This window comes from Haliotis asinina, chromosome 2 (genome assembly GCF_037392515.1).
Source record: "Haliotis asinina isolate JCU_RB_2024 chromosome 2, JCU_Hal_asi_v2, whole genome shotgun sequence".
Taxonomy (NCBI): Eukaryota; Metazoa; Mollusca; class Gastropoda; order Lepetellida; family Haliotidae; genus Haliotis; species Haliotis asinina.
In genome coordinates this window covers 55,528,542-55,600,630 of record NC_090281.1, presented here as the reverse complement: position 1 = coordinate 55,600,630, position 72,089 = coordinate 55,528,542, and the positions used below count along the sequence as shown (strand labels likewise).

Below are 72,089 nucleotides of genomic sequence, written 5' to 3'. Positions count from 1 at the left end.
GTGTCAGGTCGTTCAGGCTTCAGATTATCAGCCCTGACTTGTATTAGATATATATAAGCTCACGGTCTCTGGGAATGGTTGACTGGGAATGTGTTCTGGTATTTAGTAGTACGTTGATCTCGCGGAGATTAGTTACAGGGGCGGATAAAGGTTTTACGAAAAGGAGCGTGCGCCAGTTTATTCTGCCCTGAGACCGTATGTTGTGTCCTTATATGCACAATGGTCTTAAGTGCACAGAAAGCATGAATATTCACTTAAGTTCACCACAACCGTATGGAACCGCCCAGATTTAACAAACTTTCAGGTCAAAGGGATGGAGGTGCAGGAATCGATTGCGTGAGGTGGAGATTCGACCAAGAAGACCAGTTGTTGCTCCTGCTTGGGGTCATGACGTAGGTACATCAACTGAAACCTCACAAACTTGAGGCGGGTGTGGTTCAGTGATGAATCACGATTTCTTCTTCACCGATGAAGACAACGTGTTTGCAGTCGATGAAATGAACGTTCTGCCTCTAACTGCATTCTTCGGGTCGATAGATTTGAGGGTTGACATGGTGTAGGGTGCGATTTCCAGCACACAACGATCTGATTTGGTGGTGGTTTAGGGGAATTTGACTCACATGCTTCCGGTTTTGAAACGACAGAGGCAGCCCTTCAAGCAGGACATCGCTATTTCACATACAGCGCGCGTTACGGTCCGCTACCTTGTCAGTTGTCCCAAACGCCTCGGACACTTGCAGGACTGGCCACTGCTTTGAAGGAAGAGTGGGGAACAATTCCACAAGAGTGACCTTATCCAGTCTGTACCGAGATGGCGCTGAGCAGTAATTGCTGCCAATTATTAGTGAGACAAGACAAATATTATGGATAACAACTTCTTGGTCTAGTTTTCAAGAAATTGTTATCCATAAGATTTGTCTTGTATTACCACACCAACTTGTAAAATGCCTTTGAACAATCTCATTAGTGGTCATACAAAGTACTGAATTGGTCGCGGTTTTGTGGACAGAAGTAAAGTAAACAGTAAACAGTAAGCAGAAACAACAGTTTGGACTGCTGTTGTGTTGGCGAGCGTGTTCATCTAATGTTGCTTTGGTTCGGGAACATCTATTTACCAAATTTACAAAGAAGAAAGACCATACTGAACTGTTCATTTATTCATTTGTAATGGTGAGATATTTTTTATAACACCACGACAAAAAATTGAAAAAATGATAAACCTTTTTATATTTTCATGTATTGATAAAACTTTAAGGCTTATCGAAATATTAACAGACACCCTTTATTGCTGTTTTTGCTTACTTTTTAAAATTTCTTTTGACTATATAACTCCATCTTCTCTACTACTACTACTACTACTACTACTACTACTACTACTACTACTACTACTACTACTATCAATCTACAACATGGCATCCTGCTGGTCCCTCTTGGAAGCAAGGCTTATGTTTTGCCTGATCAGACATCCAGTCACTTCTACATGGGGTATCTTGTTAGTCCATGATAAGTTGTTCATAATAAAGGACTCTGGGTACTTTAACGAACATCGAGGGACCATCAATCTCGAGGGTCTAGTGAACAACGTATTTATCGAACACCTCAATGTAAATTTGGAATTGTTGAAAGCACGAATACAAATCCTTTTATCTTACCTCACACAATGAATAAACAAACAAACAAACAAACAAACAAACAAACAAACAAATAAATAAATAGATACCCCTCAGTGTAAGATCCGGCACCCATCCCTCAGACAGTTCAAAATTAACCTTGAGTTGTTCGGAGAGATAAATGCCTCGATGTTTGTTTAAATTCCCGGAAGCGGGGGACATTGAAAATAATAGAAGGACGCTCGGCCAGTCTGAAAAAGATGTTTATGCGTGAGGTAAGATAAAAGGTAATGATCAGCCGTACATGAACAAAGTACAAATCAGGGAGTACAGGGTTAGTGTCTATACCCCCACGGTTCCGAAACCGACGTCGGTCTGCTCATATGATGAAATATATCTTCCAATCTCGATGTTCCCAGCATGATCTCATTGCAGCGTTGCTTCCCATGATGGAATGGGGTTTAACACTGCTGTGTACAGAATTTGTGCACTAATATACATGCACGTGTGGGAAGATCAATGTGTGAGGACCAGTGTCTTTGTGTGAGTGTTTTTTTTTTTTTTGTGTGTGAGTGTTTTTGTGAGTGAGTGAGTTAGTGAGTATGTTTGCATAAACGAACCGGTTTATGCGAATGGGTGTATTTGTGAGTGAGTGAATGTGTACTTATTACTCCGGCTTCATGGTACTCTGTTCAAACCCTTCCCAGACACATTGTACTGATTGTGTTGTCTGTTGTTCACATGGCTGACATGGTTGACATGGTTGACATGGTTCATATGATTGACATGGTTCATATGATTGACATTGTTGACATGGTTGACATGGTTCATATGGTTGACATGGTTCATATGATTGACATGGTTCATATGATTGACATGGTTCATATGATTGACATGGTTGACATGGTTGACATGGTTCATATGGTTGACATGGTTCATATGATTGACATGTTTCATATGATTGACATGGTTGACATGGTTCATATGATTGACATGGTTCATATGGTTGACATGGTTCATATGATTGACATGGTTGACATGGTTGACATGGTTCATATGATTGACATGGTTCATATGGTTGACATGGTTCATATGATTGACATGGTTCATATGGTTCACGCGGTTCATATGATTGACATGGTTCATATGATTGACATGGTTCATATGATTGACGTGGTTCATATGATTGACATGGTTCATATGGTTCACGTGGTTCACATGATTCACAACACAAGTACCAATCTAATATTTGTAATACATCAAAACTTCACCAAATGCATCGCTTATGAGTGACCAGAGACCCTTTTATCGTGGGTTCGAATCCAAGTTGTTAAGTTCGACAGCACCATACCCACAGGGATATATGTAAATGAAAATTAAAATCTTCAAAGTGGCGTTATAGTAACTCACTAACTCAGAGTGCAGCGTAAGTGATGCTTCATTTATTGGAGGGATTCGGATCCAACGAGGACATGAACATATAGACTAGTTGTTTACGATTCTTCAGAGATGTGAACCCATACCGGAGATATCGCCAAAGCCAAAGTCTATTTTTCACTGACGGAACGTATCCACCCTTTCAGTAAATTAAGGTAGTACAGAATACTTATAGAAAATGGTAATGAGCATGTTTTCATGGCAATGTAGGAACATTACTCTAGCATGCATTTTCTAAAATGTCTAGTAACTTCTTAAATAGTTTATATATATTAACACACAATCAATTACACATTGAACGATATTCATTGGTCTCTTGTCGGCAAATTTTGATTGTCTATTTGTCATGCATTAGATGTACATTTTGGCCAAAATATGGCATTCAAGTGTTTTCAAAATCCAATAAAAGAACAACTTGATAAAAACAAGAATGGATGAGGCTAGTTGTAAAGAATTGTTTTCTTTTATGTCTTTTCAATAAAGCATCATAGGAAAAAAAAGACATGTGAATGTTCATGCATGTGCTCTTCAATTTTAGAGAAATAGTCACTACATTTCTTAAACGTGATTTTGAGGAACACAACTGTGCGTACCCATACCCTTTGCGCTGGTATATAAAAACACCAAACACGCTCGCTAAATACGTTTTTCATTAGTTTACAGGAAACATTCGGGCTGTACCTCAGTAAACAACACCGTAACTGTCCTTTGAGTGAGTCCCCATATGAAACATGTTTATCTCACGTTGCCAAGGAAACAGAGCATACTTATTTCACTAGGTTTACTCAGTTGTTTTCATCTGACGTGGTACGCAATATATTTATCACGAGTATTGGGTTTATGGTAGAACAACTCGATGGAAATGAAATAATCATTCCCAGAATTTGGTTCGCTCAAGCCCATTGATTCCACCTTGTCCTGTTTTAAAAGACTGGTACTGATAAACATGCTTTTTAAGGACAGCATAGTTAGACAATAGGATTCCATCCAATAGATATTGGTGTGATGAATACTGCTGATCGTAAATAGACTGCCACAATGCTGTCCATAAAAGGCAAGCCTGTTAGCAGAATCAGTACACTACTTCTGCTGTTTATGATGCATTATTACTGTGAATGATTCCACTCATTGCGAATCACTGTCTACACTCTTCTGTCGCAATAATTCAGCAAGCAGTCATATTTGAGGGAGCAAATTTAGTTTTACGTCGCACTCAGCTATATTCCACCTGTAAGTAATCGAGTCTGGACCAGACGCAACTTGGCAGTCACATATGAGCGATTTACAGTTGGCACAAATGTTTCAAGGCTTGTACCTCCATGGATGCAAAACATGTTAATTCATTACACGATTGATGAATAATACCAGCTATAAACATCAGTGTATGTGATCAATGTTTTGACGAGATACATTTACCACTCACGTTTCCGACCATACGGCACCAGCTGTAGGATCCGGCGACAATGGTGCAGGTATGTGCGCATCAAACTGAGCAGTACCTTTGTGAAATGAGGCACATTCACCCCCTTCTCTTGTTTATGGGTATATGGTTTCCTGTAAGACAACCCTTTAAACATGTAACCCTGAATGTGTGGCGGTAATGAAATGGTTAACACAACAAGAAGCATTTCAACCAGTGTACGAAATATGTTGCAAATTGTGCTAGCCAGTCGCGCTGTATATGCCTGAAAGTTACCAGTCCACAAAATAATTCACTAGCTGGAAATTTGAATGTAGACAAGGGTTTCGTGTTTAAGCTGCGAACTTGATGAACATCTTATTTCAGAAAGTGATATATTTACAAAATGACCTGTCAATAATTCAGCAGCCAGTCGGGCCAGTGACCGTGGAGATTTTCTGGCCCAGAGGAATTTTTACTAGCCACGGGCTATCTGGCCAGAGGGTAGTTCGCAAGCTGATTCCAACCACGATTTTGTGACCTATGGCAGGGTGTTCAGACAACGCACTGCAGCCACCTAATCCTCGTTTAGTCTATCTGTTACATTTGGTGGGTACATTTGTGATGAAATATAGTTTTATGCGCTTTTAACAATAGTGTTTTAATATAACCAAACACATTATTGCGGAATGAAATAGTGCAAACGCCTGACCTGCATAAGACAAGACCCGTGTACAAGACCCGTACGGAAGAAATGACTTCAAAGAATTATTTCAACCCTTCTCAAATATTATTAATTACGTCGCCGTATAGTTATGGGGCGGTCGGTTAGCTATGTGGTGAAAGTGGTTGCTTGTCACGCCGAAGGCTCGTGTTCCATTTCCCACATGTGTAAATGAATGGGATAGGTGAACCGAATTTCCGTCCCTTGCCGTGTTATTCCTGGAATATTGCTAAAAGTGACGCAAGAAATATTCACCCACTCACTCCCGCACTAGATTTCCATGGACTAAAACCCGTGAAGATCTGGGTAGGAATTGGTTTCCAGTAGCCCATCCCGGTCGACAGAGGTGACTAAAGGGATCGGGTGGCCAGTCTCGCTGACTTGGTTGACACGGCAACGGTTCCCAGTTGGGTAGATCAATGCTCATGCTCTTGATCACTTGATTGTCTGGCCCAGACTCGATTATTTGCAGACCACCTCCATACAGCCTGAGTGTTGTTGAGTCTGGCGTAAAGTTAAACTCACTCACACCTTCCCTTGATATATTTTACCTGACCCTTGTTGTCTGAGAATGACAGAACCGTTGACGAGACGTTTTTGTGGTCATACCCGTGAAAGTCCGGGGTAGAATAGGCCTTCAGCAACCCATGCTTGCCATAAAAGGCGACTATGCTTGTCGTCGGTTCCCAATTGCACAGATCGATGCTCGTGTTGCTGATCACTGGATTGTCTGGTTCAGACTGGATTATTTACAGACCGCCGCCATATAGCTGGAAACTCACTCACTCACTCTTTGTGGTCATGACCAAGGTGATTGTAGTCGTCTTTCACTTTGCCCCTTGGAAAATGTTTCTCCAATACAACTGTGAGAAAAGTGGAGAGACAACCTGCTTATCCACATACCACCTCGATCAGGTCTTCTTGGAAGATGCCTGTTTACTGTTTACCCACTGTTGAGAAACGTGTTACATCGATGACGAGGTAGTTGTCATCGATATAGTTCATTATTGTTAATTGTGTTAATTGTTATCACATTTTATCTGCGCGTATTATGTGCTTCCGGTGGGATAGGCTATTTGCATTTCTTCGCGAACACCTGGTATCGTTACTGTAATGATTCATAAATACGTGACATTATACCTCGTGAGGGGCGGTGGGGTAGCCTAATGGTTAAAGCGTTCGCTCGTCACCCCGGAGCCTCTCCACATGGGTACAATGTGTGAAGCCCATTTCTGGTGTCGTTTGCCGTAACATTGCTGGAATATTGTTAAAAAGCGGCGTAAACCCGTACTCAGTCACTCGTATCTCATGATATCGATCACTGGATTGTTTGGTCCCGACTCGGTTATTCACAGACCGCCGTCATTTCGTAGAAACATTGTAGCGAGGCTTTGGACAAACAAGTGAAAATATCGAATTGCACAATCGAACCTACTTCTAGTAGATATTATTTGATAGATTTGAAAATGGTATTGTCGCTTTATATATTCACAAATGTCAATAGCAAACACCTCGATCACGTCTACGAGAAAATATATCTGCTACAGGAACTTAAAGCTCCTTGTGACCAGTATCACCAATATATAGCGTAGACCCGTAAAATAGAAACACTGTACTTGTATTTTCGACAGAGTTTCATGAAACTGGAACTTTAGGGTCATCGGATGGGAGCATATCATGTCAGCAAACGAGTCCATTGTGATCGACATGATTCAGAAAGACATGGGGGTTCAATGTTCAATGGGGTTCAGCCAGATGCACCCCAAGTTCCATGCTGACCGACACTTCATTGTTTTGGTGTCATGGGTTTGGCGCTTCCCAATCTGATGACTGACACTGTGCCAGTACCCGGGTTTGTTGTCAGCAATGCACGTCCTTCTGACACTCTCGGCAAGGAGGAAGGTTGCAGTGTTGGGTTACACATTCTCCAAACGTTCATGGTTCGGTCGATCAGGTTGGCCTCCTGGCAGGAGCCCATTCTCTGTCTGCGCGGTGTGTAACTGGGCAGGAGCCCTAAGTTGATTCTGAAGCGAACCAACCTTTGTGAGGATCAAGAGGACCCTCTCTGCGGCATTTCTTTATTTGGATCTGCAAGAAATGATGATGATGACGACGATGATGATGATGATGACGACGACGACGATGATAATAACGATGATGGCGACGACGACAACGATGATGATAACGACGACGACGATAATAACTATGATTATGACGACGACGATGACGATAATAACGATGATGATGGCGACGATGACAACGACGACGACGACGACGATGATAACGACGACGACGATGGTAATAGCGATGATGAAGACGACGACGATGATAACGACAATGACGATGCCGACGACGATGATGTTGATGATGTTGTTGTTGTTGATGATGATGATGATGATGATGATGATGATGATGATGATGAAGAAGAAGAAAACAAAAGACGTTCCTATTATGCGATATCCATTAATAGTAGGACTAAAGGAAAGCATACTGAGAGAGTAAGAAGAGGTGGATGTAAGTAGTGGTAACGACTGAAGACTCGACATGTCAGGATTGTTTTGCCAGAGATCAAAGAGGAAAACAGCATGATGTCGGCCGAGAGAGCATTCCAATACAGCTGCAGAGGTGAATGTTCTGTGACGACTTACCTTTGTTCGAAGGGGCTGTCAGCATGTGTGGACTTTGTAATAGAAGGCTTGTGGGTGGAATGCATCAGTTGATGAGCTCAAAAGAGGTCGACCAACTCAGGGCAAAGATCGTATTGTACAGCGGAATCCGGGAGGGCGAACTGCAAATGCTGGAGAAGCAATCACCATTTATCATTAACCCTTTCTATTGTTCAATGGGGCGGAAGGGTAGCCTAGACGTTATATCCTTCACTCGTCATGCCGAAGACCAGGGTTCGATTCCGCACATGGGCACAATGTGTGAAGCCCATTTTGGTGTCTCTTGACGTAACATTGCTGAAACATTGCTAAAAGCGACGTAAAACCCAACTCACCCACTCACTGTTATGGAAGTGTTAATTTGGTTTACAGAAAAAACCAACATTCACACATACCTCTTTGTTTTGCTTTTATCCAATCATTTTCAGTTTTCAAACATTACGAATCTATTTGAAAAATACTTGAAGCAAACCGTAGTCAATGTGGAAATATGGAAAAAAGTATATAGGGAGCAACACGCATATTACACATAAACGACAAACTCTCTTTGATGCATTGGCTACTGATGACAGTGGCATATTTAAACAGTCATAGCAGGTTGTGTTAATGTGAGGAGAACTTTCTACAACCATGATGTCTACGCATTCATACACAACCCATGAAAATGATTGATTTACGATTCCGAACAGGTAATAAGCACTCGCTTAGCTAACTCAGCACGCGCAACTTGTGGGTTTGTATGCGATCCGTATGATCATGAAGCACCCACGAGGAATAACTGTATAGTGATTTACCACATCTTACAGAACAGGGTCAGTGGAGCATATGAATAAATACAAGCAGTTTTAAAAATGTGAGTTAGGAATGATCTTCTGCAATCCGTGCCTGTCATATCAATTAATTCATCGTATCTCAGTTGGCAGACCGATACTTATGATGTCAGACAAGATCCAGACTAGATTATTTACAGATCTCACAGTAAATTAAACTTCAGTAAACACCTAAGTTAATGGTCGTCTACAATTTGTTTTCCTTCCGTGATCATAATCCATACGTATCATCATAAAACAGGATAAATATTTTTTTTTTATGATAAACACGCAGACATTCGTGTGCAGAAGAACACTATGCCGGAATATCAGACATGCATTTCGGAAAAAAGTCGTCTCAGGATTTTGAGTTTAGAAAATACTGAGATAAAAATGTTTGCAAGTCCCCTTTAAACCAGTAAAATGAAACTGTTATTCAATTCCATACTAAATAAACAAGGTTAACATGAAAGAAAATATAATGCTATTGGATCATAAATCTAAAATACTAACTCACCAAAGTATTGATATTCCCGGTAAAAAAACCCAGATGCGCTGATTGTAGATTCTTTGACAGCTGATGAAAGTTCAATGTAGACGAGGCCTCTTAAAATGTCGATGTTGATAGATGTTACAGATGAGCGTAAATTCAAAGTAGTCCCCCGTACATCTCAGCAACCGCCCTTCATATACCTATTATACAGTTCTAGCACCGACATCTTGAAAGATGCAATGATAGTAAGTTGTAAACAAATATGTACAATGAAATGACTGATTTTATGCGTTTGTGTTTGTCACATACAAACGAGGACAAAGCTCTCAATCCTAGTAGGACCAGTGATGGTCTTCAGTAACCCATTCTTGTCATGAGAGGCGACTAACGGGATCGGTTGGTCAGACTCGCTGACTTAGTTGATACATGCCATCGTATCCCAGTTGCGTAGAGCGATGCTCGTGCTGTTGATCACTGGATTTTCTGGTCCATACTTGATCATGGAAGAAGAAGAAGAAGAAGAAGAAGAAGAAGAAGAAGAAGAAGTTGTCTTTGTATGAAAGTGTCACACTTCAACAAGGCAACTTTGACGTAGGAGACTATCAGACACTAAAGGATATATGTTGTACGTAAAAGTAATATATTGAAAAGTTAATAGAGTAAAGTGTAAGAAAAGGTAAAAGATACATAAAATACAGTAAGGCCCGTTGAAATGATATAAAGCGGCATGAACTGACCAGTAGAGATCAGTGACAACGCTATGTAAATACGCAACACGAGACAGTAAAGCGATGGTTAGGTCCCTAAAGGTTGACCTTTGGATGGACGTGAAACAAAATGATTGGTTTGCACAGGTATGTTGTTAAGATTGGCAACACAATGTATAGTCAATGTTTTTACAACTGAGCAGTTAATGCTAAAATGTTCACTCAAAAATAACTGAACACGGATCAAGTTGTAAAATGATATTTTTATTTGTGCATTCATTGGAACAGTAATTTCCTATTAAGCATTATTAAGTTATTATTACAACTATTGATATTTTTATTTGTGCATTCATTGGAACAGTAATTTCTATTAAGCATTATTAAGCATTATTAAGTTACTATTACATGAAACATAGTACATATACATGTACTTAAAACATAATGTGCATCTAAAGGTTTACAGCACTAAAATAAGCAACTTATAATTCAAATATCCTTGATAAATAATATTGGTAACGTAAAGTTTAAAGCTGTCTTTAAATAACATGACATTCAATACATAATCTAAATTAATTTGCATGATATGTTTATAGCACTACAAATGACCATTTCCTTTTGAACATCATAGATCCTTTCACTTAAATTATATAACACTATCATATCACTAGCTCTACCAACAACTAAAACATTACACAGTTATGTAGAATATTAAATTTTCAATCTTTTCAATTTTCAAGTGCAAATAGGTGGGCGGTTTGAAAAAACAGACACTGCTAAAAGTTGTCTGAAATTTTGTTATGCGTTAAAAACAATAAATTTCTCCGTTTTAATCGCACACCGATAAAAACACCGTGCGACGATTTTTTTATTTGGCATCTTTCCAGAAAGTGTGGGCGAACAAAGTTCTACATGATATCCGAACGACATACATATTTTACGAAAGTATGATATGGGATTCTGTGCTCATGTTTAACGTTGTACGTGCAAATATTAGTTATGTATCATTGTGATCCTTTATCGCCACCGCACTTGGTAGATGGGATGTTGCAATACCCACGTGAACCAGTTATGAGATATTCCTGAAGAAATTATAGGATTAAAGAGATGTTTGTTATTTTGTGAAATAGTGTATTGTTTAGATTTTAAAACGATTAAATCATTGTACGCCTATGTCCCGCCACTCAGTGACGTGTATTAGGCACAACAACGGGGCCATAAAGCAATAAATTAGTTTTCGCTAATTTGCACCTGAACTGTATTATGCTTACTATAGTGAGAAACTTTCAACATCTTTTACGTGTAAAATTGGAATTGGGAAGCATCTTTTAGACAAATTAACCATTTTATGGAGATGGAACGATAGAGAGAGAGAGAGAGAGAGAGAGAGAGAGAGAGAGAGAGAGAGAGGGGGGGGGGATGAACCGATACCAGTGACTATGGTTCTGTCACTTGTCTCATGTTCTTAATTATCCTCATTTGTCGCCTTCCCACGAGAATGATGGCCCTCTCTTCCACCCCGGGTAAGCCATAAATCATCATAAAAAATTCAAATATTGCCAAGCACACACTTTTTCATACATCTTTTGACTTTGGACACTCTTTCTATATGTGGAATCCATGTTAAACTTATAATATCCGTGAAGATCCGGGTTAGAATTGATCTTCAGGAATCCACGCTTGACGGAGGAGGCGACTAACGGGATCGGGTGGTCACGCTCGCAGACTTAGTTTACACAATTCATCGTATCCCATTTGCGCAGAGCGATGCTCATGCTACTGATCACTGGGTTTACTTGGTCCGGACTCGATTATTTAAGGTCCACCGGAATATAACTGGAATATTGCTGAGTGCGGGGTTAAACAACAAACCAGCCAACTCACGGTGTCTCAGTGAACCGCCACACTTTAACCACGCAGTAAGTGTAGACTGCTACAGACAGAACCACCCGCATGTTTACACGCACGCGCGCATACTGTTATTACACGAAACTAAATCCATTCGACCTAATCTCATATACCTCAGCTGAGATAACGACTCTCCTGAGTGTGGTATCGCGGAGAAGAGATGTGACGTAAATAATGTCATAATGCCTGTTCAAAAGGGACGGGGAAAGTTGCCGGAATGATGAAAACAATACGTCTACCAAACAAGGATGTTCTAATTTCCATGGATTTGCATCATTGTGTATCTGTGACTGAAACTCAAAAACCTCCACTTCTGTGTGGCAAGATGATCTATAGGTAAAAGTTTCCACGAGCGGCAGCGACAGATAAGCGGACTGGGTTTTTCTATACTCGTAGTAGTAGACGCAGAGGAGGAACTACAACCGTTGTAAATACCGACAGCGCCACGGCATACTTACCGTACACGTATGTCTAAGTTGAAAGTAAGTGTTTCTTCATCTGTGTGGGCTGTACTTGTTTCTAATGACTGGCCAGTTCTTCTTTGATTTGAAGGTAATTTCTTATTTATAACATAGATACCGGTATATTGACCCGACTGACCACTATTCCACACTGAATCGTTCTGCTGTTTTTTTTCACCAAAAATATTTCTGTATAACTCAACAGACAGATGTATGAATCGACGGGTGAATGGATTGACAGATTCCACTTCAGTCCTACTCACCTGATATATGCTACCCATCACAAATTTAGACTCACTAGTGTAAATGTAGACACTTACGTCAGTCGAATGTTCTAAACTAGATTTTGCAAAATATTCCATTCTGTTTAAAGGTACTGTTTACACATGAACTGATGTATTGTAAACCAAATTCGTAACGTAGAAAATATTCTTTTCATGAGATCAGTAAATGATGAAACCTGGGGAAAATTGATGATTTCTTAACAAAATATTACACTAAAACACAGCTGTTCACATCCATGATATTTACATGTGCTTTTCAGCACTTCGGTGCATTATCCAAATGCAGTTCATCTGCATAAGGTTTGCAAGTTGCCCCCAATTTAGTGGAGGGATTCATCTTCAATGTCACCATGTATATGTACATAACATATAGTGGGTGCTTTAAGTGAGTCCACACTGTTGATGGGTAGTATAGAACAACATGTGACATTTGGAAAATCCTCGTTATGAAAATTTGTAATTAACATATGTATCATTGTATCACTGTGTTCTAGTAGATAACAATAGGTTGACTATAAACACAGCCATTTGTTTCGGAGGATTAAAGACTCTCTTTCAGAGATAGAGAGAGAGAGAGAAGGGTACCCTTCACCTTACTTAAGTGAGGTAGCAGGAGCTAGATATACAATGAGTTAGAGTGTGCTGAGTCATCATGTTTTCACGTGTAGTGGTACAGTAACCCACTTCCATTACACTCAAGGGGGCAACGTCCGATGCATGTGTTTGGTTGCCTACTCAAGAGTTCCTCGGTTTGTACTTATAAAGACGGCAACTGAGCTCCCACGATCACACAATAATGTGGTTTGCACTACCTTAGCCTCATTCACTGTGAAAATTATTGTAATAAAGTCAAGGTTAACGAGTATCTTATCTCAGAAATCTGGAATACAAGACAAGCAACTTGCTATCAGACGCTCAAGCTGGAACAACAGTCCTTCCCTTGTCTTGCTCTGGTAGTAAAACTTACTTAGCTTCTCCGTTGAGATACTATGAAATGTTACACCGAAGCAATAATTATACTTGCTGCACAGGTGCGCACTTCCAGGCGGTGCTATTTCTACGAGTAGCAGACAAAAAATAAAGTTTATTAGGCCATGAGCATTAGCCACAAACAATAGGTAACATTGAACAAAAATAGTAGAAAGCTGAATTGTTCAGGAAACCTTCAGAACATCATTGCAAAGTGCAAAGTACAAAGTTCTGCAAATTCTACCCTGTGGCATTTTCAAGATGGCCGCCAATTTCAAGATGACCGCCCAAACCATTAAAATGATGTCCTGAAGCTTTCCTGAAAAAAATTAATTGTTCTGCTGTTTTTTTCCAATGTCATGTCTAATGCTCCTGGCCTATACGGTGAGTGTTTGGCGCTCACGCTGTTTAGAAACCATTTCAGTTGTAAATTATATAAATCGTGTCCGCTAATTTTGGGAAGAAATCCCGAAGTAATGCAGGAAACATGATGCTGGAAAACTATTATATCTAATCGTGGAGAATGAAGGTTTCGAACCAGCGATGAAAGGTATCTGGTAGCCCACGGTGTCCAACACTTTCGAGGAACTTAAACTCTTTAAAGAATTGTGCCAATCTGGCCAAAATGAACCAATTTATGTCCGTATCAATCATTTTTCACTGATCTCATTTAGACCACTATTTTCCCTATTTATTCATAACACATTTTGTTCATAAGAAGACATTTTAACTTTCACAACGATTATAAAATACTAAAACCTTTTAAGAATGAAGATTTTTATGGATATCAACTTCTTTATATGAGAACACAACGTTTCGGAGTTAATGCTTACTCCTTCATCAGGTGATTGAGAATGGGGTACAGAGCTATATTTATATGTACAGGTAAAACAATAACAAAGTAACAAGTGGAATGAAGTAACGAAAGCTGGAAGCCAGTATAAACAAGCGCTGATTGGAACCCGACAGTTATGATAACAATGATAGAAGCCAATGGTAATACATTACAGATGATGGGATATGTGATATGTACGGGGTAAGGACGATGTACATGACTGGGGATAAGGATGGAAGCCAATGGTGGATGATGTTTACATAACACATGATTGGGGATTAAGGATGATGTACATGACTACATGAGGGTTGATGGGCATGTTTACATGGGGGTTGATGATGTACAAACACAAGTAGATAAGGATGTACACGGGTAGATTGGCTATACATGAATAACATAGATAGAATGTACACAGATAGATGAGATTAATTTATCAATAAGTCCCAGGCACTTGGTAGGTACACTCCTTGGTCACGGTTGATTGCTGGTTTCTGTCTCCGGATCTCGATGGCTTCTTGCAGTTTCCTTTGGCGCCAGTTGTTGTTGTTGGTAGATAGTATCCTAGTGTCCTCCCATCGGATTGAATGTCCAGGGTTCTTGAGAATGTGTTCAGAGATGGCCGATTTCTGGTCGAGTTTGCTGACAGAGGTCTGGTGTTCCTTCATTCTGGTGTTGATTGGTCTCAGTGTTTCTCCAATGTATAGGTCGCCACAGTTGCAAGGGATCTGGTAGATGCATCCTCTCGGGTTAGGGTGTTCACAGCTGGGTCCTTTACCGTTGGCTTTTAGGTAGGTCTTGATGGTCTTGCCACTGGAGAAGGTGACATCGATGCTGGTTTTGGTCTTGATGAGGCGTGATATTTGATGACTGATGGGGCCAAGGTAGGTTATGGTTACTCTGATGGGTGATGGAGAAGGCTTGAGGCGGGGTTCTCGGTCCTTGAGGGTCTTGTTGATGGTGGCTGTGACGAGCTGGGGAGGGTAACCGTTTAGTGTGGTGAATGTCTCTCTGAGGTGGTCCAGTTCATTGTTTAGGGCATCAGGATGGCAGAGGGCTTTGGCACGTCTGGTAAGGGTGGCGATGATAGCTTGCTTGATCTGAGGATGGTGGCAGGAGTTGTAGTGGATGTACTGGTCGATATCCCATCATCTGTAATGTATTACCATTGGCTTCTATCCCATCATCTGTAATGTATTACCATTGGCTTCTATCATTGTTATCATAACTGTCGGGTTCCAATCAGCGCTTGTTTATACTGGCTTCCAGCTTTCGTTACTTCATTCCACTTGTTACTTTGTTATTGTTTTACCTGTACATATAAATATAGCTCTGTACCCCATTCTCAATCACCTGATGAAGGAGTAAGCATTAACTCCGAAACGTTGTGTTCTCATATAAAGAAGTTGATATCCATAAAAATCTTCATTCTTATGCATTTCACTTCTAAATGCCCTACAAAGACTTAAAACCTTTTCGATACAAAAAATAGTAATAATAATAATAATAATAATATATATATATAATGAATATTGTGATGCAGCTGGTCGAACGTGCACGAACGTACATGAGTGAGCCATGCAAATGTGAGCCATGTACCACTTGAGTATGGATTGCAAATACACGTATATGCTGAATGAGCTGATGCCATTAAGCATGCAAATGAAGAACCTGCTGTTTTGTCCGTTTGACAACTTTGTCATTATACTTAGTTCAGGAAGTTCTGCGCCTTTATATCATGGTAATGCGGATATTTTGGATTGAAAGTAACAATAGAAATACATCCAAGCAATGATTCACCTGTGTACGTTTCAATCGGTGCAGTAAGTAACTTGATCCTGCACTAAACAGCTTGTTTGCTGTGTTACAATGTGTCTATTATGTAAAACATAATTTCTCAAAGTGCAGGATATCTATGGTGGACACAGATAAAAATTGAGTCAATAAGGGCAGGGTGGTCAACATTTATCAGCCTTCACTTCACCGAACACAGACAAGATTTTCAAATACCGCGTGGCAACATATATTGTCGACTGAATGACGTCTTTTTCAATTCCGTTGTTTTGTATGAAGTTTTCGGCATACGTCTTTCCAAATATGAATAATCTTTTAAACATCTGGTGTGGCTGATGGTAGTTTGTTACGAACATCGCCATGGGCCTGCGAGCAGTCTCATTTCCACACCACGCAACATACAGATGAACACCCTTATCAGCTCTTTGACTTTTCAACGATGACAATCACTGAGCAGGCTAAAGCTCAAATACAACTTCTGATTATTGCTGAGTTTAATCAACTGTGTGACAATACATACGTTATACCATTCCGACACACATACCAATATTACAATATAAGTCATGCCATTCTGACACACATACCAATATTACAATATAAGTCATGCCATTCTGACACACATACCAATATTACAATATAAATCATGCCATTCTGACACATTGTACACTGTCTTTAGTCATCTGTTAATTACATATTATTAAATATACTGAGAAATACAAATAGGGGAACAGAAAAAATGGCGTTCCTTTAAAATTTTCCTCTTTTCATCACCAGCTGCCAATAGCGTTGCGAGTGGAAATCTGAAAATCAGTAGAGGAACCCCGCCATGAAGTGGTGTTCCCTTATGTATTTCCCTCAGTATATTATCTGACGGAGAAGATAAATAACAGCAGTGACGAAAAACATTAGAGTTGTTGGCGCTGAAAAGAAGGCTGATTGTTCAGGTTTTATCTTATCATACTGTGGAAGATGTGTTTACCTGAGAATCTAGAACTATCGCAGAGAAGTATAGCATGAAATTCATCTTCGGCCAATCCTAATTGTCCCTTTGGCCATCGAGTGTGTCCCCCACACTGCTTGGATGACAGCTTGAATCCCCCTCCTCATGATACTATTAAACCTTCTGATAACATCAAGTGGCAATTGCCGCCATTCTGCATGCACTGCAGCTTCCAGCTGTGCAAGATCCCGATGAGGGGTTACTCTCAATCTCACACAGCGTCCAAGAAAGTTACATTTATGTTTACCGATGGTTAACAGTTGCTCTGAAATATATCATGAAATATGCCAGGGTGTGCTTAATTGAGATCCAGGTGTATAGATTTCATCATCTAAAATGTTCAAAGAACAAATTTACAATACAATTTTGTTCCATACTTTTCTGATTCCATTGCTGATATCATTTTCATGAGAGAATAAGTGTGAAGAAGAAATGCTGGCGTATCAGTCTGGTATGAAATGCTGACATATCAAATGACTGTAAATGTCATTTAGTCTTTGATTAAATGAAGGTAAATAAACTCTCTTCGTGAACATCTTATGAGATCCTTACAAGTGGATAATCAGATAAAAATGACATAAATGTAACTTTTGATACATTTAGACTCATGTCGAATAATTTAAATCTTCAATCTTTACCTATCGATTTGACGTCTCATTGCATACCGTGACGTCCGACCCGTGAAGGTCCCGGGGTAGAATAGGCCTTCAGCAACCCATGCTTGCCATAAAAGGTGACTATGCTTGTCGTAAGAGGGATCTTACGGGATCGGGTGGTCAGACTAGCTGACTTGGTTGACACATGTCATCGGTTCCCCATTGCGCAGATCGATGCTCATGTTGTTGATCACTGGATTGTCTGGTCCAGACTCGATTATTTACAGACCGTCGTACAACTAAACTCACTCACTCACCCGTGAAGTCCAATACCTCTTAAAGTCGCCTCATACCCGATATAAGGTCTGGGTGTTCTTACCTCGTACAGTGAAATGCATCATCCACCGCTACAGCATGTGTGATAACACGCGACAGACGGATAGCGATAGTGGGTGTAGGAGCATGGGTGCTATAACACTCACAGATCAAGAAGGATGTGCTACTGGGCTTTACAAACTCTTTGTGATAATGGTCACAGCTCTGCTGGTAGAGACTGATATATGAAGACATTATGGATAGGTATAACTGTCGTTGATTCATGCACTAACAGGTACATACGTACGCCATGTCCTTCTGACACACACGGAATATGAAAGACCCTGCTGTCTATTTAAAACGGTGAAATCTGGGCAGATTCGTGACTTGGACACACAACGGGAATGGCCCCATTGGACATGTAGAATTACGAATTCATTCACGTAAATGTAACTCTTTATATTCAAATATTCAAATCTTGCACATTCGTCATGTTACGTGTGTGTGTGTGTGTGTGTGTGTGTGTGTGTGTGTGTGTGTGTGTGTGTGTGTGTGTGTGTGTGTGTGTGTGTGTGTGTGTGTGTGTGTGTGTGTGTTAGGATATATAATCTCTTTATTACTTCGGTTGGTTTTAAAATGTCCAGGCAAAACGCCTAGTCAGCTTTAAAATGTCAAGGCAAAACGCCTAGTCAGCTTTAAAATGTCTAACAAGTGATTGGACCCGTGAAGGTCCCGGGGTAGAATAGGCCTTCAGCAACCCATGCTTGCCATAAAAGGCGACTCAGCTTGTCGTAAGAGGCGACTAACGGGATCGGGTGGTCAGGCTCGCTGACTTGGTTGACACATGTCATCGGTTCCCCATTGCGCAGATCGATGCTCATGTTGTTGATCACTGGTTTGTCTGGTCCAGACTCGATTATTTACAGACCGCCGCCATATAGCTGTAATATTGCTGAGTGCGGCGTAAAACTAAACTCACTCACTCACTCACTTTAAAATGTCAAGGCAAAACGCCTAGTCAGCTTTAAAATGTCAAGGCAAAACGCCTAGTCAGCTTTAAAATGTCAAGGCAAAACGCCTAGTCAGCTTTAAATTTTGTTCAGGCATGGTGATGTGAAAATGGTTTGACATTTGATGTTTCAGAGCATCAAGTACAATGAATGACTTTAGTTTGCACCGGTTTTAGCAATATTCCAGAAATATCACGGCGGGTGACACCAGAAATGGGCTTCAATCATTGTATCCAAGTGGGGAATCGAACCTGGTTCATCGTCGTGGCATGCGAACGTTTCATCCACTAGGCTACACCACCGCCCCTCATGAAATATATATTTTAGAAGGTGAATCATAGCATCTTTACAGGTGGTGGACCTAACATTAATGCATTTCTCAATAGAAGGATATGATAATGAAAGTTCTCTAATTGCTTGATCCTTACCATTGGCTACAGATCATTATTACATTACTTTTTCTTCATTTTCCATGAGTTTTAAGATTATGGCAAATCTACTCACATAAAACTGAATTTAAGAGTAGAGTAAGTTCTGAATTTTGTCATCTGTAAAGTATCATAATACCTATAATATTAGCCCAGCTTAGTCTGCGATTTAAAGATTAAGGTAAGTTTGTAGGCAGTGTTTGTGCATACAGACAGACATTTGTTCAGCATTATAGACATTTAAATGTCACAATGTGCCTGTTATAGTGATATCCCACAAGCTCTGCATCCTGATTCCATGAGAGATAATAACGAGAGATAATAACGAGAGATAATAACGAGAGATAATAACGAGAGATAATAACGAGAGGAAAAACGATTAAACGAGAGGAGAAACTACTGCATGGGAGGAGAAAACGACTACACAAGAGGGAAAACTATTACACGAGAGGAGAAACGATTACACAAGGAGAGAAGATATTACACGAGAGAAGAAACGATTACACAAGGGGACAAACGTTTGCACGAAGCGAGCGAAGATTACACCAGGGGAGAAAAGATTCTACGAGAGGAGATAAGCATTACAGTGGAAGAGATAACGATTTCAGGAGAGGAAGACTGATTACACGAGAGGCTATAACGTTTACACTATGAAACACGATTACACGAGAGGAGAAACGACAAGGAGAATACGATTACACGAAAGGTGATAACCAGTATGCGATAGGAAAAGCGACTATACGAGAAGAAAAACGATTACACGAGAGGGAAAACGATTACACCAGAGGAAAAACGGCGATTCTTCATCGGAGAATACGATTACACGAAAGGAGAAAGCAATCTTAGTACCGCTTGATCGTTTCGTGTTATCACTTAATCGTTTTCCCTTTCAAATATTGACGAAACCAGCACGAACCAATGATAATAATATTCAACTTATTTAGAAGGAATCAAATTTTTTTACAGTTAATTTCAGTGCCTTAGACGACTTTTGAAATAAAATAGTACTATGAACAAAGTCCACTGCATCGATTTGTCTTCTGCATTCGCCATTCGCATTACATCATTAACAGAAATATATCAGGTAAATTTGATTGGTTGTTTGTGTTTTACAAAACTGCATTCAGTTGGCAATAGGCTGCATGACACATGTATAACGTTATTGTAATCGTGACGAGAATGTCTATATGTGGGTATGGGGCTTACGACATATTTCAGTTTCGACGGGATATCGTCGCAGTCACTCGCAAAGAATGACGCCTTCGGAAACATAATGGAATCTTGACTTAAACGTAATGAAACAACAGGTACTTATTGAAAGAACGGACTTCTGTCTGTCTCTCTGTCTGTCTCTCTCTGTCTGTCTCTCTCTCTCCCTCTTTCTCTCTCTCTGTGATTTGTTGAATGTGTAGCATCATCAAATCATTGATATCCAGGCAGCTATACAATGCGCTACGTTAACGTTTCCCCCCTCTATATTCTGCACCGGTAGTCTTGTTAGCATCACAGCTGTTTAACCAGAGTGACAATTGAAATCTTGATTGTTATTGATCCCGTATCGTGTTGGAAACGAGAAGGTCTAATAGTTTTGACTTATTTGATATCAAAAGAACAATCGCACTTTACATTTCAGTTAAGATCAGTGTAGGTCCATCACCTATTGTCACACCAACAGAAAGATGCCTGAGCAACTACAGACCGGAGACTACGTGGCAGTAGCCGGCTACTTCGTGCTGGTATTGGGTATAGGAATATGGGTAGGTATTCGTTCAGTGATGTTAGATGACGTCAGCGACTTTTGTGAACTAAATATCGATATTGTTGGAGAGGGATTAAGAGTTATCACCCTTGCATGTTAAAACATGGCAGACTTGATCGTTCGAGAAGTTTTGGTATGGGGCGGTTGACTGGGTGTTAGCAAGAAAACAGGACGCGTCAAGTTCTATTTCAACATACCTGGTATTTTATCTCCTTGCCAGTTGGGTATTGCATGTATGTATTTGGATTTCTTTCTACCACCTTCCAACAATTGGCAGTGACAAAGTTCTGTACATGTTGGAGGGCAATTGCTTTAATTATGACTTGATACTTTGGTTGCTGTGTTCGAAAGTTGGTTCGAATTTCAGAATCGACGTGATCATGATCCTTGTTTTTTCCAGTCCCATAACCTACTCTCGGCTTATATGAAGAAGTGATCACATTTACTATTACATTAAGGTCCCAAAGCAGACATTTAAACCAGAGTGAGTGAGTTTAGTTTTACGCCGCACTCAGCAATATTCCAGCTATATGGCGGCGGTCTGTAAATAATCGAGTCTGGACCAGACAATCCAGTGATCAGCAACATGAGCATCGATCTGCGCAATTGGGAACTGATGACATGTCAGCGAGCCTGACCACCCGATACCGTTAGTCGCCTCTTACGACAAGCATAGTTGCCTTTCATGGCAAGCATGGGTTGCTGAAGGCCTATTCTACCCCGTGACCTTCACGGGTCACATTTAAACCAGAAATTGAGAGAGTGAAACAATACTCATTTTAACATCCTCTAAAGTGATTATTGTGTTTTATCATTCGCCATATGTTTGAAAGATTGCCCTTGTTAAAGGAAGTTAGGATTTATGTCTCAATGGCTCGGTGATACATTCAATTTTAGTTCGTTTAGATGTTTACAGTTTTGGATCACTCATTCACTAATACCTCCTCTCCCCACAGGCTAGTCTACGACGCGGTAACAACAATGCACAGGGATACTTTCTTGCTGGGAAACACATGACCTGGTTTCCGGTCTGTATTTCTTTTGTTTCAAGTCCTCTGAAACATACGGCCAAAATCATAACACATTAAGATTACAAACACTATTTGTCATTGCACGTTTTGAGTATAATCAAAGGTAATCTCGAAAAGTGAAATATCTTGAGTTTTATTCCATTCTTGCTCAACCCTCAATGCTCATGCTCAGGTTTTTTCTTTTTTTTATCTTTCTTTTTTTTTTGCCAAACATTGTCCCCCTCTCATTCAACAGCATGTATAACCATGATTGTTTGTTATACCCATTCTCTCAATCAGTGTGATTTTTGTACTTTATAAAAGAGCATGCTACTATTTAAAGTCATAATAAACCGTCTGAATGAAATGCACGAAGATAACCTTGGAATGTATTCTTTTAATAATGTAGAAAGTAAAACGTTTCTGTATCACGTGTCCCATGGCCATTGTTAACCACGACACTGAAGTGCGTGTGACATTTTCAACAAAGTGATCAGCCAACTGGTTAAAGATTTGACCTTTTCTGCTCAGGACATCTTTGATTCCACAACTAGAAATAGAATCAGACATTACTAATCAAGAACACCTAGCAAGTAGTGTCATTACTTTCATCAAATACTAATGAAACTTCCTCTATTTAATTTTGTGTTTGTATAATTTCTGTTGATGACTGCATTTCAAATACATCAGGCAATTTATAAAAAAAACCCAAAACACTTTTGTTGCTATTCTTTGAAAAAAAGCTCTTCCTATTGAAGGCCCTCTTAGTTGACTCAAGAATTATTCAAGTAATACGACTACAACTTAAATTATTTTTTAATGAATATGCAGGCTTATACATTTATATGTCCAGATTTTCCTAACAGAGTGAAATACCTGTTTAAGAAGCTTCGTATGAATAACATGTGAAGCCTTTCGTTTGAGCGCGGATCTAATAATAATAATTGCTTTGTACAGCCCCTATTTCCAGTTGTATGCAGCGGCTCAGTAGTGCTTTACACGATAGAAGTCGCTTTGCTTCAGTTCATCAGTTGAAAAGAAATGTTTTCAGTTTTCCCTTAAAAGTTGGGAGAGACTGTTTCTGATGTCGAGGGGGACTGTGTTCCACAGGGTAGGAGCTGCGACTGAGAAGGCGCGATCTCCAGCCATTGTCGATGTTCACGGAACAGCCAGTTTCTCCTTCTGGGCAGAACGTAGGGTTCTTGTTGTGTGGTAGACCGATAGCAGATCCTTTAAATAAGCAGGTGATGATTCAACATTAAGAGCGCTGTATGTCAAGACGACTAACTAGAAGCTGACCCGATGTCTGATGGGCAACCAATGTAGATCTCTGCGAATATCGTTCGAAATCTCTGAACATCAACAGTATCACTGTACCCTTGCCAAGAGTATTTTATTGGATAAGGATAGGTTTCTAATGACCCTCTTTCAAGACAGTCTGTTGTAAAGGATGGCGACTGGTCAAAATCAAACACGTGACCTAAGTCAGCCAATCAGATAACGACAATGGATACTGTCCTCGTAAAAGAAAACCTGTAGATTCAGACAAATGTTTTGGGTAAAATCATGCCATTCTGAACGATAGCAAGGACGATAAGGCCGCATTAGGGGGTGTTGTCAAACCAACCCCTCTCATTGGTCGGCGTTTGCTATCAATTTGTTATGATCTGTTGTTAATTTATATTATGCATAAAGTATACATCAGAAAAAAAACAACACTTTTCCGTTTTTTCCTTTTTTTGCAGAGTATACTGTTGCATCTGTGGTTGGCTAGTATTCACCTAACTGTGACGAAAACAATATTAATTTCACTCTATGTAGTGATGACAGATACTGTTTGTAAGCAGGGACAATAGCTAACATGTGATCAGTTTATGAAGTAAGCTTTGCTTCTCTTATACCTCTACAGATAGGGGCATCTTTGTTCGCAAGCAATGTTGGTGCTCCGATGTTCATTGGCTTAGCAGGTGCAGGGGCGGCATCCGGGTACTCGGTTGTGGTCTACGAGTGGATTGTAAGTTAAATGCATTTGTGCTGCATTGGATAATCTCTATTTTGAACATTTTGTCAAATTATTTTTACTTATTATCTACGAAGTAAAGCTTTGTAACATAAAAGGAAAAGGTTTGTTGGAGAATCTTTATTTTAGCACTCTTTTTTCGTCCGTCGAAAACTGGAAAGAAACCCCAGTATTATTATGCTAATGTTTCTCTATCATATTGGTTAATACACCGATTTAGGAAATAAGTGTGCTTTGAAAGTTGACTGTGCTTTGAAAGTAGTTCCATTGATGACTGCACCCTCTTATTTTAATTTTTAACCATATTATTTAGCGCTGTGAACAGAGTTGCGTGTCCTTTTCATTGAAGTAATTAGTTCATTGTCTTTTAGGCATCATTCCTGCTAATTAGTCTTGGGTGGTTTTTCGTACCAGTCTTCGTGGCCAGCGGGGTAAGTTATGAACAACCAGTTTCTTACGTGTGTTGTAAACTTATGCTATTAGTATAATTTCCACATTCATTTTACGGCACGTCCACCTTTTACAAAAACCCGTAAAAACGTAATATATTTAGAGAACATAGAGTATCAATCGAAATAAAGGAATTAGTATAAGCTACATCTACAGACATTTTTTGTCCTTAGAAACAGGTGAATCGTTTAGCAATAGCATCTTTTTGATCTGCTGTAGGCCTTCACGATGCCGGAGTACCTGATGAAACGATTCGGGGGAGTTCGTCTGAGAATCTGTCTCTCCCTCTTGGGGCTGTTCTTATATGTCTTGACGAAGATATCGGTGTGTAACTGGTTCACATTTTTCTTCAGATTTTGATTGCGCTTTCATTGACTGTGAAATGTGCTCGTCTCATTGGTAGATAATATTTACATTTTCAAATGCTGTGGTACCTATCAAAATATCGTTTTTGTCCGTTAACACGACGACATAAAGATGTTAAATTTTATTTATCATTTAATTTTCAATCACCATTTCAGATTGAAATCTACTGTGGGGCTCTATTCATGCAGCTACTTCTGGGCTGGAATCTCTACATGTGTATCATAAGCATACTGGTCGTGACAGCTCTATATACAGTCATAGGTACATTGTAAATAGTCCATACGTCGGCCCTTTGTTACATACTGTCATAGGTACATTGTAAATAGTCCATACGTCGGCCCTTTGTTATATACTGTCATAGGTACATTGTAAATAGTCCATACGTCGGCCCTTTGTTATATACTGTCATAGGTACATTGTAAATAGTTCATAGGTCGGCCCTTTGTTATATACCGTCATAGTTACATTGTAAATAGTCCATACGTCGGCCCTTTGTTATATACAGTCATAGGTACTTTGTAAATAGTCCATACGTCAGCCTTTTCTTATATACAGTCACAGCCACGTTGTAAATAGTCCATACGTCGGCCCTTTGTTATATACAGTCATGGGTACATTATAAATAGTCCATACCTCGGCCCTTTGTTATATACAGTCATGGGTACATTGTAAATAGTCCATACGTTGGCCCTTGGTTATATACAGTCATGGGTACATTGTAAATAGTCCATACCTCGGCCCTTTGTTATATACAGTCATGGGTACATTGTAAATAGTCCATACGTCAGCCTTTTCTTATATACAGTCACAGCCACGTTGTAAATAGTCCATACGTCTGCCCTTTGCTATATACAGTCATAGGTACATTGTAAATAGTCCATACGTCAGCCTTTTCTTATATACAGTCACAGCCACGTTGTAAATAGTCCATACGTCGGCCCTTTGTTATATACAGTCACAGCCACGTTGTAAAGAGTCCACACGTCTGCCCTTTGTTATATACGGTCATAGGTACTTTGTAAATAGTCCATACGTCGGCCCTTTGTTATATCCAGTCACAGCCACGTTGTAAATAGTCCACACGTCGGCCCTTTGTTATATACAGTCATAGGTACTTTGTAAATAGCCCATACGTCAGCCTTATCTTATATACAGTCACAGCCACGTTGTAAATAGTCCATACGCCAGCCGTTTGTTATATACAGTCACACCCACGTTGTAAATAGTCCACACGTCGGCCCTTTGTTATATACAGTCACAGCCACGTTGTAAATAGTCCATACGTCGGCCCTTGGTGATATGCAGTGATCGATACATTGTAAATGGTTCACACGTCAGCACATTGTTATATACAGTGATCGATACATTGTAAATGGTTCATACGTCAGCCTTTTGTTATATACAGTCATAGGTAGATTGTAAATAGTCCATACGTCAACACATTGTTATATACATTCATAGGTAGATTGTAAATAGTCCATACGCAAGCCCCTTTATATATACAGTCATAGATGCATTGTAAATATTCCATTCATGAGCACTTTGTTATATACAGTCATAGCTAGATTGTAATTTGTCCACACGTCAGCACATTGTTATATACACTGTTATATACATTGTTATATACATTCATAGGTAGATTGCAAAAAATTACTATCATGAGAGGAATGATACAATTTTACGCCATCTCCATTAAAATATAATATACCAAAACATGTCGTTAATAATTCCTCGTTAGGTTTTCTAGTTATAAACTTGTATATACGTACAGGTATCGCTAGAATCGAAGTGATTCCCTGTGAACGACATATTCTTTCTGCTGTGATACAATTCGGACAATCTAATACATTGTGTAAGGGTTTCATATTATTTTTTCTTTTTATGTTTGAACTGAAGATCATATTTGAAACCAATTTCTGTCGGGTGTATTCACTAATTTTGTATCCCTATTTCTTTGGATTATCAAATAATCCTTGTCTATAAATCGCATTGCAGGCGGTCTCGTCGCAGTGATGTACACCGACACACTACAAACACTTGTAATCTTGATGGGTGCTGCTGTCCTGACTGTCAAAGGTAAGTTGAACATCACATAGACGCCAGAAAAACAAATCGACGTATATGTGTGTATGTATATATTTATAAACAATTATAGATCTTTAATATTTCTATAATATTTATGTATTACACAGATGTACACATCTTATGAATGAATTCCGTAAGTGCCATGTTTGAAAATATTTCACTTAGTATTTTACACTTGTTACGTAATGAGTGTCAGCACATAGATGTCATGAGACAGATACGCTAGGCATGTAGCTGGGACGTTTTGAACTGATGGACAGCATTGATGAAGTTCGTCGCTCATGTATCACAGTTGACTCCTCAGATGTCCGAATACTTATTACTACGTCCGAATCGACGTTATTGGTAGAAAATTCATTTGCAGGAGAACCTGTATAATTCTTACGGCATTGTCAGGGATTTGTTCCTTCTCGTTGGGAAAGTGAGTGAGTTAGTTTAGTTTTACGCTGCACTCAGCAATATTCCAGCTATAGGGCAGCGGTCTGTAACCAGACGATCCAGTGATCAACAACATGAGCATCGATCTGCGCAATTGGTAACTTATGACAAGTGTCAACCAAGTCAGCGAGCCTGACCACCCGATCCTGTTAGTCGCCTCTTACGACAAGCTTTTATGGCAAGCATGGGTCACTGAAGGCCTATTCTACCCCGGGCCTTTAATATGGATGAAAGCCACAGTTTTCTACCAACGGCCCGGCAATATCAGGCTGATAGTGTTGGCCACGAGACTCACCCATTATTGCAATTAGCTCGACAATATCCGCTGATCCTGCTTCGAAACGCCGCAGATTCTCAGAAAAGGTGATGTGAAATTTGAACGTTTCTGTTAGTCGGGAACCTTGGAATCTGAAACCTTTGTCCTACTTGTTGCGTGACGTTTGGTGAATCTTTGATTATCTATGATAACATACTGGATTATATTATCTATAATAACACAGGCGGATGACAATGTAGTATAGGCTTTCAGCAATCCATGCTTGCCATAAGAGGTGACTGTGCTTGTCGTAAGAGGCGATTAGCGGACTAACGGGATCGGGTGGTCAGGCTCGCTGTCTTGGTTGATACACATCATCGATTCCCTATTGCGCAGATCGATTCTCATGCTGTTAATCACTGGATTGTCTAGGCTCGATTGTTTTGCAGACCGCCGCCATATAGTTGGAATATTGCTGAATGCGACGTAAAACTATACTCACTCACCTCATGTCTTTAACGTCCCTAAGCGAAAAACAGGTGTATTATTTGAAAGAGCAGGGGTAGAACGTTAGTTTCAAAAGAACTGATTTTCTTGCTTAAAAAACCGCCAGACTACTGGTTTGTACACTCGTGAAGGTCCGGATTAGAATTGGTCTTCGGCACCTATTGTTTGACGTAAAAGCGACCGAAGAGATGGTGGTCCGGCTCACTGACTTGGTTGACACACATGTCGTCGTATGGTCCAGACTCGATTATTTACAGAGAAGCCGCCGTATAGTGAGAATTTTGCTGAGGTCGACGTTAAACAACAAACTATCCAACCAACTAATTTGTAACACAACAGCGGTGTTCCACTTACGTCACAGTCAATAGTAAACGCATAGCATATCCTGTTCGTTTGATTTTGGTCAGGCATTCTCCAAGTCAACGGTTTCGAGGGTTTGGAAGATGGTTTTCTGACAGCTGTCTCCAACAGCACTAAAGCTAACTTCACGCACAACACCTGTGGTCTTCCCCCTAAGGATTCTCTGCACATCTGGAGGGATCCCGTGGACGGGGACATTCCGTGGCCAGGGGCGGTGTTTGGTCTGACCATCATAGCTGCGTGGGTGTGGTGCACTGATCAGGTAGATACACAGAATTTCGCCTCTTCAGTCACGAATCCCTGTTACATTATCTTGTCATTGTCCATGACCATGATAGTGGTATTGTCAAAAACATGTTCGTGAAAGAAAAAACCCAAAGAATTTGATTACGTACTGCACCATTTCATCGAACTGTTTTGTAATTGTCTCATAAATGGTTCATCTAATGGACTTCAACATGGACGTGCCTAAGCATTACATTTATTATATTATTGTGGAACAACTCAACCGCAGTGTATCTGTTTGCATATATTTGACCTTTAATTAATATTCCGGTCAGATTTGTTTCCAGTTAATGTGACGAAAAACACCCAAATAATTATGTGTTTAGACTATGTTTCATTCCTGTTATATAACCATGTTAATTCAAACTTTTCAAGGAAGGCTAGAATCACCTTTGCCTTTCAGCCTGTGGAAAGAAAAAGTTGGACTACAAAGATTCATTTTGTAGAGGTCGTGCATAATTAATGGGGGTCACCCATTTTGTTCTGGGGAGGTAGGGAGTCATCCACACATGCAACTCCCTAAAAATCATCTCCACTCCCCGCCTCCCGTACCAATGAATTTCACTTGAAACAAAAGGTAGATCGAATAAAGTGAAGTACTTTAAGATTGCGATTCCTCATTATTTTACCTTTCCAGTTGCAGATTTTAATGCCAGAATTCTATTCAACATAGGATATGATCGTTTGTTAAAAACAACTTTTACCCTATGTTGAATAAATTTCTGAGATTTAAATGTTCAATCAGCAATGTAAAATCAAGATCATTCGCAATCTAATTCCACTTTATTTGCTGAACTGTTTTCTTTAAAATGAAATTGCGGTCCGTTTTTACGGCAAACAGACTATAAAGTTGAGAACGACCTTTCAGTTGATGGTCCAGCGGACTCTCTCGGCTAAGAACATCAGTCATGCAAAGGGTGGATCCTTGTTTGCCGGGGCACTGAAAATATTACCCTTCTTCTTGTGGATCATTCCAGGGATGGTCAGCCGGATCCTCTACCCAGGTACATTGTTGATCGCTAGTTTGTGATCCAAAGCTTGAAGCGTTGCTTCGTTGAGGTATCACTTCAATGAAATGGCATCTCAGTGGATTGTAGGCGACATGCGACGTCACTGGTTACAAGTCACGAGCACTTGTTACCATTAGTGATGTCACAATCAGATTTTTCGCCAATCTTCCTGCCATTGGTTAGCTATTCCTTACAATCTGAAAAAATTGGAAGAACGTTTTGTGCTGCTATACGAATTGTCACCTTTGTGTATTTATAAAAATAATCTACTGTCACCAGTAAAGATGTACAGCTTCTTGGCAAGCCTCCATATTTTATAATTCATCAGTAAAAGATACGTGGCAGTAAAAGATACTCCAGTAAGATTATCTGGTGATAGAAACTTGGCATGACAGTAATCACTGAAATAGAAAACACGTGAGAAACACCCGTTTACATGAATACTGGGATGCTGGAATGATCAACGGCTGTCAAAATCAAGGTATGGAATAAACAAAATCAGTTTAAAAGAGACTAAGTAAGATTAATCTTAATGTAACTCGCCCGCACTAGTTGTAAAGACACCTCCTGGTAAAGGCAGCTACAATTCACTTCATTTGTTAACTACACAATAATGGCCTTTATCTCCTTCTAGACGAGATAGCATGTTCCACACCTGAGCGATGCTATGAAGTGTGTCAGAACAGAGCCGGATGTACGAATATCGCCTACCCGATCTTAGTGTTGAGGCTTTTACCGGAAGGTAGGTGGGAAATGAGCAAGCCTCTTAAAACTTAAATAATTATTTCACTACTAAGCCGTGACCAGACTCGATGTATAATGCTTCCCATCAAAATGTTAGAAATTCAAAACACTCACCATATGTTATGTGCTTAGTTTAGAGCAGAGGCCTGAAGCAAGTGACTATATTTACACTAGTGAGTCTAAACTTTGCATGGGCATTAAGACATGTGATGTCTGAAATGACTTAAAAAGACATTATATAAGATTGTCATTACTCATTTTACTTATTCAGGTTTTCAAATCAGTTTGAAAAACGAAAAATATCGAGAAATGCGGTTTATATCTTTCAGCATTTACTTTAACAGATTCTTCTAGGTTGCTCTTTTTCTTTTATACAGCTAATTGATGTTTATGATCATCCAGGTGTAATTCAGTTTATTGGTTGAAGGTCTTCGCGGTCTGATGTTAGCAGCTCTGCTTGCGGCGCTCATGAGCTCCCTGACCTCAATCTTCAACAGTGCCAGCAGCATGTTCACCATGGACATCTGGCCTCGGATCAGGAGGATGCCATCGGAAAACGAACTCATGATAGTCGGACGAGTTGCAGTACTCGTTTGCACAGCAATAGGGATTCTGTGGTTACCAATCTTGCAGAAAGCCCAAGGAGGGCAACTCTGGGGATATCTGCAGTCAGTGACGGCCTATACTGCTCCTCCTTGGCAGACATTGTTTATGTTTGCCCTACTATGGAAACGGACATCTGAGCAGGTTCGATACATCTTAGTCTGTCGTACAAACCTGAAGTATATATATCCAAGAAAGACCACACAAGTCTAGAAAATGTGGCAAGTCTAGATTTCCTTAGCTTCAGGCTCTGCCTTACTACTTCCAATCAACAGTTTTCTCCTGTTCCAGGTGATTTCAATCAAACTGCCGTACATAATGCAGACATAGTATTTTGATTTGACAGAAAAATTATATTTGATACCTTTGTTGGGGTTTTGGATACATCCAGTTTTCAAGCCATAGCGTTAGTCTCAAGAGATGCTAACCCTGAGCCCTGTGGTTGCGACACTTGATACTTCCCTTGAGCTGCCCACACCACACTGAGAGGGAGTAGGGGCCGGCTGGGTAGGGTGATGTTGGGGGCCTGTCACATACACCTTCAGTGACGTGTCAGTAATGGGTTGATAAGAATCTTTACATGTGTTGAGAAATTCCAAGAACTTATCACTCTGCAGATTTGTTTAGTCTCTGAAAATGAAGAAAGTCTCAGGGCTCCATTTCATTATATTATTTTTATTTCACTATGAACGTTTTTTTCAGTAAAATATGTTCATTTCAGAGACTAGCTGTTAGTCTAGATACATCTTGAAGGATGGATCAGTTTCCTCAACCGTCATCTTCCCCCAAATCAACAACGACCAATGGTTCCGGAAACTTTTTTCTGTATTTGTGTCTTGTAATTCAGAAACAGATCCAATCTCGTTCGCAGAACATGGCAGTATCATACTGTTTGTTTTTCCTTTGTTAATGACCCTTACTCTCCAGACAATGTTTTACCGTACAAAACTTTCTGTGTTTTTAACCATCCGACCGACTGTAAATTTACTACCGACTAATAGGAATGAAAGACATATTTTCTGTGCCCGCCGACTCGATTCTAAGAACTGAAATCTAAATTTGACTTTATTTAACCTATACCGACCGACTCAACTTAATCGCGAGGGATACATGGAACACAGAAAAAACATTGCTGTTCGTACATACCAGAAATTGAATCGGTCACGTTGCATTATAGGGAGCTTTCTGGGGTCTGATCGCCGGGCTGGTTGTCGGCATAATCCGTATGGTCGTGGATTTCACGTACCCAGCCCCGTATTGTGGCAGCGGAGAGGAAGACACTCGACCAGGAGTGTTGAAGCATGTGCATTTCCTCTACTTCGCCATGATCTCGGCTGTTGTCACCTCTGTAGTCATCGTTCTTGTCAGCATGTGCACGGAGCCCAGATCAGAAGCTCAGGTAGGGTAGGGGGATCTTAGATATGCGTTAGACTCTAAGCCAGTTACATGGTAATTCAGTATATGAAACCAGTACACGAGGAAGTGCAGAGATACGAGGGAAGGGGATATAAGCAAGTTTAGGACCTCTTCAGGATTGTCTGGCTGCTTCAAAGGGTATTTGGGGTATCTTAAATACAGAACGTCAGTGTTAAGGAACGCACAGGAATGTCCTCAGAAACAAATTACGTTTGGCGTAAAGGAACAAATAGCTGTGAAATGTATACTTTGTACTTTGCACATGGCAATGATGTTTTGAAGCTTTCCTGAAAAATTTAGCTTTCTATTATTTGTGTCCAATCTCATGTCTAATGCTCCTGGCCTAAATAGAACAAAATGCATACGTTCAGTGTACACGACTATCATCTGCATCACATTAACACTAAATTGAGAGATCTTTTAGGTTCCGGGTAAGAATTGTTCTTCGGGTTTGTCGTAAGAGGTCAGACTCGCTGACTTAGTTGACATCTTATCCCAGTTGCGTAGGATGCTCATGCTGTTTATCAATGGTTTTGATTGTCTGGTTTTACGGACAGCCATGCACCATATACCTGGAATATTGCTATGTTTGGCGTCAAGGAACAAATCCCCTACATCTGTAACGATAACATGCAACATCTTCTCCTCAAACATGCTATAACCACTCTTAGTTTCCTCTCGTAGTTTGTGGTTTGACAGTCTGAATGAAGACAGTCACATATTTAAAAGAACCAAGCAGTATCTATGTTTCTGATACACCACACCCAATCTCGTTAATGAGTGAGTGAGTGAGTTTGGTTTTACGCTGCACATATTCCAGCTATATGGCGGTGGTCTGTAAATAATCGAGGTTGGACCAGACAATCCAGTGATCAACTGCATGAGCATCGATCTGCACAACTGGGAACCAATAATGATGTGTCGACCAAGTCAGCGAGCCTGACCACCTGATCCCGTTAGCCGCCTCTTACGACAAGCATAGTCGCCATTTATGGCAAGCATGAAGGCGTATTCTACCCGGGACATTCACGGGTCTAATCTCGTTAATGGGAAGAATGGAAGTAAATTTTGTTTATTCTGCATACAGATTGGGCGCACAACATGGTGGACGCGCCATAATGTTGGTCAAGACTCGGAAGTAGAAAAGGGTGGTGTTGACGTAGACGATGACGAGCACGACTTTGAGACGGTTGGGAAAGGAAAGGACAGTGATGCGGAAAAGAGCACAGCAGCCATGGAGGAGGAAGACTCTCAGCTGGAGCGCCGTAAGTATCGTCATTGCCTCATGTTCTTATTTCAGTATACTGCATGTTGCACTTTTGTGCACAATCTGAACAATTCTTATGCAATGTGATGCCTTGCTTTTTATTTGCATTGTGAGGTCGGTCTTATCATCATCATCATCATCATCATCATCTTCGTCGTCACCATCATCATCATCATCGTCGTCGTCTATATATTTCCTTACGTATTCATCCGGATACCGTTTCAAGTCATTTTGTCAGGTTACTCCGTGACATACTAACCTAATTTTACCCGACAAGTCAGATACCTTCCTTATGTTAATATTGGTCCACAACGGTACATCGTGAGAAACGCTCTTCAGTAGTCCCATGCTGTGATGTTGCTTTTGTATTGCTGATAGCGACTTAAATCTAAATTCTTTCACTGACTTATATCAAAATTTGTATTATGCTCCTGTTTTGTATATACCCCACAGGGAAAGGCAAACACATGTGTGTAACCATCGCCATGTGGTTGTGCGGGATGACACAGAGAAGGAACCAGACCCTGTCGCCCAAGGAACGAGCAGCCATACAGAAGAGATTTACAAGTTTGGAAGAAAATCACACAACAAAAACAGTGTTGAATATTAGCGCCATAGGACTTTCGATGCTAACAATCTTTCTATTTGGCTATTACAGTTAAATTAGAGCAGTTTATGTGAATCTTCAATTCAGACGTAACATCCTTAATGTGAGTGTATTATTTGTCACCTGCATTGTGTTTGTTCGACGCATATGTACGACAATCACAGATATTAGAGACTTCACAAGCGATCTGTTTTGACTGCATTAGAATACTAGGTCAGTTGATCTGAACAAGTCTTGAGAAAAAAATTGAATGAATTTGAGAAAATATCTTGAGGAAAGTTAAGTTTTTAGCGGGGCAATCTAAAAACAAATTTCAGCCAGACCACAGGGCTAGTTAGATGCAAAACTTGCCAGCCCTGACCAAAACGTACCTCCCCACAAAATATTTTCATACACATGTCTAAAGTTTACCTCGACCGCCGGGTAGATGAATTTGAGAATCTGGCAGTCCGTGTTGAAAACAGCCAGTCCCGGGCTGTCGGGCAAGCAGGTATTTCGAACGTTGATATTACTAATAGTAAATATTTTCATAATGTGGTGACTTTTAAAATAACTCTGGTTTTGGAATACATGTACATTTCCTGTGAATCGGGGACAGTTTTGTTACTTATAAATGTGACTGAATTCTTGATACTTGACTGGGTTTGACTGTAAAGTCAAACTTACCGCAGGGAAAGTTACTCAACGGTGCTGAATGTTATTAAATTCTATCCAGGATGGCGTATCATCATGAGAAGATTGGAGTACCTCCGGTGATATCCAAGATCATTGTCATTTAATTTATACCATAGGATATTAGATGTAAAGTTATGTCATTCAAAAATTTGTTTCAAAGACTAATTATACATAATCACCTTCTATAATCGTGCTGCATTTCATTTACACATCGGGATTATTATTACTGTAATGACCATATCACTGATCACACACACTGTGTCAATATTTTGACAGATGAACATTTATCTTGCTTCACTCATAAATGCGTTCTCTGATTGGCCGAGCGCTCTTCTACTGTTTTCAGTGTATATCGCTTCCAAGCGAGTAACATTTCTGTGTACTTTGATGGGAATGAACTCATTTGGTACTTCGTGGTGGTGATTCTTCATCTCGAATAACATAATATGATTGAATCATGTATGATGTACGGAAATTACCGATGATTTGCAAATGCAAATCGATGGAAGGTAGATAGCTCTGTTTTTGTTTGTTTGTTTGTTCTGTTTGTTTGTTTTTGTTTTTGTCGTCGGCAAACTCTAGCGATGGTTACAAAACATTTTATACCTATGTAAAAACAACTCAGAAAAAACAGATAGGTGTTCGGTAAGATAAATACACAATAGGATTAAGGTAAATACGTTGTTCAGGACCCATTCGGGCTCACTAACATCGAGGTTACATCGAGGGTACATCAACCCATGTTCCCCCTCATGATCAGTGAACAACTTATTATTTACTGACTTCACCTGATCGGTAAGGTAACGTCTGTTTATGACCGATGTTACTACTGAGAAAGGTTTGGGGCACTTAAATATGGTGGTGGGGCCTTCTGGATGTTTTTAGCATGTAATGCGAACATTTTCCGATATTTTGGCCTTGAGCACTGCGGTACGGTGTTTTCATTGTAACCGTGAGCACGTTTAAGATTTAGCAAGGAAACCTTTCTCCACAAACACGTCAGTACTCTCAACAAGTGTGCCCCCCTCTAAACAATAGTAGCTATTCGTGCCATGCAACAGTGGCAACGGGTAATGGTGAGTTAATTGTTTGTGTGAGTGAAGGCAACGTTTACAATCAAGCTCTACATTTGCCTCGTATTGCATGTATATTTTCATAACGACAACAAAAGATCTCCACTTTAAACTGTTAAAAATTTGAAATTTAAGTGCAATAAATAATGATAAAAATGTGTTGCTCCCATTTGTTGGTTGATGAACGTCAGTTGCCCGATAATTTGGAAGGCCAAATTCGTTATACGTATTTCGAGTATGTAAATCAAATGACCGGGACCAACAAACGTTCATCGTATCGGTCAGTTCGGCACAAGGTTGTTCGTCAGAAACGTAGTCTACTGCTTACAGAGTCCACATGTAGCCCGTACGCGATATGCAACTACAGACTGTCAGTCAGTCACACTTACTCTGTGCTCGTAGAACCAATATGGAAGATTTCAGTTTCTAGGTCTTACTCCGGTCACAGTTATGGGTGTGTGGTGGGTCAGACCGAAGATTCGGTGGGCGTGGCATGGCGTGGCGATATCGGACAGGGCTGACGTGAACGATGGCCCTACATATGTATCAGAACGCCCTGTTTTCGAACCTGAGAATGCGTAACCTCTGAGGTAACACTAGCATTTGTGGGACTTTCCAATGCATGTACCTGTGTGATGTTCGGTGCATTTGTCTGTTTCTCCAAGGAAGAGGACACAATGTTGACAGACGCGAAAACAATGCTGTTGTTCCTTGGTCCTTACAAATGTAACTTTAAATCCCCAAAATAGCATACTGGAAAATAACGAAGCAAATGACTATATGGACAGCACGTTTCACTTGATGAAGATCCTGGTTCAGGTGAAGATCCTGGTTACAATCAGCTTTCACCAATCCTGGTTCAGGCTCAAGTACTTGCATACCGTCGCCATATTGCTGGAATATTGCTAAATGCGGCGTGTAACAAAATAAAAGATAAATGTTACATAAGATGAAGTCTCAGTTCTATGTATGGTAGTGACGGACCAATGTGCATATTAACTGCATATGCATCACCATGGGAAGTATACAACCCAAGCTACATTCACCGTAGCCCTTCATCCTGGCACTGGCCTCAGAGGATGCTACCTGTAGCATCACGTGATTCAGAACGGGAAGAGTATAGGAAGCTTTCAGAAAGGGGGCATGTACAGGACTATCTGTCACCAAAATGTGTGCGTAATTCGTTGTAATATGAGGCTCAGATATTCCTGTAATCTCTCCCTGAAGAAGGTAAAGTTGGAACGCTTTGAATGGAGATTTGCGTTGTGTCATTATTTCGGGTGAGTGAGTGAGTGAGCGAGCGAGCGAGTGAGAACTAATCAAACGAACAAACTATGACTATTCCTGTACTTTATTCAAAACATGTATATATTTTCCCTGTACACCGCCATTAAGATAATAGCACTAAATATGCCGGCACATATAGCAGAGATTGCATTCACTCGTGCAGTTCGTCCAAACTGGATGGCTTTCTCATGGTCACCAGCTCTATAAGAATCCCGAGACTGAAATCAAGATCCATTACTCCATTAATTATAAATTAGCCAGTATTAACAAGGTTCATTTATTCATTCAAATTATGATCATCAAGTCTGTTAAGTGTGATACACATTTGGATACTATCCGACCGTCGTCAGTATCATAATGCCCAACTTGATGATCTTCGAAGGATCTGTCAACACACTAATGTCAACCCTGATGTCGTCATACAGCTCTGTCAACACAATAATGTCAACCCTGATGTTGTCATACAGCTCTGTCGACACAATAATTCCGACCCTAATATTCTCGGATAGCTCTGTCAACATAATGATATCCACCCTTATTATCCAACAGTTCTGTTAACAAAACAATTTCCACCCTGATACTCTCTGACTGCTCTGTCACCATACTGATATCCATCCTTATTCACAGGCAGCTCTGTCAACACAATGTCCACCCAGTTACTCTCTGACAGCACTGTCAACACAATATCCAGCCAGATACTCTCTGACAGCACTGTCAACACAATAATGCTCACACTTACATGACGCGCAGCACTGATGGCAGCAAGAGCCACCAGGGGGCAGAAGAGGCAGGAGATGTAGGCTAGCTTCATGTGGTCAGGGGGCGGTTGGGATAGCGGTTCTCTTCTTGGGGGCTGAACTGTTACGACCTGTTAAAATGCGTTCCACGTGGTCCGGGTTTTGAAATTCCAGAACAATCATGACATTGTAATTATAGGAATGTCGTCGTTTAATCATTAAACACACTTTCACAATTACCTGTCTTGGATAATTACTGCTATAGATTATCGTCCCTTCCCTATTTACAGTTTCAAGGTTTCACTGATCACAATTTGCTAAATTGAAGGCGCCAGTCTGCTCATATGTTTTATTCAGATTAGACAACTGTCCTTCACAACGGCCTATCGTTGACTTACTCACCGTCACTTTGTTGTTGGTAGAGGCTTGCATTCCACTTTGTGGTGGTGGTGGGGCGTAACCTGACAGAGGTGGGGCGTAACCTGACACAGGTGGGGCATATCCTTGTATGGGTGGGGCGTATCCTTGCATGGGTGGGGCGTATCCTTGCATGGGTGGGGCGAAGCCAGCCGTGGCCTGTCCATATGAAGGTGGGGGACCTCCAATAAAAATGCCATGAATAGTGTATTAGATTGTAAGCTTTGCCGCATATAGGAAGACTTATCTCCCCTTGACCATTTCATTAACTGACGAACGAAATTCATGGGTACCAAAAACGACGTTTCAAATATATTCTTGCTCCTTTTTCAGGTGTGTTTCCATTTATGTCTGAAATCCACAAATAACCCACCTTTATGTGTCACACTTCTACATGTCATTGAAAGGCTTCATTTACTGAAGGTTCACAGCGTTCGGTATGATAAATGTTAACCAATTAAGTTCAAATATAAATGCACAGTGCAATATGATGTCTGATATAAATGTACAAGTGCTTTGAGGCACATTCTGCAAATTCTACACCAGGTTTTCAGTCAACATTATCGCCGAAAGATAAACAGAATGGCTGAATTATATTTCTTTTTTACATTTGCAAAATAGAAAATCTTGAAAGGTTGAAGACCAGTAGACATCAAGCTGACATCTGACTTTGTGGAAAAATTGCAAATAGGGAAATATATTAAAATGTAATAGCCGCTTAGCAAATGCACATGATCAAATATTGATAACTTAATATGTCAAATGGAAAAAATAAATAGATAAACCAACAACAACACTGTATGTCAAAACTTAGTCTGCCACACAGATCCTGAAACAGGCATAACCACTGCAAGTCTAGAACATGAGTCAAATCCCCAGATTCTCGGAACAAAGAAAAGGTCCCTATTATATTTTATGAATATAATTTAGGAACTGTCTTTTTCTGTAAATGTGTTCATTTCAGAATCGAGATGTTGAAATATTACTTCTTCCCTGTGCACACATCAAATATATTAAGGCCAGTTATTCTGCTTTGTCACACTACTATACTGGCAATCCATATGAACGCAAACTGCCTGAATATATTAAACTGCACTAGTCTTCTGATTAAAAATAAAATAAGGTCGACAAGGTCCCAAACACAAACCCAATCTCCAATATCTCTATTCACCTCATAAATGCAACTGTTACAAAATATAGATCTATAGATGTTTCAACTTTTTTAGTCTCATTGATATATAGGGTGTATGTTAATTTTATTAACTTCACTAATTCTGATTTATCAATGGAAACTGGTTTTTAATTAATTTCCAACGCCTTTCGTATGATGGATACTGGTTAATATATTAAATAAGGATGGCAGGTCTCAGTCACATAGCAATAGTAATTTAACGCAGTTATGATATACAATAGAGTAAGTTAACAAAGGTCAGAAAGTGACTAATGTAACACAGGTCAGTTTTGATACACAGGTGAATAATTTAACATTGGCCAGTAATCATGTTCAAGTGATTCCTTTCCTTTGTATAATTCTGGTTACATGGATTAGTTTTCTGTAATGACCATATTTCGACAAACAATTGTAAAACTGATTGTCCCTGAGTAAATTTCTTAATCTATGTTCATAAGCATCAGCTAGGCTATAAAATCTAGACAGACTGTGACTTTCGTCTTTGATGTGAAATAAAATGCAGGATGAAGTTTGGAGGACCCGATTTAGATACGCCCTCACGGTTCGGAATGTCACGAAATTAGGAGACACACTGTCAAAAATGCGCCCGAATTCCCGTTAATGGACATTGGTATTTCATAGTTCATTTCTAAACCATTTTTATTTTGTGAGGCCAAGTGGGAAAAAATGAAAACAACAACAACAACAACAACAACAAAAAACACTGAGATAAGTAAGTCCGATATATAGATGTTTATAAATGATCTATTGCACATCTAAACTTGACTTTATCAAGTGAACATGGACGAACGACGCTATAAACGTCCACTACTACACAAAATACTATTTCTTCCTTATTTCTGCTTAAGAATGAATTGAATACAACCTACCTACACTCATAATGTCAATCAGGACAGTTACAGAATCTTTTGTTTACTCGTACGGTTGACAACTGCTTTCTAATCGTTGACGTTCATAGATCAAAACGAGGCTTTGACATATTCAGTAAGGTCAAGGTCGTTTGTAGATACCGACAGTACAATGGGAAGGCCGTAGGTACAGGTAGCAGTACAATGGACAACAGAAATTTCACAAGAGCGCTGAGGGATAAAATCCGTTGGGCTCAAAAGCGGACCGATGAATTGCAATCTAACTCGAAAACTAATAAACATAAACTATTCAAACAAACGCTGATCATAATTCAAACATCATACCAACTCTGTGAGATTTTTGCAGAATTTTTGTCCTAAATCTGGAAAAAGAGTTGTTTAACGAACTACCATGAAAATATTGGCACAGTTCACTGTTTGCTACGAAGGGGAGGTGCAGGGAAAGGGACAGCCAGGTGTGCGAGAAAACATAGAGACAGCACAGCCCAGGTTAATGAATCAAAAACTTTGCCGACACTTGTGCACGTGCTTCTCGAACACCTGGCACCAAAGGGTCTAAACGGTCGTCTTTCTTACGTTTCATTTCTTAATACACTATTAAAGGGTTAAGACTCTGTTTTATGACCGAGGTGTCTAACATAGCGAGAGAAAATAATCCAATGTAACAAATGTTGTATTTGGGATTACAGTTTCCCAGTAAAGTTCAGATTCTAGTACTTTTGTCGGGTTGAGTCCCATCCGGGATTCGAATCCAGACCTCAAAGTCAGCAGCCTAGCCAGCTCAGACACTGACAAAAAGGTCATAGGTCGTGTGGTTCCAGCACCTACGATACAATACAACACACGTATGTACATGGTCAAGTGCTGTTGAACAGTATAGTGATTCAGTTTTATGTAGTACTACTGACTGACAAGTATTAGATAGGGCTCCAGATAAATTTTTCAGCAAGTGGGTATTTACTCCCATGTCTGTTTATGTATGAGTAATTGCATGTTTTAAGGAGTAACTAGCATTTTGTGTACTCCCACTAGTTTAAAGAATTGAGTACTTTTACACAGTTTCTTATCCTTATTGGGTAATTAGCACAATTAAGTACATACTGAGCACAAATGCTTGTCAATGGGCTTAGGTTTTAAGCAACTCTGGCCAAACAGTTGGAAACCATTTTCAAACACTCAGCATGGAAGTCACGTGACTACTACAGTAAACTGTGGAGAGTGACAACGGCCATAATAGTATGTGTATATATGATGATCACTTAACATTTGCTCACGTTGTTATTGAGTTTGGGCGCCACAACAAATTATCATACGCAAGCCAATTTAGTCAACTGAGTAAAGTACGCAAAGTATTATAGAGCTATTGGGTTTTAGGTGATTTTTATGATTTTTTTGTATTCCCGTATTTGTAATTATTGAGTAAATGTGATTTTATTGCGTAAAACCTTCAGAAGATTCCATATGAAACAATAGGGAAGCAGATTGTCGTCTAAATATTGAAAAGTTCAATTTCCTCGTGTGAATCGTGTTTTGATTGTTTGATCATACTACTAGACATGTGTTAAACTGAAGTGGCATTGAGTTCAGCGTGCATTGCACACGTGCGTAATCCCGATCTACCCCATGTACCCGTGGCAAACAAGTGTGTTCGTCTACATTCCCTGCCATTCACAAACGCGTTCACTGCGCAGGCTCATCAAATACGTGTCAAGCAGTATTGTATAACGTGAGTGGGTCCACATTAAGAAATATTTCAGCAATGTCACGGCAGGGGACAGCAGAAATGGGCAAAATGTACAGTTTTAAGAGGTCAAGGTTTGCAAAGAGTCGTGCATATGAGGAGTAAGAAAAATACTAAATATCTTTTTTTTTTTCAAAAAAAAAAAATGTGATGTTTGCGGAGAAAATAGACTTGGAGTCTGTTGAGTGAGGAATGTGTGTTTTACATGGTGTGAGGTTTGGAAAGTATTGTCTACCACTGGAGTAAGATATGTATTTGTTTTTTACATTGCATGTGGAATAAAAGATATGTCTGGTGTATGAGGTGTCCGGAATGTCCAAACAGGTTTCCAGAGTTTTAATATACCACAGGTGAACGGGCATGTTTTTGCGCTGCTTTATGTAACATTCCAGCAATATCACGACAGGGGACATCAGAAATGGGCTTCACGCATTGTACCTTTGTGGGGAGTCGAACCCGGGTCATCAAACCGATGCTTTGACCATCAGGCTGCCCTACCGCCCCTCGTGTAACCAGGAAACTGTGAGAACCGGAATTCACAGTCGTATTACTAGACCAGTAGAGGTATACCTAAAACGTCTCTTACATAATACAAGAATAAGAAATAAACACAACACATCATCGTTTATACAAAACAGTTTAATTAATTTTAACAATAAATGTATGAAAACGATAAACAAAGAAAAATCTAGAGGAGAAGTAAAAGACCGTTTTCATAAAATATGCTAGTCGAGCTTGAATATGAATTAATCACGCTCATTATTCATCAAAGGACAGTTATTCATATTTTCTTAAAAAAATGAGCTTTGCTCACATATAAAAGATGACTACAGCTGCAAACAAAAACATATATTTACATGCTTTCACCTCATTTAATACTCTATTACTCTGTAATAATGGTATATTATTTCAAATAATATAGTTTATGTAAAAGGGTATTGTAAGTACGAATACAAACTGCAACATAGTCATGCTTATTTATAAAAGAAACGACAAAAGAAACGGGGAGTAATACCTATTATGCATATTTTCGGTCATATTTTACAAATAAACATGACTGTAAGACACACAGGAGCTGCTCTGTTTAACATATGCATCGCTTTGATCCACAAGGCACGAGGTTCCGACGCACTTCCCGCAGACTAATCTTCAAACCAGTTTAAGTCTTAATGCAAGATATCGAATGCTGCCAAGTTGTAAGGAGAACAGTATCGTGACTGATTATATTTCAGCCAGCTGCCTCTATCCATGCTTAAGTAGAAATAACCAAATCGTTCAAAACAGTTCGAATGAAATTCTATAATTTGTGTGAACGTCAGATGTGAAAAAATGAAATTGTAACACAAACAGAACAACAATCAGTTGGAGGAACTGATTGGAGTGGACATATAATGACCTGTTTTGTCATCATTTATACGGTAGACAAGGAAACATCTGGAAGAACACGGCGAAATGAAGTCGTGTCGGTGTGCGAAAACGAGATACAATAAGAACCGATTTTTTCGATACCTCTTGACAGACACTTTGACAAGGGGCAGACAACTTTTTATGGTATTGTGAAGTTACCTCCCCTGCACAATGATTACAACACTTCTGAGGGATGGCACGAACGAAAGTCTTTTAGAGGGTGGTAGGGATTCTACACTTTTCGATCAACTACAGACGAGCTGAGTTACACTAACGATAAATCGTTTTCTTATTTACAGTCGATTTAGAATAACCTCGAGGTCCGCTGTCCGACTTCCGTACGGTGTTATCCGTAATAGTACGTGGTCGTGTACGACGACACCAGTACGACCCGGACAACGATTGCCACTACTACGATGATGATGCCGATCACTATAGCAGCAATGGCGATATTCCTGGCTGTCCGACCTTGGGATTCGGCTGATACAAGGTCACCGGAGTGGGCCGAGTTCCGGGACTGAAAATAATATATGAGTGAGTGAATGAGTGAGTGAGTGAATTAAACTTTATGCCGCTTTTGGCAATATTCCAGCAATATCACGGAGAGGGTCACCAGAAATGGGCTTGACACATTGTACCCATGTGGGGAATCGAACCCGGGTCTTCGGCGTGACGAACGCCTTAACCAGTAGGCTACCCCACCACCCTAAATGAAAACATGTTAATCCATTAAAACACACAAAAATAATAACAACAACAACCACATCAACAACAACAATAATAATAATATGCTTAAGCTCCATTTAAGATGCTGCTGCTGTGTTCAGGGGCGGATACAGCCTTTTAACACTTTTGAGAAGGGGGCGAGGGGAGGGTCATTGGGTGTGGTGCACACTTCATTTTCACCCGTTTTCAAGTTTCAATGGTCATACTTACGTTATTGGAGTACATCAGGGCACATATAGCCATTGGCCAGCAGAAGAAGCACGACACTATGGACAGGATGAGGTAGTCTGGTGGACGCACTGCTGGTTGAACCACCATAGTCTGTGGTTGGGCCACCTGTGGATCATCAACATCATTATCATCATCATGATGTCAAATACACTATATAGTTGTTAAATGTATAACACCTTTCGATTATTTGTTGGGCTGGAACGAGTTCAAGTCTCTTTTACTGTTTAATTTCGCTGACTGTTATGTCTGTAGAATACCTCTGTGAAATTCTGTGTGTTGTTCAAAACTTTGCATTGTCTATCGCCCTTAGACTTACAAAAGTCTCTAATGTAATAATTATTGGCTTATGTGATACGTTCTGACAAATATACATTTACCTCTGACTGACTGACGTCCTTCTTATTGCAGAATTATCTAGACTTGCTTCTTTAAAGAATAGAATTACTATAGTTTCTTGTGCTTAGTCTTCAATACAGGCTTGGAGCAAGGCTAGATAGTCTCTAGAATTATTGTGTGAGACGTTGTATGTGTTGGTGCTGGAATTATATCCCCCCTGTAATTCGCTGCCCAAATTACCGCATACGACGGGACAATTGTAAGGAATAGATTTATCAGAAAAAACAAAACCACTAGCAATATACCTAAGGTACTTCCTGTGATCGTTCAGTGGGTGAGTGAAAATGTATCGTCACATCGGCAATATTTTAGCAATATAGTGACAAAAGAAAATTATCAAAAAAAATCAATATCGAATATATGACAAACGGTGTAAAATCCTGTCGTCAAAGGACAGTACCACAACCCGACCTTAATATTTTATTTGAAACTAATATAGGATCATATTTAAGAGTAAACTGTTAATAAGCAACTGAAAATAACAAATATAGCAACGGTGACTATACTGGGACCGGGACGTCTTGATAAGGATGCATGGATGGATTTTTATCATTCCGCAAATTGTTACATGCAACATGTCTGTCAATATTGATCCGACCGTATATAACCTACTTACAGAGTTTGTTAAAGTGCAACTGCTGCTCTGAATATCGATTAGTTGCATTCGTTATTCCCATATAACATCTGCCATCAAATATTTTCCCGCCCACAACCCCGTCACGCATGCGCAGAAGAGGTAGAAGCCATTGATTTCAATCCTCAGCAAGCAGCGCGAATACATTTGTCTTCAGTTTTGTCAGACAAACATCCTTTGTTGTTTGTCGGGATCATTCATTTTCTATTCATGTAATTCCATATTCTGTATCGTCGTTAAGCTGAACATAAAGTGTCTTGGTGACGTCATGATAATAACCAACTCTCATGCTGACAAGCTGGCTGAACAAACACGGGGCCGTGCCGCTGCTGTCCTAGTACTTGAAACGGCGGGTCTAGCTCAAATACCGTCGAGCCACGGTCGAGGACAATAGGTTCATTTAGAAGAAGTCATGTATGGATCAATTCTGACAGGTTGTAGAGGCAGAAATCAATTCAGCTTATGCACAGATGTATAAATTCGGGCCATCTGTTGAACGAGTACGAAACTCAGGTACTTCCACAATATATGCTAAACGTATCGGATAGTTTTAAAGCGTTAGATTTATTTATTCTATTTTGTTTTGTTTTACGTGTTTTACTATTGTTTTTGATACAATCCAAAGGGATAACTTCATGGTTTGTGTATAATGTATATGCTTTTTGATCGATGGTAATTAAAGTGAAAAATTAATCCGTAGGGGTCTAAATGTTTCAAGATAACTTTAGGACTCGAATGAAAATTATTTTAAAATGTACTTTAAGTTAGAATGAAGATATTTATCAAAACTGGAAACTAAAAGTAGGTCAACTATGCGACCCTGATGTATCTGATGTCCTGAGTTATGGGATGGTGACAGGAACAGCGACGTCATCAACGACCGACACGGCAGGGATGTGTTCCTAAATAAGTCCATTTCACAGGGAAGTCACGAGATCTAAAATCCATTGTTACTTTACTAACGAGAACATTGTTTTATTTGAGGTGACCGCTGCTGCGGAAATGATACCAGGTCTACAACGTAATTTGCCATTGTTTTTAATTATTATAGGGAGTTATAGTTCTTCTACAATGAGTTAAATTCATGAATATTGGTCACATGTTACTATTCATCTATAAAATTAATGTTTTAGTATAACGACCGGGGATCCACCTTAGAAAAAACCTGAACATGTCACTTCCTGTGATTGTGGTGTCAAAAATATATTGCGTAAACCTAGAGTGGGTCTATATGACTGTATTCGAATTCTTTATAGAAAGCATTTGTTATGAAAGAAATAGTCGAATCCTAAGAATATTTAAAACAAGTGATTTAGGCAAGTAATAAGCAAAATATATATGCATAATATTATACATAATGCTATCGATAGACTACAGACAAAAATGTATAGGATCTCTTATTGAAATTTCGACAAATCATAAAAGTGTCTTTAAATTTGCTGCAGCCAAACCGATATTATAATCGAACATGCTTCAGGGGATAAAAATGTGTATTCGATATGTAATTCTATGTTTAATAGTATTTTATTTCAGAGAACGGTATGACGCCGTATCCGAATTGGTCAAATTCCATAAAGTAATAAATTCAACAGGGCTACAGTCGATGAAATACCATGTTCAACGTCGAAGTTGCCTGTCGGTGTTTCTACTTACCACAACGTTGACGTTGTCTGTAGTTGCATAGCCGTACCCAGGCTGGGCGGGTTGTCCATATCCCGGCTGAGGTTGTCCATACCCAGGCTGAGGTTGTCCGTACCCTGGCTGAGGTTGTCCATACCCCGGCTGAGGTTGTCCGTACCCTGGCTGGGGCTGGCCATATCCGGGTGGGGGCTGATCGGGGTATCCTGACTTTTCTGAAATGATAATAATGTACACTATAACAAGATCAGCCTTAATGGTTCAGCGAGTATTCTATTCTATTGTATTAACACGTGTCGGAACACCTATGCAGCGGTTGCCTTGGGCTCCATAATACACAGTGTAGAGTTGCGCCCCTTACATGTGTAAGGAACCTATGACCTGCATCTTTTCCAATACGAAATGCTGTGATATACGGGGTAAAAGTTGCGCTTCAAACAGTCTGAGGGTGATTTGCTCGATAAATTTTCGATTTTCCACCCGTGCATTTATTAGAATATTTACCACCCGTTTGGTTCCTTGGTCATGAAAATATGAAGAACAATTTCAAATATAGCTTTTAATTGTCAACATCTTCTGTGATACTGTTAATAAATTAATATACTACCCATTCCCGTAGTTATTCGCTGAAAACGCGAAATACATGTAAAAGTCCGCCTAGCCTGTTTCACAGTCTAAACGCTTTGTTTTCCCTTCAGCCCTCCGTGAAACTTCGGGTTAAGAAAGTCTAGATTTTCCTCACATTCAATTTCCCAGGGACGCCTTTTCATTATGAATGCAGTTGCTTTTGTCATAAAAAAATATATATATTTTAAAAGTATATGCGTTTATATGAAATTTATTGTCGTCTTCTGCTGACACATTCCGTTTACCCGAATGACTTTTAGTAGACCCTGTACATTGTATTAGAAAGCAAACGCTGCAGTTACTATGTGTTTCATATGATGTTAATCCATGTCTGAAAGATAATTCGTGTAACACTGCCAGCGACCTGGTGAATCATAGACGGTATATAACGCGCAGAACGTGACATGCTCAATTCCTTTGTGGTCTGCGATTAGCTCCTTACAAAGATGCAAAGGTGTGTCACGTGGGCTATGACGTCACGGTGTCATGTCGGGGCACACTACGTCAATAAATGGACCACGGTTATATCGGTTGGCAAACACAAACGCCAAGTCAATACAGCGGTACACCAGGTATTATATTAAAAAATGATCGGCTTGCTGATACGTGCACGATCGTTGGGTTTGGATTCTCATCGATTAATGTTCCCGCGACCTCGCGAGGAGCTGGGTCAAAATTTAAAAAAGAACGTGATGATCACATTCAGATTTGGGAAAAAGTAAACGACAAGATGTAGTTATTTAGTGGTCATTTATTACATAGTAACTCATACGCTTGAAATGGTTCGGTGACTGCTACAGCTCGTAAAGTTAAAATTCAGTTTTGAGATTTTGGTCTAATTTGTTTTTTCCAATGGCTACTTTTTCCCTATCTAAGAGTGGTCAGTGAGGGCCGAATACAACGGGTAAAACGTCTCTGTTAAAAAAATGTTCTGTAGAGACATGCAAGTCAACAACGAGAACGTGAAAACTCCATTAACTTGAACATTGACTAAAATGGTCGTTAGCGTGGACAGAACTTGGTACATCACCCATACAAGTGTTTTTCAAAGGTGGAAATATTTTATGTCATTTAATAAATACAAGTAGTTTTACAGCTGGTATTATTTATCCAGAGACATCGCAGTAGTTTTAATTCTTTGAATATGGGGTATAATCACTTTCGTAAGTACGGTTTATTCTGGGGCTGACTCGCGGTCCTAACCTGCACGGCCCACTTGCACAAAGCGACCTTACCGCTGCAATGATTGTAAGTGCCATTCTCAGACAAAGGTTTAAGATAGTCTTAGCGCTAAGATTGCTTCGAGTGGGCCCTGCTGTCTGCCTCAGATGTGGGCTCAAATGTCAACAGTTCAACGGATTAACTAAAGAGAAACGGATGTACGGGTCATGTTGACAGGTCTGTTCAGAGCGAGTGGACAATCCACTTGGCTGTCCTCGGAACAAGTGACCCACTCCAAGTGAATATGATGGAAGCATTCATTCGCTGTGACCTTCCTCTGAAAGCGAGAAAGGGGGCCGTTGTGCAATACCATTCTGACAAGACAATTTAACTGTCACTAGACCCTGGTCTATTTACAGAGGCCCGCCCAGGGACATCACGCTTCAAGCAGTGCGTTACGTGGTGACAATAGACATCACGCAGCGATTAATATCCATGACTCACTATTTGGCTGGCAGAGATCATTCCGAGAAGTGCTTTTAATAAAGATCACACATCGACATTTGCTATAGTTGTAACATGAGTTTAAAATATGGCATTGCAGGACACATGAAAAGCGACAGACACTGATGAGATTATACGCAGCACCAGAATCATGTTTGTAGTTTTGTTGCTGTATTCTTGTTTGTTTTGAATCTCTGATGCTCTGCAGTCGTGAAGAACCAGGTTAGAATGTTAGAATGCAGTGTTCAGTATCACATGCTTGTCGTTAGAGGCGGCTACCGTGGTCGAGTGGTCAGGTTCGCTGACTATCAGTTGATGCATGCCACCGTTCGCCTTCGATGTTCATGATGTCAATCACTGGAATGTCTGATCCAGACGTGATCATAACAGACCGCCCTCATATAAATGGAACATTGCTGAATGCGGCGATAGATGGTGACAATACAAACTGATGTTCTTCTAATTATTTAGAACGTTTTTGTGGGTTTAGATGCATTAACTTTTCAATAACAAGTTCTACCAGGAATACTCATGCATATTGGTTTATCCACAGGGGCTTGTATCGCTTTGAAACGGCGTTCGAGAGACATATAGATGTATAGACCCTACCCTAGTACTATCCGATTGGTGGGAAATAAAATATCCAGTGGCAGTGGCCAATCGGATGACCCGAGTCTGTTTGCGCGGATCTGCTCAGTTCATTGAATGTCAAGGTCACTTATGGCCGACAAGTGAGTAGGTTTGCCAGCGATTTTGGTGAAAATGTTTGCTTACTGTCGAGAAAATGACATGTAGATGTTGCAATAAGTTTTCCGACCCACGAAATGCCGCAGCCGATCGAATCCAGCCCAGCGCTGGTGCTGTCAACGTGTCTGGAATTAATAAACTAATTTAAAAGGTGAGTTTTTGCCGTATTTGGTGATCCATGATTTTGGCGTGAAATTGCGGTGGTAGCTGTTTTCGATGATTCGTAGCGTATAACTTTTGAAATAATGATCCGATTGTGACCATTTATGGCTCATTTTGTAGGGAAATCATCTGGCGTTCGATCCGTTGGCCTCGACGTTGCCTTAAAAATATTTTACCCGGTGACATGTAACTTTGATCGAGGAGGGGGTGGTTTCCTCGTTACATCCCTTTCCTTTTATATAGTACTAGGGTAGGGTCTATACATCTATATGTCTCTCGAACGCCGTTTCAAAGCGATACAAGCCCCTGTGGGTTTATCTTTACCAGTCTCCTGTCTGCCATTTCATATTCCACGTATCGTTGAATGTTATTCCATGTGCTACTCTTGGACAGGCATTTATCAACACTGGTAATCTCACTTTGAGCCCAGTCAAAACCTGTGTCCAAAATCGTAAATAACATTACTCGAAGCCTTGTAATGACGTCATCGCTAAAGCTGATCGCGTCTTTAATCTGAAGATAGCAAACTGCAGAAACTTAAGAATGAAGGGGTCGTTGTTGGCACAGGTACTACAGATATATCATCCCGGGTACCTTTCTGTATACAATTTTCAAAGTCAGAACACAGAAACATACCCTAGGACGAGACCATTCCGCATTGTGCCGTTTTCTCAATCGGAACTGTCATACTGTTGTGTTAGATGTGTTTGATTGACCTGTATATGAAACGAGCATACGAATATGCACAATACCCCTCGCATTCAGTTGGACGAGGGTAACTATATATTATATCTGTTTTAGGTTGAGGGTACCGGGTACATTTCTGTATTTTTACTTTGTTGGTACATTTCTGTAGCACCTGTGCCGACACCGACCTCCTCAGCGCAACGCAGCTCCTGTGCACCGAGTTAGGCCAAAACAGTGTGAGATCGTGAGAATTCCCCGATAATCCTTTTGCACCAACTTAATGTGGGGTTCAGACTTAGTTGCTGAGAAACGACACAGTTCCACTTGGTTTCTATTTCCGAGCTGGTGTTCCGATATCATGGAGATGCACAGAGGTCATACACACTGGATGCAAGGCTGTTACTCACTGCTTCCGGCTGGTGTGGTTTTCAACAGTTTCATTGGCATCACCTCGATATAACGCGCGGCCTGTTTTCTTGCCTGTTGATCATGGACGCATTAATAAATTATTCTCCCCCAGTGCCTAACCAACCAGTGAGGACCGTCCACACTGATCGAGCTATATCGTGACATTGTTGAGGTGAAATCGGGGTTAACTGGGTCACTGCGCATTTACCTAGGTTTTGCTACAGTTCACTGAACGCAAGAACGCCCAACATCGTGGAAAAGGGACAATTCGTTGCGAAATGCGATTGCGACATCGTCCGCTCAGTCAGCCAATAAACAACGTTTTGGCACAGAGCCAAATCGTCGCTGACTTCAATTGCGAAATCTTTCACCTCCAGTACCTCCAATACATAATACAACCGTCTGTAATGCGTCATGCCTTTCTGCGCGGTTAGACACGTACGTCTTTTATCAAAAGGTTGTTTTTTTTTCAATGTAACACGAAGCTTTTCAAATTGTAAGCTTATTCAAAACGTCTTTCCACTAGCTAGGTTAAGCTAGGTGTGCTGATATATGTGCGCGTGTTGATGTTGGAGCTGGGCAGTGGACCACAATGTCGCTGTCTCACAGCAATACTGAACCGCGTTTCCCTTTAATTGGTCTCCCACAGTAATACTGAACCGCGTTTCCCTTTAATTGGTCTCCCACAGTAATACTGAACCGCGTTTCCCTTTCGTGAGTGTGAATAAGTTGAGTTTTACTCAGCAATATTCCAGCTTCTTGGTGGCGGTCTTTAAATAATCGAGCCTGGACCAGAAAATCCACTGATCAACAGCATGAACATCAATCTGCGCCATTGGGAACCGATGACCAGTGTCAACCAGGTCAGCGAGTGACCACCAGATCTCGTTAGACGCATTTTATGACATGCAAAGTCCCTTTTATGACAAGCATGGGTTGCTTCGCTTTCCCTTTAGTCTCTCACATTCCCGCATTCTTTTTTCGCAATGTTCATTGCGAAAGCCCTAAATGATGCAATTTCCTAAGCTCCTGATCAGGTTCTGAAGCTCCTGTTTCACTGAGACTACTTTTCAAATTTAAAGGAACTATTTGTTTTTTTCAAAATTATATATAATCATGGAAAACGCGTTAGTCTACCATACTCCATTTCCACAACTACAAGACACGCCCTACTGACCTTATTTGACACCCTGTTCGCCGAGCTCAAGGCGGTCTGTTAAACTGGAGATTGATTTAAGTATTTTGATTTAAAGGGACCTGAGATTGAACCATCAACCTATATCTCTCCTGACAAACGCTCCGTCCACTGCACCGGTCGGGCTTGTAGATGACGTAATTATACCAATGACTGACAACACACCAAAACCTTTGGATTTACCAACTGGATGAACAGTTTTTCATGGTTTCTTTTTTGTGTGAAATGTAAATTATTATCCTCTGCTAACAAAAATGACCATTTAAGCTCAACCGTCAATATGTCAGTTTTCGACACATATTTCACACATGAAGTAATGCGGATACCTGTGTCCATGACAATGTAAACATTAGCCGATGATGATGATTCTCATCATTCTAGCAATATATGCATACACATGTGTGTATGTGGGTGAGTGTGTGTGTGTGAGGGTGTGAGTTTGAGTGTCCTCGCTATACAGCTTTCCAGCCCTGTCTATTCTTAGAAAAGAATTACTACGCATCTAGGGACTTATCGTACAGCACAGCAATGGAGCACGCCTGACAGTACCGATCTCCAGCAGGCTGATGGATACTCATTTACAAGAATGCCATTTATATGTTAATATGCAATGCTAGAACAGAAGCACAAAGTTCCTGTGGAAGAAGTAATATGCGATTAGTATCAATATATTTCAGGGGTCCGCAACTCTTAAATTTGACCTTGAACTCAATATCCAATTAGCGGCTTGTAATCACCGCCTGATATGCATAAACCTGACATTAGGTATTTTCCTTAAGTGGACTAAAATGTCAACCATGTTGCTCCAAGCCTTGGGTTTCCATTCCACACAGCGGGTCTCGATTAGAAACCATAGCTACGGCTGAAATTGATGTGTAAATGCCCTTCACGAATGATAATGGCGAGTTGTGAGTACTTGCTTAGAGTACATCCGGTGTTGCAGTCCAACGAATCGTGCACGGTGTGGGAGACGTGAAGCGTGACGGTGACAAAGGTCAGCCTCTGTATACAGAGGTACACACGGAAGCACGATTCTTACTGACAGTTCGTCCTCGTGGGATACAAGGGTTAAGGTAAATACCTTCATGCGCGCCGCTACGTCTGTTGCTTAATAGTCCAGGACCAGACAACCCAGTACCCAGCATCATGACCATCGATCTACACAAATCGGATACGATGACATGTTTAGAGTCTGGACCAGACAACCCAACGATCAAACATGATGATGACCATCGATCTACACAAATCGGATACGATGACATGTTTAGAGTCTGGACCAGACAACCCAACGATCAAACATGATGATGACCATCGATCTACACAAATCGGATACGATGACATGTTTAGAGTCTGGACCAGACAACCCAACGATCAAACATGATGATGACCATCGATCTACACAAATCGGATACGATGACATGTTTAGAGTCTGGACCAGACAACCCAACGATCAAACATGATGATGACCATCGATCTACACAAATCGGATACGATGACATGTTTAGAGTCTGGACCAGACAACCCAACGATCAAACATGATGGTGCCCATCGATCTATGCAAATGGGATATGATGACACCTGTCAAACAATTCAGCGAACCTGACGAGCCGGTCCAGTTAGTCGCCTCTTACGACAATCATGTGTTGCTGAAGACTAATCCTGTTCATGGGTTTGAGCAGCTACGTATTCAGCAGACCAACTGCTTCCGTGAACTGCTGCATCACATCTGCTATCATACATCAGATCAGATGCGAACAAAATTCGCATCTGTAAAAGTGTTCAATCTAACCTTACCAACACAGCTAGAGAGTCGGCCCAGGGCCTTTTTAACATATCAGGTAGGGGTTTGGACACTTTTCAGATACTTGGGAGGGTGCACACTACATTTTCACGAACTGGTTATATTGTCATTTCGAAACTGAAATATGTTCACTGAAAAACATTACGACCCAAATAATCAGGGTTGTTATTCTTCAAAGAACTAATTCGAGGCTCACTGTTTCTGTTTCCTCTGTTAAAATGAAAAGAATGTCCACTGAAGGTAAAATAGGTAGAAATCCAACACTGTGCCCGTTTGAGCACCTACTTCTGTGTTGTTGATATGCTACAGGTTTGGGAATATCACTGGCAATGTTCAGTCAGGATCCATGTGACGTTCCTCTTCTTCAAGAGTCACCAGATCGGATATGTTTCCCTCTGTGCAGAGTGATTGGCATTGCTCATATTCTTGAACCACCAGAGAAGGTAGAAGCCATTAAACAATGCATTGCCATTAGAGAAGTCGACGACAGTGAGGAGCCATTGGACAATGCCGAGACTGGGGCCGTTGGACATGTATACTTACAGAATTTTCTAACGTTAAAAGTATAGTTTAAATGACAATTTCTAGAAAGTAATAAATAACCGACTAGGGTCCTTAGGTACTGTGCGCTTATCTAGACCTGCCTCTTCAAAGGATAGAGTTACTATACGTCCTTTGGTTGACTATTCAGTGCAACCTTGAAACAAGGCTACTGGACAAGGCGCCAAGAGTGGGGAGCCATTAGCAGCATCGTCCATGTCGTGGAGTAGTAGCCCAGATATCAGATAAGTAGTAGTAGTATCAGATAAGTAGCCCTCATAAGTAGCCCTAATAGGTAGCCGTCATAGATAGCCCTAATACATGTGGTCTTTGTCTTTCGTGCCCTCGCGTTTCTTAAAGCCCATGAATCTTCAGGAAGCCACGTTTGTCATTAAATGTAACTAACGGGGTGGAATGGACTCACTGACTTGTATAATTCCATGCTCATGATATCAGTCCGGAGTCCGGAGGTCTTTGAGGACAGCCATTATACAAATGGAATGCGGCTTTGAACAAGAAACAAACAAATACTTTAAAAGATACATTTACAGCAAATTATGTAATATAATAGATCTGGTTTAAATCAACATTCACTTGCATCTCTTCGATGTTACATGTCTGCTGATGCGATGGGGTAGCGCTAGCCTAGTTGTTAAAGCGTTCGTTCGTCTCGCCGCAGACCCGGTTCGATTCCTCACATGGGTACAATGTGAGTCCCATTTCTGGTGTTTTCCGCTGTGGTATTGCTCGAATGTAGCTAAAAGCGGCGTAAAACTAAACTCACGCGGTCCAACAACTTGACTGTCAAACTCGACCCGACAGCGAGTGTCGCTTTCAGATGCACGCTTGACTGCGTCCACACAAAGTCCAACCAGGGCGAATGACCTTTTGACCTAGAAACATCCTTCGTCCATGGCCCTTTCTCAGAAATAACCCATATCAAGTAGGCCACAGCTTAATTAAAGATTAGCGCTTAACAACAACGAAATCACTATTGTATTCTACCTTTTCAAAAACGCAATTTGCTATGAATATTCATGACGCAAAACCAGTCCACCTTAGAATGGGACAATGGCAATAGACGTGACTTCCACAACACACACCCAAGAGACCGTGTACCGGTGTCTGGTCTCTGATACGCCGCTCCTGGTCGTTGCTGTGGTCTTTTTACAGTGTAAGCGTTCCAGTGTAAGATCCATTCACTGAAAAACACACACCTGTTCGGGCGTGACTGACACAACGGTAAACCTTTTCTTCAGCAAAACGAAATGCATCGTAAGTAAATATTTAATAACGTAAGACACGAAATACGCTATAACGCGTCTGTACTGTCTCGCCATTCTTAAAATATTCCCAGTGACCCAGTCGTCTCTAGAATGCAGTATAATGTGTCATTTCTGTTTATTACCGTTGTGAATACGTATCCACACTCGACTGAGTAATTATGTCCTGTGTTTGTTTGTTTGTTTTAAAGACACACTCAGTAATGGGACCATATATCCTGTGTAACATATATACTGTGTAACAACCAAAACCAAATAAAGCTAACTGCAAATGTATCAACTTAAGTCGCGGTATAAACGAGCGTATTGACCCATTTTCAGTACACAGCATTGCATATAGCAACACTATTAAATAAATACGTAAATATATAGCATTATCGCAAAGTTTTTGAAAAATTACTCACAACAGGCATGTTCTTAGATGTGGTTAAGCCGAGTATGTTCGGTTATTGAGTTTCAGTTGTGATTTAGATCCTTGTTTACAAACGAACCACGATAGACACTGTGATAATGCCAGTGAATATAGACACTGTGATAATGCCAGTGAATATAGACACTGTACGTGATAATGCCAGTGAATATAGACACTGTGATAATGCCAGTGAACATGACTAATTCTGAATACAGTCAAGTATCTATTCAGTATTTTTTTCTGTCGCATCTAAATATACAGATGTTGTTATCCACAAAATATCTTGCCTTCAGTGGACACTTGTTAAATGCATAAAAGCTCAAAGAACAAGACGCAGTTATCTTTGGAAACTAAAAAAATCTGCTGTGGAAGATATCGACTCGCACTGAACTCTAAATGGTGTGCTTGCCCCATACCGGCTCTGCTCTCTCGCTATAGCGCTATGTATGCTACCAGGGCCTCGTTCAGCTGGCGCCAGGATCAGCCCAGAATTGGAGATAATGAGACAAGCTGTCTATATGGTAAATAGCAATGTTGGTATTCCATACTAAATTCGTATCAGAATAACGTCCACCCAAGTTACTGTTTGTAACGTTTAGTCGTCCATACACAGGAGTGTAAAGCCCTTCCAATATGTTTACAAGTGGTTCTAAATATTCACAAACGCCTTAGAAACTAGACAATTTTCTAATTATCTTCAAACCTCCCCTTAACTTATTGCTAGACATAAACACAAACTAAACACATACAAAAACAACTTATTCCGATGACATCAATAACAACTATTGGTGTTACATGTTCCCAGGACTTAAATAAACTAGGCAACATCTCTCACTTACCAGAGCTCATGTTTTTCGATTAAATCCGACTCGCTGTGGAATGTTGGGGCCCTGAAACAGATGGCTTCTGAGTGTACGGGCAGGCGAACTGATAGAGGATCAAGACCGACTCGGCTATTTACGCGAAGCTAGTTCGGCTGTTTACGCCTGTTGACGTACGGGCTGTGTTGCGCAAGGTCAGAAGAGGCCCCGCCTTCTCGTGTCTTGTCTGGTTCTCCTTACAGTGTTGTAGGCATACCTCTCGCTGTGTAGTTAGCGCGGTAGGGGCATGTAGAGGAGCTTAACGCCGTTCAACATTGTGAAATACCTAACGGACCATCCTGCAGGTGTTTTCTTAGAAGAGACAGCCGTGAATTTCCAGTTGTCATACACGGATGTAACCGTGATTAAAGGGAAAGGTGCTAATGGAAAACGTAGTTATATTTTTACTGAATGAGTTAGGTCTGTTTTAGTTCGAGGACTAGTTAAAGAAATGGCCGAGTTATTATTATAAAACAAAAACGTGTAATCATATTTTGTATGATCGGTAATCATGGGTCACGGTTTATACCCTCCCACCCCATACCTCCCTCCCTCCTCTTTTCACTCTCTCCCTCAGATCGTCTCATAGTACCTAAACCGCATTAATTTCCCCTCTGTCCAGACTTAACAAATCAATGCTAAAGCCTAAAACAAAGTGGGTCTTTATGTAATTTCCAATTAAAAAAAAACGAAAAAAAATTGTTGTTTTCTATCAAACGTTTCAGCATTTCTCCACTAATCGGTCGTCACTGTATATCTCTCTCAGCAAAAAAGGCACGCAAGGCACAAACAGAACTATATCTAACCATCAGTTTTAATCATGTAATGCTTGCCGTCACGTGATTCTTCCGCCTTTACCTATACATACCTACGTTCATTTTCACACGACCAATGAAACGGCCGTCCTGAACAAAACACTTTGCCAGCATATGGACAAACGCGATAGCGGCCCTGAAACGCAAAACCTGGCAACTTGCCATCCCTTGTAGTGTCTACGCACTATATAAAAGGTAATATCAACGAGGTCAACACATCAAACGCCTTTCAGAACAAATTCAACAATGCTCTTAGTCTGTTTTATAGTCCTTAAACCACATCTACCCCACTGGCAGGCCCTCTCCGCGATGCTATAGCCTTAAATGAAGCTATAGTCTTGATTTCCCTAGGTTTTGAATCTCTGGTCTCCCTTGGGCTCCTTTTTAATTTATATGAGTTAGTTTGTTACTATCAATATTCAATACATTCAGAGACTAAGCATTAGTCAACAATGCTGTCTGTATAAACCGACCGGGCTTAGAACTGTGTTGACTTGCACAAAGCGATCTCAGCGTTACAATGATTGTAATTCCCATTCCCCAGCATAGGCATACGATAGTCGTAGCGCTAAGATTGCTTTGTGCAAGTGGGCCCTAGCCTAGATTTTCGAAGCTCTCTTAGCACTAAGATCGTAAGTTAATGTTAATATATGGCACTTAACGCTAAAGAGCTTCGAAAATTTTGGCCCTGGGCTCTTATTCTCGAAACGTTCGTAGCCCTAAGAATTCGTAACTTTGATCGTAGCCAATGTGTTGAGTATGGGCTTAGACGTTCGTAAGGCTGCGAATGTTTCGAGAATAGCTAGATTGATCCTCAGTCACCCATGCTTGTCGTAAGACGTAAGACGTAAGACGCACTAACAGGACCGGGTGGTCAGGCTCGCTCACTTGTTTGACAAATATGATCGTATCCCAATTGGGAAAAACTATATTCATGTTGATTACTGGATTCTTGGGTCCAGATTCGCCTAACTATATAACATGAATGTTGCTGAGTGCAGCGTAAAACAATAAACTCACTCACCGTATGAACCTGAAGACGCATTTCAAGCCAACAGATTTATCTACAAGATGAGACATCGATCACAAGACTCGATGGCGTTCGCTGGAGCTGGGGTGTTCGGAAACTAGAAAAATCGCAATTTACTGCACACAAAAGTTCTGTAATGAAGAGCCTCCGCGTTAATCAAACTGGTTGTAATTGATAAATGACCAATAGTGACGGAAGATCGAGGGCTCTATTGTCTGACAGGATTCGACAATTGCTAATATCCAGCCAGCATTCTCAAAGAAATACGAAAGGACGGAAATTAGCATGTGTGGTTTTGTACATAAGCATATCTGCCTCACCCTCAGCATAGCCAACAACTCCTCTACCAAGAACACTGACTGGACCTTCTGTCTTGATGAAGGTTGTTGTGTGTGTCTAGCTGGAAGGACATGATAATATGTCAGTGTTATTGGAAAAGGACAATGCTTTTTTCAGTGTCATTCATGTAAAGGAGGTGAATAAAATTTGTTAGCAATCTGAACTGATGGTGTCCAGGATGATAACTCTTCCTTTGGTTATGCATTCAAAATGGCTGATGTACTGAGAGACGAGTACAATACTAAAGAACTGACCCAGAAATATTCCTCTTCTTATGGATGTGGCCTCCGATGCTAGCACATGACATAGCGAATACACACTAAATTGAATTTAACAGCAAGTCATTAAAGATTGTGTAAAGCAAGTAGTCGACCAGGAAGTCAATAAATTCAGTCAACCACATAGTTCATTCGTGAGACACAGAGCCATATTTTAAGCTTTTTCTTAGCCTAAGCAACACAGTGAGAGGTTAAGGTATGTTTTTGCCGCTTCAAAGAACTGGCCGCCTGTTCTGAACCAATGATTGTTCCTTGCAAACCCTAATATCCCTCTCTGATTCCTTTCTTGATCTTTTTAATTAATACCACGAACTGTAAATATTTCTTGTTGTCTGTTCAGACATGTAACAAGAAAATGGTTTTGGGAACAATCAAATCACCTTTTGGGACGAGAGGGATTGTTTGCAGAACCAAGGAAGAATATCCATTGCATCCTTTTATTGGAATCCGATTTAGGCAGTTCCTCACCAGTGCTACCATTGGCGGCACTCGGTTTCCTGAAGAATTCATCGGTTTGGAACGTTCTATTTTGCTGATTGCCTAGTGGTTAAAGCGTTGTAAACGCGGGTTCGATTCCCCATATAATATGCGAAACCCATTTCCTGGTATCGTTATATTACAGTGTGAAGCTTAATTCAGTCACTCTATTTTACTTTAATTTGAAATTATTTCTCTTTTCCCTCTATTTTTTTCCATTCCGTCCTAATTTTTAACTTGGTCCAAGTGGAATGAATGACTCGGAAAAGTAGTGTTCTTTGATGATGTTTTCATTTTTGAATTCTGAATTTTGCCTTTTATTGCTTTGATGGCTGGTATTTAAAGCAAAGTAGTTCTATTCAGGAGATATTGTTTCTTGTTTCATTCAGCCTTGTTTCGAGTCGGTTTTTCGTGTTCTTGTTTTGTTTATTACAAGTTTGAGACTCCTTGTTTTTGGAAACGTAATTTATGTTCCTACAGTGTTTAAGCGTCAATATGCACGTGCACGGACAGTTTGGTTATGTTCATGAAGTGACAAATTATTGTTATTAATGTATATATGCATTAACGTGAATAAGAGTAATTAATTAAAATGACAGAATGGCATGAGCTGGCTGACAAGTCGATATGCAATGCCGTGAGGATGGGGGTAAAATCTAGTTTTGTTGGCAGGAGTAGTTGAAACAATTTGTTCTCTCTTGAGTTGTGACCTAGCTGTAGCGTCCACTTGTGATTTACGTCTTGTGCAGGCAATGAATACTAGTAACATAGGTCCCCCGTACGCAAGGACTCTGCTGCATTGATACAGTTGTTGTTTGGCAATATTTAACAACCCTGAAAACTACAGAATGCTGTGTTCTGCCAACAGTGCGGAAATCGTCTACGTGAGTGGAAATCTAATTCCCAGGATCTTTAAAACATGAATGATTCTGAAAGACTAAATGTCGGATCAACAGTACATAATGTACTTCCTTGTTCCTTGTTAAGTGACGTTTCCCCCTCAGGCAGGTCTGGTTAGACATGCACAGATCGAATCTGATTTCATCCCCTCACCTGGATCCGTCTATGCGTATCTTTGTTTCTGTGCTACAGCATCATGTGCTTGGGGCAAATGGCCATGGAAGCGCCAAAAATATTTTATTCAGAATTCCAAATCTATCAAAGCCACCAGTGCAACAGGGCAACAACGGGGTGATTATCATTCAACTGATTTGGTGGATGCACCCAATTTTCTCTCTCGAGAAAATGCTCTGTCCAGTCTAAACTTTCTTTCGATTATGGAAATGACGTGTTTATTCACATGGATTTAGGCCAAGTCAAGTAATACTGACACACACATTTGTCACGCCCTACAGACTCAGGTATCTTTGTCACGTCATACAGTTACACATATTAGTGTCACGTCCGACAGACACACATATTAGTGTCACCCTCTACAGTCACACATATTAGTGTCACGTCCTACAGCTACACATATTAGTGACACGTCCTACGGATACACATATTAGTGCCACCTCTTACAAGTACACATATTAGTGTCTCATCATCCTGCTTCATATACCAGTGTCCAACTACACATATTAGTGTCACATTCTACAGCTACACATATTAGTGTCACGTCCTACAGCTACACATATTAGTGTCACGTCCTACAGCTACACATATTAGTGTCACGTCCTACTGATACCCATATTAGTGCCACCTCTTACAAGTACACATATTAGTGTCTCATCATACAGGTACACATACTAGTGTCACGTCTTACAGCTACACACATTAGTGTCACGTCCTATAACTACACATATTAGTGTCTCATCATACAGGTACACATACTAGTGCCACCTCTTACAAGTACACATATTAGTGTCTCATCATACAGGTACACATACTAGTGCCACCTCTTACAAGTACACATATTAGTGTCTCATCATACAGGTACACATACTAGTGCCACCTCTTACAAGTACACATATTAGTGTCTCATCATACAGGTACACATACTAGTGTCACGTCTTACAGCTACACATATTAATGTCCCGTCCTAAAGGCACGCAGATCTGTTAAATCATACAGTCATACATATGTCATATGTACCCACCTTTTATGCATCAAACACCAAATTCATATTCACACGGGGATGATGTAACTGAGGCATGCACATGACAACCCGGATATTTAACATGAGATGACTAGGGGTACAAGGTAGATGATATAATGTCGTACCCAAACCTGGGAAGGAGAATCAGGAGGAGGAACCAAATTTAACAGGAAGCCATTTACTTGGATAAAAGTATTCGGGCGAGCTGATTGAAAACCAACAATTGCTTCTTACGGTCGGGTGAAGGATATTTGAGTGAATGTGAATAACACTGTATATGTTCCTGGTTGATCCGCGCTTATCGTACATGTTATACATTTTGGCACAAGACACATTTTGGTTCTTTGGGTTCACATAAATAGATCAGTCACTTGATATTCTTATAGCTTTTAACGAGGACACCTTCCCACGAGCTGGTGTAAGTCAAGTGGAAATTTCGATTGATAATGGACGTCATCTACGATGTGTCAGTTTTCAGTCTCATGTACCGGGATGTGCAGGAAGACGGAACGTGGTTCCACCTGCAAGAACACATTCATGAAAAATTCCCTTCTGGTGTCTTGTTACACCTCGCGGTATAGAGGGCAAAAGGTATGAGGAGGATAACACATTGCCTTACCGAGAGAAACATCAGTAATGTCCACATTGAAGAAGAGCTAGTAGCAGAAGAAGAAACCTTCTCTTTGCTGTTCAGAAGCAATCACTTCCTACTCGTAAACATCCGAAGTATGTGATCACGTCCTACAGACATACATATCAGTGTCATCTCCTACAAGTATACATATGAGTGTCACCCTCTACAGCTACACATATTGGTGTCACACCCTACAGATGCACATATCAGTGCCCCGTCCTACAGCTACACATATTAGTGACCTGTCCTACAGCTACACATATTAGTATCATATGTCATATTAGTGCCATGTCTTACAGCTACACATATCAGTGCCAACTCATACAAGCACACATATCAGTGTCTCATGTTACGGTTAAGAATGTACCGCGACAAACGATGCAAGAAATCCCCTTGTGAACCAGCAAAACAGAACAAAGACAAGTCACAAACGTCCAAACTATGTGTTATTATGCAACGAGAGCAAGGTATACAAGGTCCCAAGTCAATTTCACAATGCAGATTTCAAATACAATATAAGTGAGACAAAATCTAAGGCAATGGGTCACAAGATATATTTAGTAGCAAACTCACCAAAGTCTTAATGCGAGAGATAATCAACTATGCAGAATGTAAACACAGCGATCGGTCTGACAACAGATAATGTAGATTCAGGCGTTGACGGGTTTTGATGATCAAGCTTTGGCAGTGATGTATATCATCCAGTTATGTGAATGTGTGTGCCCCAATAATAATTATTACTTCATTAATGACAAAATATACAGAAAATACACACTAGTAACACCCATCATACAGCTACACATACTGCTGTCACATCTTACAGCTACACATATTAGTGTCACTTCCTACAGATGCACATATTAGCATATTAGTGTCCCGTCCTACAGCTGCACATACTAATGTCCCGTCCTACAGCTACACACTTTAGTGTCACGTCCTACAGAGGTACACGTACTGGTGTCACATCTTACAGCTACACATATTAGTGTCGCGTCCTGCAGATACATATATTAGTGTCCCAACATGCAGGTACACATATCAGTGTCACTTCCTACAGCTACACATATTAGTGTCCCGTCCTACAGCTACACATATTAGTGTCACGTCCTACAGCTACACATATTAGTGTCCCGTCCTACAGCTACACATATTAATGTCACGTCCTACAGCTACACATATTAGTGTCACGTCCTACAAATGGACATATTAGTGCCACCTCATACAAGTACACATATTAGTGTCTCATGATCCTGCTACACATATTAGTGTTACGTCTTATAGCTACACATATCAGTGTCACTTCCTGCAGGTACAAACGTTAGTGTCCAGTCATACAGATATACATGCTAGTGTCACCATCTACATATGCACGTATTAGTGTTACCTCCTGCAGGTATACATATTAGTGTCACCTCCTACAGACGCACATATTAGTGTCCCGTCCTAAAGGTAGACATATTAGTGTCGCGCCCTGCAGCCACGCAGATCTGTTAAACCATACAGTCATACGTATGTCCTATGTACCCATGTTTTATGCATCAAACATCAAAGCGGTTATTTGATTGAAATACTGGCGGAAACGGGATAGGAAAAAATCGCTTTCATATGGCTTTGTGAAGGGGATTATGTAACTGAGGCATGCACATGACATTTTCAGATTCGGTTTGACACATTCGAGATCATATATATCAAACTTCACAAAAAGGAAGCGTTTGGAAACCATGTAAATCCGCCGACACAAACGTTTGACCATCAGCATATGAAGAATTTATCAAGTATAGACTCTGTAAAGGCATCTAATCAGCCTGTTGTTACAACTTAACCCCCTTGTATATTGACTTCATCACCAGTCTCATTTATTGGACCTAGTCTCCCACTGGCCTCTCCCTATTATGTTTCAGTTGTTACTTAATTACATGCTGTTACTGTTATCTGCCGAAACACACTGTGTATACGTACCTCACATCATCCGATTGTATTCACTTTTAGCTTGATATCGATGTAAGAATGTTCACCTAAACGTCGCTCTACACAGCTAATAAGAAGTTGTCATCCATAAAGTTGTATGTTTCATTTTATGTGCATGACGGGCATTGGGAATGTAAACCTGGCGTGTCAGCAAGTGCACTGTGATGCGTAATTCATCGCGATGTAGGTCAGCAGGATATTGACGTAAATCAACATACATCGATGTCAATATCAGTATAGTTAGGCATGTGGGAATATAGTTTGCCACGTCACCTGTTGATAAACAACTAGTCTCTGAAATGAAAAAAAATAATATAATGAAATGGAGCCCTTAGACTTTCTTAGGAAATCTAGACTTGTCACATTTTCTAGGATTGCATGGGCTTTCTTGAATATATTTACTTCAGGGTCTGTAGGACAGACTATGCCACCTGGAGTTCTGCACTATTTTTTTGTAATTATAGGTTTGTCTCTTGTTCAGGTAAGGGAACCCGGTGAGGGTTAACTCTTACCTCAGATTTACGATGACCATCGCATATGTGGGTTTCGCCACGTTGTCCCCGATGACACGTAGCCAACAAGTCGAGATAGAAATGACACACAACTTAATTGTATTCACTTTATAATGATACACGTAGTGTGGTAGGCAAATGGTTAATGTTTAGCTCCCTGACATCCCAAGTTCGAATCCCATAAGACGTACACTGAGCGTCTAATACACACCGTCAACAGTGCGAATATTGTTTAAGGCTGGACGGATATGGGGGTAAAGGTCACCGGAATGTATAATGGAATGGTTTACCATTGGGCAATGATACAGAGGTGTCCACTGCAATCACAACCGGGATTTAACATACACAGTGTTTCACAACATGAGATGACTAGGGGTACAAGGTAGATGATATAATGCCGTACCCAAATCTGGGAAGGAGAATCAGGACGAAGAACCAAATTTAACAGGAAGCCATATATTTGGATAAAAGTATTAGGGCGAGCTGATTGAAAACCAACAATTGCTTCTTACGGTCGGGTGAAGGATATTTGAGTGAATGTGAATAACACTGTATATGTTCCTGGTTAATCCGCGCTTATCTTACATGTTATACGTGACACATTTTGGTTCTTTGGGCTTACATTAAAATACCAGTCACCGGATGTACATATAGCTTTCAACGAGGACACCTTAGTTGGCGTAAGTCAAGTGGAAATTTCGATTGATAATGGACGTCATCTACGATGTGTCAGTTTTCAGTCTCATGTACCGGGATGTGCAGGAAGACGGAACGTGGTTCCACCTGCAAGAACACATTCATGAAAAATTCCCTTCTGGTGTCTTGTTACACCTCGCGGTATAGAGGGTAAAAGGTATGAGGGGGAAAATTCATTGCCTTACCGAGAGAAACATCAGTAATGTCCACATTGAAGAAGAGCTAGTAGCAGAAGAAGAAACCTTCTCTTTGCTGTTCAGAAGCAAACAGTTCCTACTCGAAAACATCCGAAGTATGTGATCACGTCCAGGTACACATATTAGTGTCACCCCCTACAGCTGCACATATTAGTGTCACGTCCTACAGATGCTCATGTTAGTGTTCCGTCCGACAGGCACACATATTAGTGTCACCTCCTACAGGTACACTTAATTATTAGTGTCCCGTCCTACAGCTACTCAAATTAGTTTCATGTCCTACAAGTACACATACTGACAACAACATCCGGCATTGTGAGTGGATATGAGCATTGAATGGCAGTTAAAGATAGAAAAGCACGTATACTATGAACATAAACATTGCAATAGAACTGACAAAACAAGTAACCAGATACAGAGTTTGACTGATACATCACTCATTAGCTCATAACAGTACGTTTTATATTCACAAACGACCGATACGCGTTGGACCAATCCAGTGCTCTGGTCCCACCAGTGTTCACATCAAAGGATCTGGCAGAACCTGAACGTTGTGGTTGCCATAGTAATTCTGAACAGTTTGAGTTGTTTATTGCCAGAAGATGGATCGCTGAGGTTGTCACGGTAATACCGTCATGCATTTAGGTTGCCATTCATGATCGCCGCAAATTCCTTTAAAGCATAACACCAAACCGTCGATGTGAGAGGAACTCTTGCAGACACCAGTCGCTCGCCTCTTCTAAACATGGATTCTTGTGCAGTGTAGTGGAGTAAGACCCCATCTTCGTCCGTACACACTGCCACTGACGTTGCTGGCAACGTGACAGTCTCGACACAAAGTTGAAGTACCAAGGTACCCGCATGTGTCCTACGTGGTGGTGATGACAGAACAACTGTCCTCCTGTATGACTTACCAGTGCAACATCTTAAGAACACACATTTACATATCTATTATAGTTGTGAATCCATTGTAGACATGCATAGAACATAGACGAATCGATGAAGACATCAATTAATATACAGTTCTACCCCACTTCAAAATATTGATGAACATATAATATACTAAACGCCAAAAGGTTACAACCCTAACTTTATGATTACTTGACAACTATCAAAGATACGTTAGAATGTATTAGTTCACCAGAACATCCAACAAAACAGCTTTATGCAAATCAGAAAGAAATTTCAAATGCATTATCATTTTGGGTGAAATGCATATTTTTCAGATGAGTTAAATTATCCTAAATAATTGCCGAAATAAACCAATAACAATGATTAAAATGTCCAAAAGAAAGGTTGAAATATAAGACAAATGACGAAATATAAGACAAAGATAAACCATTTCAAATCGCCATTTTCCAAGCGTTGAAAAAGAACTGCCGATCTGCATTAGTGAAAGCAAGTAAACGTGTCTTTTATACTGTGAAAAAGTTTTAAGGAAGATTTAAAATTAAATTATCTTTGTTAACATATTTGCTTGCAAAGCAACAATTTTCCATTTTCTGTTTACACAAGGCAATGTCAGTCGCCAAAATATAGTAATATTCAAGCTTTATTTTCATCACTTTCACGTGTAGAATGATTCTATATGGTATAAAGAGACTAGGATGTATGATACACAAGTAGGAGAAATATGCCACACTTAACAGCCAACGACAGGGAGACAGAGCCATTGGGATGGCGAAGGTGGGGTCGACACACATTGCTGTTGCCAACGCCCTAGGATACCACCGTGTTACGGTTATAAGCCTAATATTCAGCGCTACAGACAAAATGGGGTAACCATACCCTGATCAAGAAAAAGTCAGCTCATCACAACGATGGATACCCCGTCGTGAAGGAAGGAGGGTAATTTCAGATTCCAGTATTTTGAATATTGGAACTGAATGTTGTTTCCTGGTTGCATAAACATATCACCAAAACACAACACACAACAATTTGAGCACGAGTTATGTGAAAATGCACTGGTTCCCGCGAAAACCAGTTTTAGTGATGAAAAATGTAATGCACGAGCATCACATGAGCGAAATGGCAATGGGTATAAAAATCCTGCAGTCAGTATTCCAAGACCATAAACATGAAGATTACTTCAACTGACATGCTGAGATTATCTGCAGAAGAGCGAGAGAGGGCGATTGGTGTGCTTCAACTGGGAGCCAGACATGCCCATGTGGCAAGAATCTTTGGTTGCACTCGAATAACAATAGCAAGGCTGTAGACAAGACTGAGGCAAACAGGTAGCACTGCTGACAGGCCAAGGAACGGCAGGCCACGGGTTACCACCGACAATAAAGACCGCTACCTGCGTTTATTGCATCTTCGTAATCGCTTCATCACTGTGACGTCATCAGCAGCACCATCGTTGAATCATGTGGTCAGTCGAAGAACAGTTACAAGACGACTGAGACATGGCATTCGTGCTTATCGACCATTCCTTGGGATGACCCTGACCCCTCGTCGTCGACATGACAGACTGAGGTGGGCCCGTACTGTGGCACGATCGGAATTAGCAACGGATTCTGTTGACTGATGAAAGCCATTTTCAGTTATTCCGTGCAGATGGTCGGGTTCGAGTCTACCGTCGTAGAGTTGAGAGAACAGCACCCTCAGCATTCAAGAGACGATTCCTTTCGGTTTTGGGAGTGTCCTGGTCTGGGGCAGCATATGCAGAGATTTGACGACACAGCTGGTAGTCTTCGATGCAAACTTAACAGCTCAAGGTTACATTGATCAAGTTTTGCGTCCTGTTGTGCTGCCATTCTTACAGCAAAATCGACGTGTCACGCTTCAGCAAGATAACACCAGGCCCCATTCTACCAGGATTGTACAGGACTTTCTCCAGCATAATAACGTGAATGTTCTGCCATGGCCAGGTGGATCCCCAGATCTCTCCCCGATTAAACACTTGTGTTATCACCTAGACAGACAAATTCGTTCACGTCACCTGCAAATCGTCAAGACTTGGTAAATGCATTGATAGTGGAACGTTACACGACGATTGATCAACTCTGTTAGGCGTCGTGTTCAAGCATGCACCGATGCATGTGGAGGACATGCCCGTTACTGACACTGAATTGTGTCTGATAATGACTCATCTGATCTGAGTCTCTTAACAAACTGTAAATTTACAAACCACACCTTCTTCATTTAGACTTCTGTACATTTTTAATGTCAACCCCAAATGCTGTAAATTTTATGAATATCCATTAACAAATGAGTGGTTGAACAATGAATTGCATGACCTTTGACATTTCTTCTTGTTAATATATTTTCCCAGTGACAAATTTGTATTGGTGTAGTTTCTTTTGTCCGTCAGTATTTAATGCAGTCTTTTCGAACAATAACAGATTTCCAAATGACTAAGTGCTAACAAATAACGATTCCAACCGAAATGTTTCCTCCTTATATTTGTTCACATGAGTATGATTATAAACTTGATAGAATGCAATTAAGGGATGCGAACCACAATACTGGCGATCCATAAAATACATAAATATCCGTTTAGATACAGTCGGGATGGTACAACGGTCTTTCCTGTTTGTGATGATAGAAATTACTTCTTTTCGCTTTTACGGGTCTGCGTCGCGGATGTAGTAAATCAGAATGTCACAGTTTGTTTACAAATAGGATTTATGAGAAAATCTGCCAACTTTTAATTATGATATGAAGGTTTCGAACGTTGATCTGTATAAGGGAAGATATATTTTTTTTCTGTTCCAAAACATGTTATCAGGGTTGCAGTTTTTATGTCGTCCTAAATGTTTCTTCCGCGTTCATACAAGCAATGTATTAATACACATTACTTTGCCTCAAAATACCTTCCACATCAAATATTCAACCTGAAGACGTTATTAAAAAATATTTGGTGTTTTGATCTGTTCTTTAGTTTTGTATCACACACGTTTCACATAACTGCATTTTCACTTTTTAAGAAACCTATAAGTAGTGCCTGTAATTTTATTTTGTAGCTCATTTGCGAAGGTCTCTAGCTGGTCATGACTCGATTGTTTACAGACCGCCGTCACAAAGCTGAAATATTGCAAAGTGCGGCGTAAAACAAACAAACAAACAAACAAACAAACACATTCTCACAATGTGGTCAGATATGCACAATCGAAACTGCTTTTAGCACAGATTTTCTTAAACTTATGGAAAAGGTTTTGTGTGTCGTTAAACAACACCGAAACAAATCTAATACATATCCGGGACTTTCCGTGTGGTTTGGAACATACGTTCATAAGGACCTGCCTTTACCAAGACAGGCGTAAGTGCTGAATTAGAAAGAGCAACACACATGTACAGATGTTCTGTAATACCAACAATGGCAGTAACTAGGTCAGGATGACAAACGAGCGAGAGCCACAGAGCCACATGTTTCAGGCAAATCTGTTTCAAGCGTAGCCGTACGGACAAAGCGGCCGGGGATGAATGTTGGGAAATATAAGTCCTTGCGAAATAATTTCACATTCCTTTAGAGTTATTTCTACAGTGTTGCCGTGAGAGTTATGACTCACACTTCATCGCTACTCCATCGCCTTAGGTTAATACGGATAACTCAATACTCTCAACTGCATGAATGTGTATTTACGGGTCAGCTGTTAATAACATGGTGAAAGGGTTTTTGAGACTTGAGTTCGGTTCAGTTTAGTACAGTTCAGTTTAGTTCACTTTAGTTCAATCCAGTTCAGTTCAGGTGAGTGTTTAGCTAATTCGGCTCCGTAAGTCCAACGTAGTTTTAGTTTAGCTCAATACAGTTCAGCTTAGTTTAGTTCAGTACAGTGCAGTTCAGCTTAGTTTAGTACAGTACAGTACAGTTCGTCTTAGTTTAGCTCAATACAGTTCAGCTTAGTTTAGTTCAGTAAGGTACAGTACAGTTCAGCTTAGTTTAGCTCAATACAGTTCAGCTTAGTTTAGTTCAGTAAGGTACAGTACAGTTCAGCTTAGTTTTGCTCAATACAGTTCAGCTTAGTTCAGTACAGTTCAGCTTAGTAAAGTACATTTAAGCTTAGATCA

At 40.3% G+C, this 72,089-nt stretch overlaps 3 protein-coding genes across 3 annotated transcripts; 1 reads left to right on the top strand and 2 right to left on the bottom strand.

The window, feature by feature from the left end:
- Positions 1–21,118: 21,118 nt before the first annotated feature.
- On the top strand, positions 21,119–34,677 carry LOC137272709 (sodium/glucose cotransporter 4-like). Its single transcript, XM_067805093.1, has 14 exons — positions 21,119–21,196; positions 22,155–22,226; positions 24,118–24,222; positions 24,600–24,659; positions 24,898–25,002; positions 25,200–25,305; positions 27,040–27,120; positions 28,738–28,952; positions 29,844–29,979; positions 30,620–30,727; positions 31,157–31,476; positions 32,510–32,731; positions 33,836–34,022; positions 34,469–34,677. Exons 1-14 carry the CDS (start codon positions 21,119–21,121, stop codon positions 34,675–34,677), a joined length of 2,004 nt encoding a protein of 667 aa, XP_067661194.1.
- Positions 34,678–37,703: 3,026 nt separating this feature from the next.
- On the bottom strand, positions 37,704–39,000 carry LOC137271890 (proline-rich transmembrane protein 2-like; the record flags this gene model as incomplete). Its single annotated transcript, XM_067804277.1, has 3 exons — positions 37,704–37,875; positions 38,397–38,525; positions 38,797–39,000. Coding segments are annotated over 3 exons (483 nt in total), but the record flags the coding sequence as incomplete, so codon positions are not given.
- Positions 39,001–43,236: 4,236 nt separating this feature from the next.
- Positions 43,237–58,233, bottom strand: LOC137273934 (trafficking regulator of GLUT4 1-like). The gene is made up of 4 exons (XM_067806842.1): positions 58,012–58,233; positions 47,661–47,860; positions 44,957–45,082; positions 43,237–44,537 (listed from the first exon to the last, which is right to left on the bottom strand). Exons 1-4 carry the CDS (start codon positions 58,019–58,021, stop codon positions 44,367–44,369), a joined length of 507 nt encoding a protein of 168 aa, XP_067662943.1. The 5' UTR covers positions 58,022–58,233; the 3' UTR covers positions 43,237–44,366.
- Positions 58,234–72,089: the final 13,856 nt, after the last annotated feature.

Bases quoted from the DNA above. Each gene is read 5' to 3' on its own strand.
- LOC137272709 (XM_067805093.1), top strand. From the start codon at position 21,119: ATGCCTGAGCAACTACAGACCGGAGACTACGTGGCAGTAGCCGGCTAC. The intron at 28,953-29,843 runs GTAGATACACAG...ACGACCTTTCAG, and splicing joins GGGTGTGGTGCACTGATCAG to TTGATGGTCCAGCGGACTCT. The intron at 32,732-33,835 runs GTAGGGTAGGGG...TTCTGCATACAG, and splicing joins AGCCCAGATCAGAAGCTCAG to ATTGGGCGCACAACATGGTG.
- LOC137273934 (XM_067806842.1), bottom strand. The intron at 45,083-47,660 runs GTAAGTAGAAAC...GATGATCCACAG, and splicing joins CAGACAACGTCAACGTTGTG to GTGGCCCAACCACAGACTAT. The intron at 44,538-44,956 runs GTAAGTATGACC...TATTATTTTCAG, and splicing joins CCCTGATGTACTCCAATAAC to TCCCGGAACTCGGCCCACTC.